The 72,089-nt window shown below is 15.7% G+C and overlaps 1 protein-coding gene, 1 non-coding gene and 3 pseudogenes across 2 annotated transcripts; all 5 read right to left on the bottom strand.

The window, feature by feature from the left end:
* Positions 1 to 38,507: 38,507 nt before the first annotated feature.
* On the bottom strand, positions 38,508 to 39,428 carry LOC125290177 (annotated as a pseudogene).
* Positions 39,429 to 40,365: 937 nt separating this feature from the next.
* Positions 40,366 to 41,968, bottom strand: LOC125290176 (annotated as a pseudogene).
* Positions 41,969 to 45,962: 3,994 nt separating this feature from the next.
* Positions 45,963 to 65,631, bottom strand: LOC125290175 (annotated as a pseudogene).
* On the bottom strand, positions 55,529 to 55,603 carry trnak-uuu. Its single transcript has one exon. It is a non-coding gene; the product is annotated as a tRNA-Lys (tRNA).
* Positions 65,632 to 68,774: 3,143 nt separating the features above from the next.
* Positions 68,775 to 70,292, bottom strand: LOC125290206 (DNA replication licensing factor MCM5-like; the record flags this gene model as incomplete). Its single annotated transcript, XM_048237129.1, is given in 1 exon segment — positions 68,775 to 70,292. A coding segment is annotated over 1 exon segment (1,518 nt), but the record flags the coding sequence as incomplete, so codon positions are not given.
* Between the last annotated feature and the right edge of the window lie 1,797 nt (positions 70,293 to 72,089).

Raw genomic sequence — 72,089 nt, 5'->3', positions numbered from 1 at the left:
ATAGAAATTAAAATATAATTAATAAAATAAAAAAGATTTTGAAAATAAAATAAAGTAAAATTATAGAAAATAATTATTTTAAACTAATTAAAAATAAAATATTTAAAAAATAGAAAAAAATACAAATATTTAGATATTTATTTAGGTATTTAAAATAAAGAGTATAAAATTATAATAATAGGATTATTTAAAATAATAATTATATTTTTTAAAAATTATAACAATAAATTTAATTTTACTTTACTCAGGGGATTGTAAATATTATTAAAATATAATTAATATATATAGAAAAAATTATATTTTATAAAAATTAATACTAATTATCTATTTCTATTAAAAATAAATATTTTTATATCATTATTTACTATATAATTTTTCATAATAAAAATTATACTTTAAATCAAGCCAATATAGATGAGTATATTAATAATATACATTAGTTTAATAAGATAATAAATATATTTCTATATATAAGAAGTAACAAGCTCTACATAGATAATACTTATATAACATCGATTTATATAAGTGTCAAAAAACATAAATTTAAATAAAAATAATTTAATTTTACTTATGTATTCTAAATTTAATATATATAGATGATTTTATAATATATATTAATAAAATAATAATAAAATATTTTTTATATGTTTTTTTTATTTATATATAATATGAAAAAAAGAAAAGAAAATTAAAATTTAGTATATAAAATTTGATTAAACTATAAAATGACTTTATTAAAAATGAATAATTAATAGATAAAAAAAATAAAAAAATAATGAATTATATTATTAAAATTAATCTTTTTTATTTTAAGATAAATATCTATATAAAATAAAAAAATATATTTTAATAATAAATTAGATAAAATAACTTTATAAATTTTAAAATTTTTCTTCTATTTAAATTTTTTAAAAACATAAATAAATTAAAAATATTATAAAAATAAAAAAGAGATAAATTTAACTTAATAAAATAAAATAAAATTTATTTATTTATAAAAAACTCTAAATAGCTTCTATATCTCCAAATTGATAATTAATATCATTATTTTGTATATTTTTATTACATAAATAAATACTAGATAATCAACTACGTGTGTTTTCATTATTCTCTAATATTTTAATAAGTATTTCGTAATAATAACAAATCTATATTTTCATATTTATACCAAATATAATAATATTTGTACATTTTTCAATTATTATATTAAATTTATCTTTTGGAATATCATTTATTTTTTCATTATTTATTTTTAATATTGGAATCAATGTTTTACATTCCTATGAATAATACTCAATTATTATTAAATATTTATATAATCTACCTTCTTCAAAACTTCCATTAACTTCTGTTATATAAATATTTTTTATAAAAATACTATTACTATAAGGACTATTTCAATAATTAGCTATAAAAAATCCTGTATAATTAAAACATAATTTCTATAAAAATAAATCACTTATATTAGCATTTTTTGCATTATTATGAACAATAAAAAAAATGATGTGTATATTTACTAATTTTTTTAATATATTTCTAATTTTTATTATGCTTATTGAATATTGTTAATTTATAAATATTACCAAGTCTATTATTATAAATAGTATCAAAATCATTAATTTTTTTATAATTTATTTTTAATTCATTTCCAATATTTTCATATAAAGAAGCAGATCCAGTACCTTTATTGAAAAAAAGACATATTATATATTCATTTCTTTCTCCTTTATGATAAAATACAACTATATATGCACCATTAATATGCTAAAATATAGGAATATTATTTAGATAAGTTCTATTTAAACTTATTAATTTTTTTTCAGATGGATCAGTAAATGTAATAGGATTATTTATTTCATGAAAATAATTTTTATATATTCCTAAAATACTAGATATGTCTATAATATTAGTTTTATAAAAAGAACGACTCTACAATCTTTCATCGTTTAATATAATTTGAAGTCTTATTCTAAATATTTCTATTTTTTTATAATTTTCTTTTAATATTATTTTAAATATTATTAAAATCTTTTTTTTACTTTTTTTTATATAAGTATGATAATTAAATATTTCTACAATATTTTCATCAACAACTATTATTATATTATTATAGGATTTCTATAAATTATTTAAATTATTAAATATAGGATTATACTATACTACTAATAATTCACCTAAATAATTAGACCAATTAATTTTAAAAAATTAATATATAACTATTCAAATAGTCTAAAAAATAAAAATACATTATTATTTTTATCTTTTAGATTTTTAATATTATAAATAAATATTTTATACTATATTTTTATCAATTCCTGTTTCTATCGATTCTTCTTTATTTTTAATAACTCATATATTCTATGATATAATTGGATATGTACATTCTTCTTTTTCTTTTTTGATTCTTCTTTTTTTTTTTTTCTTTATATAATTCTGTATCAAACACTATGTGTAATAATTATATTGTATTTTTATTCTAAATAAAATATTTTACTAATAAATAATTAATTTCTTTAAGATTTAACATAAAAAATCCCATTCTAATCCTTAAAATAATTATTATCAGATACGGATGTAAGAATTTTTATTTTAGATTCATAATTTTTAATTATACATTTAATTTTATATTTTTCATTATCATTATTTCTATTAGTAAATACTATATATTTTTCACTATTTATAATTTCAGTAGTGCATATAAATTTTAAATAATTTATAGTAATTTTCATAATACTGTTTTTTTAGATTCTCAATAATATCATATTATTATTTTATTTCCTTTTTTTTGTTTTTGAATTATTATTAAATAATGCACATATTCTTTCTAACTCAAGATCTTTTCTAATATGCTAATTGATTTCTTCATCATAATGTAGAATATTACATACTTCATTATATATATAATAAAATATAATAAATATAAATATAAATTTCATATGTTAAAATTATAATTTTAATTAAATTTAATATCAAATTACTAATAATAGAAATAACACAAAATTCTGTATAAAACATAATAAATAAATATTATTAATATAAATTTATTTAATTTATTAGATTAGAGTAAAATATATATTTGTACTTCTTTATATAATTTAATAAAAAATTACTATATAAAATATATTTATATTAATTTATATAAAAATTCTTAATTAAATTATATTTTATCTAATTTATCGAATATAAATAAAATATTATTTTTATAATAAATTCTAATATATTTATTAAATAATTATCAATATTATAAATAATATTTAGATTAATAAAAAAATAAATATTTTTAAAGATTCTAATATTCTTTAACAAATTTATCATATTCAATATTAAATTCTTTAAGATTTAATTTTTATTAAATATTTTATTTTATATTATTAAATATATTACTATTATTTATAGAAATTTTTAAACTTACTTCTTGTTTTAGTATTTTATTTTTATTATCTAATATATTAATTAATAATATTAAAATTTATTTTGGTATTATTAATTAATATATTAGATAATAAAAATAATATGCATTAAATCGTAACATAACTAAAAATATTAATTTTATATTATTTAATTTTAATATACTATTATTAAATTTTAATTTTGCGTTATTTAAAATATCATTTATTTTTTCTTTTAATATTTCATGATTTATATCATTATATTTATTATATCATTTTTCAATATATTCAGATATATTTTTAAATTTAATTTCATTTTCTTCATTTAATCAATATTATAAAATTATAAATAATCATTATTATTTTTAAATTTAAGTTAAATAATGTACAGCTTTGAATCAACAATAGAAAGTTAGCCATACAAAACAATATATCTTAAAATTATTATATTTTTAATAATAACATGTATTAGTATAGTATTATTTGTTTTATTATGGATATATCGCAAATAGAATATATTACCAGTTAAAAGAGATAAAATTAATATAAATGAAGAAAAATGAATGAATATAATAAAAATAGATAAATATAAAGAAAATATAGTTAAAGATATTCAAAAAAATAAAATAAAAATTGAAGTTATAGATCCTAATAATGTATTAGAATTATAGATAATTTAGTTATGTAATAAAACATAGATATCTAATAAACAATGTATATTAGATATATTATTATTTGGAATAAAATTATATTATAATGACATAATATTATTTAATAAATTTTTAAATATTTTAAATTTAAGTATAGAAGAAGATATAGAAAATATATTAATTTTTTTATTAGAAAAATATACAAAAGATATTAATTTAAATAATATAACCATTTCAGGAAAAGAAATATATAAAAATAAAATTAAAAAAATTAGCGAGAAATATATTATTGATGAAGATTGTGATTATGAATTAAAAATTAATCAAATATTAATTGATAATGATAAATTGAAAATAGATTTTAAAGAAAATATTTGAAATAATCAATATTTATATAATATTAATAATTAGTATGTAGATGGAGCAAATATATGAGATTTATTATTAATAAATACTAATAATATAAAATTATATTTATTGATAGAATAGTCTATAAATAAAAATAATAAAAATATTAATTATTATAATACTATTAATATTTTAAAAGAAAATAATAAAAATATTATATTAAATGAGAATTTTATAGGGTATTATCTTTATGATTTAAGTCTAAATAAAAATACTATATTTGAATATAAAATATTATATAAAGTTAAAATGATTGATGATAATGTTTTTATATTAAAAGAAAGTTATTTATTTTTAAATAAAAAAGAAGAAAATAGTATAAATTCATTATTAGAAAATATATTTATTTATGAAACTAAAAAAATTAATATATTCGATATAAATAAAGAATTTATATGTGCATGTAATTCTATAGCATATTTAAATAATAAAGATGTTGAACTTAAAAAATATATAAAAATTAAAATTAAAAAATATATAGATCTAGAATTATAGTTAAATCAATATAATACAATAAATTTTAATTGAATTTATAATGATTTTTTATAGTATTTATTATTAATTGTAAAATCTATATTAGATAATAAATCAAATAAAAATTTTTTAAATAAATTAAATATTCTTATGAATATAGGAAATATAACAGTAAGATTATATGAAGATATTTTATGATCTTTATTAGATAATAATATAAAAATAGAAAAATATAGATATAAAACTATAGCTAATAATATATATGAATTCAATAGTATAGAAAAATATAAAAATTTATTTGGTAATTTTATTATTTAGAATATTAATGGAATATCTATAGAAAGAATATTAGAAAATTCTAGCGAAATAAATTTACTAAAAATTAATAACAATAATATAGAAATATTAAAAATTGATACATATAAAAAATATAAAAATAATTACAATACAATATAGATAGGATCTAATAATTATTTAATATTTAATAATAATGAAGATATTGATTTTGATATAAAAAATATAGATATATTTGAAGATATTAATAATAATTCATTATATATACCAAATTAGATATTATTTGTAAATAAACAAATATTATTAAATGATAATCTTTATTATAACATATTTTATCATTTAATAATAAAAGATACAAATAAATATATTATAATAAGAGAAAGTTATATTGGAAGTGATGATTGAAAAATAAACGAATTAATTAATAATAAAAGTGAAGTCTCATTTTTATTATATTTTAAAAATATTTTTATAGGAAATGGATTTATATTAAATATAGAATATGATAAAATATTAAATATATATGAAAATAAAATTAGAGAAGATATATTAGCAATTCCTAGTGAAATATCTATAAATAATATTTATAAAAAAATTATATTAATTTCTATAAGAGTATTATTTTCATTAACATTACATCTTAATTTAAATGAAAATATTAATTTATATGATAAAGAAATAATAGAATATAATGTTTTAAATACATTTTTATTCAAATCAAAATATTTTATTCAAGTCGCAGATAAATTATTAACAGATGATATTTTAAATTTATATGACAGTATTAAATTATATGGAATTTCAAAATTAAAAAATATTAAAGAATTTATAGAAAATAAAAAAAATAAAGAAATAAATTATTATATAATAGATAATGTAGAATATATATAGAAATATTAGTTTATATTATTTAATAATATATTAAAATCTGATACTTTTCAATTATATAGTATGTACAATAGTATTTCATTTGATTATAATAATGAAGCATTTCATTCTATAGTTATAAAAGAATCAGAATATATAAATTATTTATTAGTATTAGATAATATTTTAGATAAAAAATTTAATAATTATGAAAAAATACCAATAAAAGTAATAAAAGATAAAATGAATAAAGAAGAAGAATTACAAAAAACAAAATTTTATTCTCAATTTTCTTGTTATGATAAAATAATATATAAAAAAATAAAAATTGATATTTTATATATAGTTTTTAAATATGATATAGGATGATTAGAAGAAAATAAATTAAATATAAAATTAAAAACATATTTTTTATATAGTAAAGATAATAGAGAATTAACATATGAAAAAGATATAAAATAGATAAAAAATAATGAACATATTTAGTTTAATTTATTTAAAATAAATTCTTATATTGATGAACTAGAAGATATCGAATTTATTTGTCAAGGTTATGTTCCTTCAATATATGAAGAAGAAATAAAGAAAATAAAAATAGATGAAGAAGAAGTAATAGAGGAATTAATAAGTGGATTTAAAATACATAAAATAAAGGAAAAAATATTAAATGTTAATTTAGATTAGATAATAATAAAAATTAATAAATTTATAGATAGTTTATTTAATAATTATGGAGATTCAAAAGATGTTTATATAGAAACTATAGAAATAATAACAATATTATGAACAAGTAAAATTATAGATTAGAATGTAAAAGAAATGTTAGATAAATTTTTAATTTATTTTATAGGAGTTGATTATAATAAATTAAGAAATAAATAGAAAAATGAAATTATAAATAAGATATTATATAATGAATATTTAAAAAATAGAATAAAAAGTGGTATTATTAGAAAGTCTATAGATATGTCTAGTGAAAAATATAATATAAATAGATAGTAGTTAATTTGAATAAAAACATTTAATTTAAATTTAAGTAAACAATATATAATAGAATTTAATTATATATCTAAATCTATACAAATAACAGATGATCCTAAATATCAATATATTCCAATAAAAACAATCGATATTAATAATTAGAATTTTTATATAATTAATATTCAATTAGATGATAAAGAATTAAATGAATTATATATAATATTAGATATTAAAATAAATAATGAAGAAGATTTATTATCAAAAATAATAAAAACTGATGATATAAAAGAAAAATATAAAAATATAAATGAATTTGATAGTATTATTATATCTACTAATCTAAAATGTTATTATGAAAAAGAAATTAATAATTCAGATATTTCATTAAATATAAAATATTATGTTGAATATAATATTAAAATCGATTATATAAATAAAAGATATGATTTTATAAGAAATAGTATGTTTATAAATAATAATATTAATATACATTCTGATGAAATAAACAATAAAAGAAAATTTAAAATATATAATAACAATTTTAAAATGTTATGTGAAGGTAGTTATAATACATTATATAATGAAACAGATATAGAAAAAATTAAAATAGAAATTGATAAAAAATTAAAAGAAAATAATAGTTTTAATGAATCAATTTATAATGATTATATTTTTTCAGATATTATTATATATTTTTACTGATCTATTTATATTCAAAATACTAATGATTTAAAAATATAGAAAATAAAAAAAGATTATGATGATATTATGTTTAAAGATTTAGATTTTATTGAAATAATAAAAAAAATAATTTTATTAAAATTATTTAAAATATTAATAAAAGATAGCGCTTATTTAATTTATATAAACTTATTAAATTATGAAAAAATATTTAATAATGAATATTAGATAAATTTATTTGGAAAATGAAATAATAAAATAAAAGATGAAAATTCTTATATAGAAACATCTCAAACAATTTTTAAATCATCAGAAAAGATTCTACCTCCTATAGAAAAAATATCATTTAATAAAATAAAATTAACTCATAAATATCTTTATAGTCATTTAGATGAAAAATTATCAATAATATTTCAAAAAGAAAATAAAAAATTTTTATTGATTTTTTCAAATACTAAAACTTATAGGGATACAAATGATATAGATAATATATATTTATCAAAAATATCAAATATAAACAGTGAAGAAGAAAACTATTTATATATTCCTAATAAATTAGAATGTTATATTTCAGATAAAATTGTATATAAAGTAGTTTATAATTTAATAATAATAGAAAATCATTTAGAAATAATTAGATCAAGTTACTTATAGAAATCGAAAAAATATGAAAAAAATATAGAAATGATAGATAATTTTGAATAGGAATTTGATATAACAAAAGAAAATTATATAAAATTAAATATAGGATGAAATTTTATAGATTTTATTTTATTTGATATATCTATTGATAATAAAAAAATAAAAAATTATATATGTAAAAATAAATTTGATGATTATATTACTTTAAAGAAAAATATAGAAAATGAAATATATAAAAAAATTAAAAAATATTTTAATCTTTTATTTACTGATATAAAATATAATAATTTAAAGATTTATATATTAAAATTTATTCTTTTATTATTTAAATTTAAAAATACTCTTAATAATATATTAGATAATACTCAATATTCTGATATTATAAATGAACTAAAAAAAGAATATAATATGAGTTATGATAGAATTTTATATTTGTTTGAAAAAGATTATTATAATAATATAACAAATACACATATTATTTCTGGTCCAGTTGAACTAAGTCAATATATAGATAGAGATATTTTTTCTAAATATAATATTTTACCAGATAATGAAAATAATCAATTTTTAATAGAATTTTATGAAGAAGAAAAAGATAATATAGAAGAAAAAGAAATATTTATTAATATAATGTGATTATATAAATTTGAACATGATAATAATTTATATTATCTAGAATTAACACCCGAAGATTCTAATGAAAAATATTTTATACTAATACAATTAACATATAATGATTTTGTTTTTAATAAAATAATTAAAGATGAAATTAATGTATCTAACATATATAATAACAAAGTTTCCATCATAACAAATAGAATTATTTCAATAAATACAGTTTTTTCAATAGAAGAAATAATATTTAATAAAGATTTACAAAAGAAAAGATCATATAAAATAAAATATAATATATTTTATAATAATAATGAATGAAAAATAAATAAGAAATATTAGTTTTTAAAAAATACTATTGATATTAAATATGATAAAGATAGTTATGATTCAGTTATATATTTATTTAAATATAATAAAACAGAAAATCAAGGTAATTTTTTAGGAATATCATTGTTTAAAACACCAACTTTAATATGAGATAAAATTGATCAATCTTTTTCTATATTAAAAGAAACGTTAAATAGAGAAAAAATAATGTTTTTAATATTAGGATTTTTTCTTTATACATATGATGAAAATTTGAAATTTGAAATATTACCTGAAAAAAATCAAGATTTTTTAAATAATTTATTTAAAATAAATAATATTCACAAAATACTTTCTACCCAATATATTAGAGAAAAAACAATATAGTTATGTAAAAAAATAGATAGTAATCATATAGAAAAAATTTATTATAATAATGATGAAATAAATTTTACAAATAAAGAAATTGAATCTATTTCATTTGAAAATATGGAAGAAATTATATATGAAAATCACATACATCAATAGAAAAAATTTAATATTATACTATCATTAATCCGTAAAGAATTAATATATGATTTTGTAGGTAATATACATGATAAAAATAGATATTTATATTTAACTATTTCATCAAATCATTTTAAAAGAACTTTAATAGAATTTACATATAAAAATTCACTATTTTTCTATTTAAATTTTAATAAAATTATAACTTATTTTGATCTTAGTAAAATAGATAATCAAAAAATCTGATGTTATAAAAAATCATCAATTGAATATAAAATAAATAATAAAATATATATAATTGTTGATGAATATATAATAATATTAAAATTAATTAGTAATAAATTAATTATAAAAATTAATAAACATTTTATTGAAAAATCAACTGAAGTAAATTTCATGAAAAATAATAAAAGAAATACCTTCAGTATTATATAGAAATCAGATAAAAATAATATTTGTTCTGGTTCATATTAATAATAAAATTTAAAATTTTAATAAAAACAAAAATTATTTATTTACAAAAAATAATAAATTTTATTAATATAGACCAAATATTTTTATTAATATAATTATTTTAAAAAAATAAAAATAACAATTATTATTATTAAAAATATTACCCCAAATATTATTAAATATATTATTACATATTTATTTATTTTTAATTTCTTTTCTATACTATATTAATATTTTTTTCTATTTTTTCTATATTTTTTTCATAAATACTATCATAATTATTTTTCATAATAATCATTATTTTATTTTTACAAATAATATAATATTCTTCTAATCCTATATTATTTATTATATTAATAAAAGTTTTATTTATAATAATAATCTAAGATTTATATATTTTAATTTCATCTATAAACTACTATAAGTTTTCTATATTCTAAAAATTAACATATATACTATCTGCTTGATAAAATATATTTATTCAATTATTTATTAAATTATAATTATCAATATTATCATTGTTATATTCTGATTTATCTATTTCAAATTTCATTATATTATTTAATAAAACTATTGATCTTAATAAACAACACATGTCAGAATATTGATTCGCAAAATACTTGTTTAATAAATTACTTATTTTTTTAAAATTTTCTTCTTTTATTTTATTTTTATTTAATAAATATAAAACCCTATAATATCATTCTATATATATCCATATATAATTTTTTATTATATAAATTAAATCAATATTATTATATATTCCTCCATAATTTTTTATCAATTCTTCTGTTTTTTTGTTTTTATCATTTAATATTTCATTTATCTATAAGTTTCCACTTCCAATTATTTTCTAAATATTCTAATGTATTTCATTAATCATACTTATAATTTTTTTAATAAATTTTAAAATATTTCATTTCTATTTTGTATTTAATTTTTTATCATAATCTAAATTATAAATAATACAATAATCACTATATATATTATCATATAATTCAGAATTTTTATAAATAATAATATTCACATATGATTTATCCCATTCATCCTTTTTTCATAATAATAAATGATTTATAATACAAGTTATATTAAAAAAATATCATGATAATAAACAATCATTAGTATAAAATATTTCATGAATATTTTCTTTAATAAATTTTATTTTTATTGATTTAATAGATTTTATAAGAATAAAATACGTATCTGAATAAAAATTAATATATTCGTTTATTTTTTTATTATTTTTTTCAACTATTATATTCTAATCAATTCCATTACATAACGTTATAATAAATAAATAATAAAACATTTTTCAATTATATTTTTATTTATAAATATCTTTAATTAGGTTATATAATAATTATTAATCTATCATTAAAATTATATTTTTTATTTTTGATTATATTTTCATATTTAAAATATAAAATACATATAACATTGCTCAACTATACTAATTAATAAATTTTATAACACTAAAATATTTTAAATATTCTTTTATAATTAAAAATATTACTATTAAATATAATCTCTGTTTTAATAATATATTAATAAATTATTTATTTAAATTATATTATGTTTTTATATATTTAATTTATCTTAATCTATTCTCTATATTCATTAATTCGTTAAAAAATAGAAATTTAAATTTTAATAAAAAAAGAAATTATAAAATAATTTTGATTTAAAAATTGTTAAATAATGATTTTAAAGTAAATTTTTATTTATTTATTAAGATTATAAAGATATCCTATCAAACATCCCATAGTTGCCCTATAGCACATGATAAATTCATATATGATACACAGAATTTTTTATACTTCTCCGGTGCATTCTTTTTTATACCTATTGCTGAAAATGCTAATACAGCTCCATGTCCTAATCCTATAGGAAATGAAAATAATAAAGCTAAATAAGCATTTTCTTTCCAATATACCTAAACTAATATTAATCCTATAACACCTATTATATGTAATAAAGGTATTAACTATACCATATTTATTTCAATTATAGTAGGCGTACTTCTAGCTAAAAATACACAAAATCTTAATACAATAAATCCATATGTAAATACTCCATTGTTCTTATCTCCTGCTATATTTTTTATCTTTACTAATATTCCCGTAAATGCAATAAAATATAATAAATATCCTATAATAACAGGTCAACTATACTTATATAATGTTATAAATAAACAATAAAACCCATCCATAGTATTAATTTTTTCCTTCTTTTTTTCCTTCTTTTCATTATTATCATTTTTCTACTCTTCCTCCACTAATAATCCATCTGTTTTATTTTCTTCCTCCTATTCCTCAATTATTAAAAATAAATAACTAAAAATATAAAAAACAAAAATACTAATACCACAAATAATTGTTGTTCACATAATTCCACCATTCTCAATATACATCCCTAATAACTTCACTAATCCACTAATAAATCCCCCAAATCCTGATCCACTACTTCATGCATTTATATTGTTTGAATTAAACCTTGTTATTCTTTCTAATACAGTAAATTCTCCCATAGTCATTCCTAATGCTGATAAAACATACGTTATCATATTAAATTTTAACATATATTTTTTGTCATTAAACCCATGATAAATTAATAATGCACATAATAAAAACGCTGTTAAAAATAATATACAACTTATCAATACTCTTATTTTATGATTAATACCTTTAATTAACATAATTCCTATTAATCCCATTATTAATTTTGGTATATGTAAAAAACAAACTAAAATACCCGTATATTCTCCCACTATATCATTTGATATTGCAGAAAAATAACTTTCTGGAAAATAGATACAAAATGATATGATAAAGAACCCTATTATATTCTGTGTAAATGTTTGTTTATTCTTCATAAATATTTTATATATGTTCAACACGAAATATCACCTATAATTATTATCTATAAATTATAATAATTAATGAAATATTTTTTGCCGCAATAAAGATAAAATTATTCATTTAATTATTTAAATATCTTATTATAACCATATCCTAATAAACATCCTATTGTTGCTCCCAATGCACATGCTATATTTATATACGACATACAAAAATAACGATATCTCTCTTCTGCATTTTTCTTTATTCCCATATTAGCATATGCTAAAATAGCTCCATGTCCTAATCCTATAGGAAATGAAAATATTAATGTTCATTTAAAACTATAATTTAAATAACACACTGTTATTATTAGTCCTATTACACCTAATATATGTAAAATAGGAATTAAATAAACTTGTTTTATTTCATAAACTGATGGGCCTGATCTAGCTAAAAATACACAAAATCTCAATATAATAAATCCATATGTAAAAGAATTTTTATTTTCACCCGGTCCTTTATTTTTTATTAAAACTAACATTCCTGTAAATCCTAAAAAATAAAAGAAATATCCTAAAGCTAATGGAATACTAAATTTTCCTAATTTTATAAAAAGATATTTAAATCCCTCTACTAATGATAATTTATTATTAGTTATTGTAGACGATTCTTTAATAGGCTCTTTCTTTATTATTTTTGGTTGACCTAAATATAAGAAAAATGTTAATATAAGTATAGACCCTATTATAATCCCTAAAAAAATAGTTGAAAAAATAAGCTCTTTCTCTACTTTAGATAATAATAATTTTGCTATTCCCGCTAAAAATCCTCCAAATCCTGATCCACTACTTCATGATGTTACACAAGACTAAGGATAATATCCAGCTCTTCCTAATATAGTAATTTCTCCTACTGCCATTCCTGTCGCAGAAATAATAAAAATAGGCATCGATCAATATAATCTAAATAAATCGTCTCTATCCACTGGATTATCAGTTTTTGGTTTTATATATAATAAAATTCCAGCAAGAATAAATGATATAATAAATAATATAGATGTTATTGAAACTCTCACTTTATATGGTATTTTATTAATAAAAAAGACTCCTATAAATTTAACAAGTAATTTTGGAAAATGTAAAAATAATACTAATATTCCCGTATAACTTCCAGTAAGATCTTCAGATATTGCAGAATAGTAATTCTCTGGGAAATAAACACAGAAAGCTAATAAAAAGAATGAAACAATATTTTTTTGTTATACTATTACTCTTTTTTGTCTTCTCTTTTATCTTCTCTTTACTTTTATCTTCCATATTTAGTAATTATATATTAAAAAAATAAAAATAAAACACAAATTTATATGATCATATTTATTATTGTACTTTTTATTTTAAATGTTAATAATAGAAGATGAAGAGGTAATTCTTAGAATAATCTAGATAAAAAATCAATTTTTAATAAATTGTCTATATTTGAATACTGTTTATTATTCATTATATTTATTATATTCATTTATGTCGGTATAACTAGAAGTTAATGATTTTATTGTAATTAAATAATATTTTAAAATTATTATAATTATCAAAAGAAAAATCTTTCTTAGTTTTTTATATCTTTAAATTTTAATTCTATTTCATCTAATATAGGATATGGAATAATAGTTTTATTTTCTTTCTTTATATTTAAATATTCTCTAATAAGATCCTCTTTTAATTCCATAAAAAATTTCTTTTTTTCTAATAAATAAATAGTATTTATATTAAATTTATTTGAAAAATCAATAAATTTTGTTATCTATTCAATAATTTTATATAATTTTTTTAATTTTCTTTTTTTATATTCATCTTTATTTATCTCTATCTAATTAATATATTCTTTTGTTAATTTTATATATTCATTATATAATCATTCCTTATTATCATCTCCATGTTTTATTATAAATTTTAAACTTTTTTCTTTATATAAAATATATTTTTCAACTAATAATATTTTATCCATTATTTTTGTCTTTTTATTTATTTTATTACTCATTCATTTTCTATTCTATTCTTTATTATTAAAATTTAATTTAATTTCATTTATTTCTATTTTTTCCTATTTTGGATTATATTTATGCTTCACATACTATATTACAGGTGTAATTAAATTAATATAATATGTAATAAGTTTATCATCTTTACATTCTTTATTTTTTAATGATTTACTTAAAATATTTTCATAATATTCTAAATGCAATAATAAATAACTATTTTCATTCTATGATATAAAATACTAACATAATATAATATGTTTATATATAAGTAAATCATCATATATATTTATATCTTCAAATAATTTAAATAATTTTTTTAATTTTAAATTAATTTTTTTACTATTTATAATCTATAACTATTGTATATTCGTATATTCTCTTTCTATTAAAAATATTTTTAATAAAGAATGTTTTTTCTTTGATTTTTTAATATTTTTAATATTTTTGTTACAATATTTTCTATATCTTTCTAAATCATTATCAACCATACCATTTTCTTTTCTTATATTATAAATAAATCTAAGTAACATTGATATTTTTGTGTTATAAAACTAAAAATGTTTAATTTATTAAATAAATCAGAAGGTTATATAAAATTAAAGAAAAATGAAGAAATATCTCAAGAATTAATACAAAAAAATGTAAATTTAAATGAAAAATAGAAAATATTTTAGTTAAATTTATCCAAATCATATTATAATTTAGAATATTCTCAAGATGGTAGTTAGTTACTACTTTACTCTAATACTGGTGATATCTTAAATTTAAAATGAAAAACATTTGATTTATTATACGAAAATAATTGAAATAGAAAAATTAATGATTCTTGTTTTATAAATAATGATTTTCATGCTATTGCAACAAAAGGATTAATTAAAATTATAACAAAAAAAGGTCAACAAGTTCATTGTATTAAAGAATGAAATACTAAAAAAATACAAATGATGAATAAACATTATCTATTAAGTTTATTAACAAAAAATAATAAATTAAAATATTTAGATGTATCTATTGGTAAATATTTTAATACTATTAATGTTTAGAATTATTCTCCTAAAACTTTTTGTATAAATCCTTATAATGCTACAACATGTTTAGCTTCTAAAACAGGTAATATGTATATTTTCTCTCCTCAATCAAATAATCCATTATCTCAATTTAATACAGAATTATCAAATATAAATCATATAGAAATTAGTAGAAATGGTTATGATTTATATATTTCAAGTTCAGATAATATTATTAAAGTATTAGATTTAAGAAATTATAAATTTTATAAATAGTTTAATTTTAATAGTAAAATTTATTTTACTTTATCTTAGAATAATACTTTAGCTATTTATAATGATAATAAAATATTATTTAATAATAAAAATAATAAATTTCATATAAAATATAATTTTCATAATAAATTAAATATGAAATTTTGTCCATATGAAGATATATTAGGAATAACAAATTATTCAAAATTTAATACTTTTATTGTTCCAGGTTCCGGTTTATCTTCTTTTGATACATATGATTTGCCTTTAATTTCTTCTAAAACTTAGAAAAGAGAAAATAAAATTAATTCTTTATTATTAAAACCAGATCCTAATTATATAAATTTAAATAATAATTTTATAGAAATAGAAGAATTTGATAAAAAATCCTTAATAAAAGATGAATTAGAAAAAATTAATCTTACTAATATTAAAGTAAAAAATAGAGTTAGAACAAGGTTAAATTCATCTCAAAGAAAAATGATACATAAACAAACCTTAATAAAAAAACATAATAAACTCTTATCTCTACTTAATAATTAATTTTTTATTTTTTACATAAAATTAAAATTATATTTTTGATAATTAAAACACGATGATGCGTACATAAATATTCTTATAATTTTTTATTTATGTATTTTTAACACAATGTTATTCATTAAACACATAACCCATTTAATTTCAAAACCGCTAATATACACAATGTTATTGTTATATATTATATATATATTAATTGCAATAAGTCTTTTCAAATCTAACTAGTTAACAATAATGAGAGGATTTGTAGTTTGTAAGATAGAACAACATTACTCATATATCCCAATAGAACAAACAAAAATATTGCCAATAATTACTTATTTAATTGACTTATTAAAAATCGCTATATCTTGTGCTACTTTATTTTTTATTATATATACTTATATTGCTAAAAGAATATTTTATAAAATATCATTACTTGTAGTATATCTTTCTTTTCTTATTGTAATTGTTCAAAAAAATAAAAAACTTCAAATATTTTAAAAAATTATAATACTGTACTTATAGATGAAATAAAAAAAGTTTATAATACAACATGCACTAAAGTATTAACTTCAAAAGCAACATTTGGTTCTCATATAATACAACATGTAATAAAAATTTCACTTGGTTATATTTTATTTTTGATTTTTTATATTTTATTAGATTTTTTTAGTAAATTATTTTATCGCTTAACTAAAAAAGAAATAAAAGCAAGAAAACAAGAAATAGAAAATAATAAAATAACATTAAATAAACAAAATAAAAAACTTAAATCATGAATTAATTATTACTATTTAGAAACAAATGAAGATAAACCATTTAATGTTTGTAAATTCAAAGAAGATATAGAAACTCTTAATAACACAGTTAAAGTAATTTAATTTATTTTGGCTTTATTATAAAAATTCTTAATTATTTATTCATTCATAATAATAAATTATCTCCATATTCTTTCTAATATGTTTCATAATACTAAAAAATATAACTAACTGCTAATAATATACTTGTACCACTACTTAATGTTCCTGAAATATCTGCTATTATTGTTATTAATCCTATTACTATACCTCCTAATACTGCTGCTGTTGGTATATATTTTCATAAAACTTTACCCATATTTTTATCTTGATATCCTCTTATTGTCATTTTTTGATCTTTTAACTATTTCATAACATCATTAGGCGCTGTACCACTTATCTCTAATCATATTTTACTAAAAAATCCACAGGTTAAAATAACATAAAATACATAAGTTAAAAATTTAATAGGATCTATAAAAATATTACTAAAATTTTTAGGAGCTGATATATAATATACAATTCCACTTATAGGACTATCATCTTTTCATATTCCTAATATTTTACTCAAATATGATTCTGGATATTTACTATATATTATCTAACTAACATGAAATAAATTATTTGTTAATGTTGCTTGTATTATAATAGGAGCATTAGATGTATAAAATAATTTTATAGGATAATTTGTATTATATCCTCTTACTTTTGTATATGTTAATGGTATATCTATTTTAAATCCTTGTAAATATACTAATAAAAAAAATAATCCTATTGTACTAATTAAATTTAAAATATTAGGCAAGTGACTTCTATAAAATATTTCTCTCAATGCTAAAAATTTATTTTTTCTAGATATTAATAAATGAAAAAATGCTATTAAAATTCCTTCAAATTCTTTTCCTCTTCCTAAATTTATTGTAGTAGGTGAAAAAATTTTTCAAAAAATATTTTCACATATATTACTTGTAGTAAATAAATTTGATCCACTTCCAATTCCATAACCTTTAGATAAAATATCATCAAATAACATTGTAATTATTCCTGATGCTATTAATTGCATAATTATTAAAAGTGATTTAAAAATACCCATCTAAATAACAGATCCATACATTCCCCATAATACATAGAAAAATGCCTAACCAATAATTATAATTAATCCACAAAATTTTGATACGCCTTCATATATAGATTTATCTAATGAATTAGACATATCAATATCTATCAATTTCATACCTACTATAATTTGCATAATAAAGCCTGATGTCATTAATGGAAATATACCAAATTCCATTAATGTTCCTTTATTAGAAGCTAAAATCATTCTCATTCAATAAGTTGTATTTGCTATTTTACTATACTAAATACCATATAATGGCATTTGACAATATAATAAATAAAACATAAGTACCAATCCTGTTCAAAATAATTTTTCTTTAAAAGAAATTTTTTTAATTGGTGATTTTATTTGTGGTACAAAAGATATTATAGGTTTTAATAAATATATGAACTTCATTATTATGATATTTTAATTTAATAAAAACACAAAATGAAATATAAATATCTTTCTAACAAAAAATGAGTAGACTCCTGTAAATTTAATATAGAAAATAGATTCAGTTTGTTTTTTTATTGGACAGACGTTAGAAAAATTCAATATTATTATTGAAGAATTATAGGTAAATATTCTTGATATAGAGAATGAACTTGATAGTGAATTATTAAAATTAAAGACAAAATTAAATAATACTGAAAAATACGAATTAAAAGATATTTTAACTTAGAAAAAAAATATTTATTGACAAAATGAAATTAATATAGATAATATTGAGGTATTTTTTTATAATAAAAAATTAGAAACTAAAGTATTTTATCCAGTACATAATTTTCAATTATTAGATAAATTTAGAACTGATGGAAAAAAATCAGAATCTTTATATTCAGATCCTCATTTTTATTTAAATGAATGGATAAGAACACAGTAGGAAAAGAATATAAATTTAAAAACTAAAAAAACTAAAAAAACTAAAAAAATTGTTCATACTGTAGATATTTCTCCAAAAATAGATAAAAAATTAGAAAAAATTCCTGAGATACCAAAATTAGAAGATGAAGAGGTTGAAATGCCTCCATTTATTGAAGATAAATCGCCAGATTTACCTATTCCTATTTCAGATGTTGAAGATGAAGATATAAAAACAAAACAAAAAATAGAATTACCTAGAATGCCTTCTTTTATTAATTTAGATAAAGAGACAATTAATGATACAGAAATATCATCACCAAATATGTCAAAATTATCTGAATCATTACCTCCAAATCTAGGAATAGGAGAAGATAAAGAGGAAATATTACCACCAAAAATTTCTTCACTACCGGACATAGACATTCCAGATTTAAAAGAAGATGAAGAAGAATTAAAAATTCCTGATATTATGGAAGAAGAAATGAAAAACGATGAAAAGAAAGATGAAATATCAGTTGATAAAAATCAGCATAAAAATGTATTTAATAAATTATTAAATGATATAAAAAATGTTAAAAAAGAAAATTTATTAACAAAAACTAGTGTTAATGAACATAAAAAAGAAGATAAATTTTTAGAAGCTATTAAAAATATAAAGCATAAGGGATTAAAGAAGACTACGACAGTAGAAAAAACATTAGAAGCATCAAGTAAGACAGAGGATACATCTGGAATTTTTAATTTATTAGCTATTAGAGCTGCTATGCATGGTATAAGTGAAGATGAAGATAATGAAACTTGAGAATCTTAATTAAATATAATTTTTAATTCACAAAATTAAATTTTTATATTTTTTAACTACAAACATAAATTTAATTATGATAAATTTTTTTTTATTTTTACAAATATTAAGTTATATAAGATTGGAAGAAAAATGTCCATCTTTATTATATTAGAAAAGATTAATATGATATAGTAGTTTAGATTTTAATAAAGAAAATGAGCCAAAAGATTGTACAGAATGATTAATATAGAATGTAAATTAGAAGGATAATATAAATTATGAATTAGTATATGTAGGATAGAATAATAAAGAAAATATGCAAGATTATTCATTTCAAAGAATGTCAAATGTTAATAAATTACAAATAAGTGGTAGTTAGATTAAATCATTAGATAAAAATATGTTTATTTAGATGAACAATTTAATAGAAGTTGATTTATCTAATAATAATATTAATATTTTAGAGCAAGGAATATTTAATTTATCTTCTAGAATAAAAACTTTAAATTTAAGTAATAATAAAATAAAAATAATCGGGCATGGTTTATTAAGTAATATGGAAACTTTATAGAATATAGATTTAAGTTATAATAATTTAGAAGAATTAAATAATAGATTATTTGATAATATAGAATTATATAGATTAAAAATAAACAATAATAGAATAAAAGAAATAAATAAGGAGTTATTTAAAGATATGTATAATACGCTTGTTACATTAGATTTAAGTTATAATAATATAAAGGAATTAGATAATAATATATTTTGTAATATGAAAAATCTTTAGCAACTTTATTTAATAGGAAATAATATTAAAGAATTTGGATTTTTAAATTGTTAAAAAAAAAGATTTTTAAATTCTTTATCTTTAACGATAAATTATATTGATCAATTTGATTTTAATTTTATATTAGTTGATTTAGAATTAGAGTTAGGATGTTATTTTATGATTAATTATAGAGATAATTTTATTAAGGAGAATGATACTATTCAAGAATTAGAAATTAAAATGAAGAATTGTATTATTTATGAATCGAATATGTTATGAAATAAATTTAAAAAAATAAATTTATTAAATTTAAATGGAATAGGTATATCAGATAATTTTAAATTTAATATAAATGGATTAAAGAAACTTATTTTATCTTTTAATAAAATAGAATTTATTGATAAAAATTTATTTCCAAATAATTTAGAATATTTAGATTTAAGTAATAATAAGATAAGAAGATTTGAGAAAAAATCATTTGATTATTTAAAAAATTTAAAATATTTAAATTTAAGTAATAATTATGTTAAAATGCTTGAAAATGAATTTATAGAATTATTAGGATCTATAGGATTAGAAACAATAATATTAGCGCCTAATAATTTTAAATGTATTAATAAAAAGATAGATTTATTAAAAAATATTAAGTAGCATATATTACCGGAAGTTAGTAAAAGAGTATTTTATAATCAAGGAATAAATTATAAAATATAGGGATATTGTTAGGAATGTCCAATAGGATTTTATTGTAAAAAATTTGAAGGAGATGGAAATGATTGTGAAATATGTCCAGAAGGAGCATATTGTAATCAAGTTGGTTTATTTTCATGAGATATTAAATGATGTCCTATTAAAAAATGATCAAATAAAGGAAGTAAAAATTTAAATGAATGTTATGATTGTCCGGGTGGATATAATTGTAAAGGATATGGTATTATTTTAAAGTGTCCTTAGGGATAGGTATCTAAAAGAGGAGATTCTTTATGTGTTTAGTGTCCAGCGGGAACATATAGTGATGATAATGGTATTAATTGTATTTTATGTTCAGAAGGATAGTATTCAGAATTTGGAATAGAATGTGTTAATTGTCCAGCGGGAACATATGGAGATATTAAGGGATTAAAAAATAGCTAGTGTAGTGGATTATGTGATGCTGGTCATTATTGTCTATCAGGATCAACATCAGCTAGATAGAATCCATGTCCAGCGGGAACATATGGAGATATTAAGGGGTTAAAAAATAAATTATGTAATGGATATTGTTAGCCTGGATATTTTTGTCCATCAGGATCTAATAATGATAAATAGATAAAATGTAAGGAGGGATATTTTGGTATTAAAAAAGGAAATAAAAGAGAAGAATGTGATGGATAGTGTTCACCAAATCATTTTTGTGATATGGGTAGTATAAATCCATTATAGAATATATGTGAAGATGCGTATAGTATGTCAGGATCAGATAAATGTATAAAATGTTTAGAGTATGATATGGAAGAAAATAAATGTATAAAATGTGGAGGAAGTGAAAAACATATTACTATAAATAGAAGATTTTAGAATTTTATATCATTTGATTGGATTAATAAATAGAATTATTTATGTCCAGGATGTCCTAAAGGTAGTTGAAATTATTTTTATTTTAAAGATAAAAAAATAAAAACAGAATGTATAAAGTGTCCACCGGGTACATTTAATTATTAGTATAATTCTCATAGTGCATTATCTTGTAAAAAATGTTCATATAATACGTATAATGAAAATTATGGTGCAGTATCTAAAGAAGAATGTTTATTATGTCCTAAGAATAGTTGATCATCTATAATAGGTAGTGGAAGAAAAGAAAATTGTTTATTTTGTTTAGATGGATATTAGTTTACTAATTAGAATGTTAGATTTGGTGCTAAGATAGATGAAGTATGTGAGATTTGTCCTAAAGGTACATGATCAAATAAAGATACGAATGGATGTATAGGATGTAAGAATGGAACATGATCAGATGAAATAGGAAGAACTAAAGAATGTGTTAATAAGTGTGAAGATAATTGATTTTGTCCTACAATGTCATCGAGTGGAAAATAGAAAATATTTCCTTAGTTAAATTATATAGGTGAATCTACATGATGAATATTTATTATTTTATTATAGAGTTTATTACTTGTTCTAATTATTTAATTATAATATATATAATGGATATATAGATAACAAACAATAAGATAATATTATGAATCAGTAATCTAATGTACGAATTTTTAATAATTTCTTATGTTCTTCTTCATCTATTATATTTAAAGATAAATCTATGTCTGATTTTTTACTATTAAAATCTGATTTTTTATAACTAAATTTTATATTTTTATATTCTTCTTTTGTTATAGAAGAATAATATTTTTTATCATTAATAGTTATAGTAGCAGGTTTAAAAAAATAATTTCCTAATTTTTTTGAATATAAGGTATATTTTATATCTTTTGTTTCGTTAGGAGATAATGAGATAGAGCGATTTATTGACAATAATGCTTTTTTTTCTATTTGTGTCGAATTTTCTAATCTAAATCATGTTAAGTCTACTAAGTCTACTATTTTTAAATCCAAGATTGATTCTGTATTATTTACTATATTAATTTTTATATTTATTGGATACAAAGATAAAATATATTTATTGTTAGGGTTATAACTATAATTAACATTTAAATTTTGTTCTATTATTTTATTTATAATAATATTATTATTTATTTTTGTATTTTCTTTTAATTTAATTAAGGTTTGACTTGTTACATATAAAAGTAATAAAAATAACATGATGATATTTTTATTTTTTTTAATATTTTTTTGAATCTTTCTACAAATTTCATCTTCATTTTTTTATTCATCTTTTTTTTAATTTATTCTAAAATATTTACACTATTGAATAAATTTTTATTGTTAAGATATCAAATATATATAACAATGCTTATCTATATTAATTGATATATTCTATAATACTAATATATCTTAAATATAACTTTATAATTGAAAATACAAATATTATTGTTAATTAATAGAATAATAAATATAGATATAAATTTATTGTTACTACATATCTATAATTATTTTATATTAGATTTTATACTATTATACTATATAATCTAAAAATAGTTGAAAAGTAGAAATTTAAATTTAAGAAAAAATATATTTTATGATTATTATTTTCAAAATTAATTATTTAATAAATATAAAGATATATTATTAGAACACTTATATTCATTATTTATAGTATTTTTTTTATATTTTATATTTTGAGATAATAGAAAACTAATTTAAGAAGTTCATCTTAATTTAATTTAACTATAAATTTAAAGTTATTAATTTTATAGATTTTACATATAATAAGATCATTAAATTTAATAAAATATGATATATACTAATATTTAGGATTATTAAAATCAATAGAATAAATATTTATAATTTTTTTACTAATATTTGATTTTAATATTATATAAGTAAGATTATTATTTAAAATTATTATTGAAGAAAAGGATTTAAATAACTACTAAATTTTTATTAAACAAATATTTTTTAAAATATATTTATTTGGATTATTATTAAAAAAGATGATAATTTATCAAAAATATTATTTTTTCAAATAAATTTTCTACTTTTATATGTAATTTATGATCTAAAATAATTATTTTTATATCATATTTTTCTAATATATTATTATTTATATAAAAAAAGAAATCAATATATAAAATATTTTTAATATTGATATTAAAAGATGAAATAGTTATATTTATTTTATTTTTTAAATAATACTATTAGTAATGTATATAAAAATAAGAATATTTATTATAAATTATTTTTCATTAAATAAATATATAAGATTTTCATTTATTTTATCATATATTCATTTTCTAAAAATCTATATTTCTTATCAGAAGAAATAAATTCATTATCTTTATATGTTTTTTTAATTTAAATTTTTTTTAAGATATTTATTTTATTATAAAAAATAAGTTTAATTTAAAATTTATATTTTATTTAAATTATAATTTTTATAATAAAATTAAATAAAATCTCTAAAAAAATTTAATTAAAAAATAATTTGTTGAATCTAATATTCAGGTATATCAAAAAATATTTCTATATTTTCTTCTTTACAATAATCTAATAATTTTCTTTCATTTTCTACATTACCTGATTTAATTTCCTATAATATATGTTCTATATCCTCTCTTTGACAATCTTTTATTGCAAAAAATTGATTTTTATTTGATTTTTTAATATAATCTGTAAAGTCCTTCATAGAAACTATTAATTTCTATACATGTGATTTATATAATTCTATTAATCTATTATATTCTATAATTAAGGATTCTTTTGTATTTAAATTGTTATTTTTTATAATATTATCATTTTGCTATTTTATAAAATTATAATATTCTTTTAAATATTTCTTTTCATAATTATCATCATTTTTATATCTAACTTTATCTAAATTTTTTTGACAAATATCAATTTCATATTTCATCATATTTTCTAGTAATTCTATATTTGACTAAATATTTTCAATTATCTTTTTATTATTTGGTTGATCATTATATTGATTTTTAATAAAAATTAATTCTAAATTATAAAAAATATAAGGAATAAAATATTTTATTATATGTATAGATAAACTTAAATTATATAATATTTTTTCAATATTTTCTAAAATTTCATTACTTTCTTTTTTGTTATAATTTTTATTTTCTTCTTTATACTAAAAAATTATAAAAGAGAATCAATAATATGATCTATAATCATTTCATTTATTTTTTATGTATTCTATATTTTTTAATAATAAGTTTATTATTGGATAAATCTATGAACAGTACTAAATATTTTTATTTATTTTTGTTTCGATTGAATCTATATTTAATTTTTCATCTATTTCATCTAAATTTAACTATGAAACAGATTCTTCTAATTTATTAATATTAGTTATTATGAAATCAGTACAAATAATATATTCTAATGTAATAAAATTATCCGGACAATTTTCTATTCTTACATTTGTATATTTATGTAAAGTCCAATTATTTTTATTTATATAAACACCTTTAGAAATATTTAATCTATTATAAATTCTTTCATCAATAGTTAATGTTTCTTCTGTATCTATTTTAAAAAATTTTAATAAATTATTTATATATAAATCTGATTTTATTAACTAATTCTAAATAATTGTTTCTAAAAGTTCTATTTTTGGTTTTATAATTTTATTAAAATTATCATTACTCTACTCCATATTAAATGGAAAAATGAGAAATAAATAATCATATATTTTAGTAGATATGTTAAAATGTGTTATATCTAAACTCTAACTCCGAGCATATATTTTATTAGTTTTTGTAATTTCATCAATATATTTTTCTAATTCTTTAAGAAATTCATTAAATATATTTATTAACGTAAAATTATAAACTTTCAAATTATCCAATTCCTTAAAAAAAACATAAATAAAATATGTTAATTCTAAAAAATTATCATATAAATTATTCTAAAAATCATTGTAATTTTTTCTTCTTTTATTTAAAAAACGAGTAATTTCAATAATTCTTATTAATTCTTTAAAATAATAATTATATAAAATAATATTATGTAAAATAAAACGATAATCATCTACTACTCTATCCTAAGGAATTTCAAAATCCGTTATAGTAGTATTTAAAGGTTTAATTCTTTGATTTTCTTCAAGATCATTAATCTAAAATATATCATAAAAAACTTTATATTCTGAAATTTTTTTATTAAAATTAAGACCATTATATTTTAAACTTCCTCTATTTAATAAATAATCCTGTCCAATCATTATTAAAAACTATTCTTCTATATTGTTTATGATTTCTAATGTTTTTTTATATTCTTCTTCATTGGCTTGATACGTAATATATAAAAAATAAAGAACTATATAAATTTTTAGGTTTATCATATGGATATTTAAATTTTGAACGTTAGTAACTTAAAATTAATTAAATTTTATTTTTGAAATTTATAAATTATTTAATAGATAATATATTTAATGTTTTATCTGGTAGTAATAATCCCAATCATATTTTACTTTTTTTATTCTAATTTTCTTTTGTTATATTTTTAGTACTTAATTTTATATTTTCTTTTATATATTCTAATTTTATATGATTTAACTAACTATTATTATTTATGTAAGATATTTTTAATTCTGTCTCTATAATAAAAAATATATTTTTAATTTTTAAAGTTGATTTTATATAATAATTATTTTCTATATTTGATATTTTGTCGGATGAATTTGAAAAACTATCTTTAGGTAATGTATTTATTTTTTTAAATATATCATATATTTCTTTACCTTCTTCTTCTTTGTCAAATATAAATATATATAAAGTTTGAATTTTTTCATCGACTGTTTTTTTATATTCATATATAGTACAATCATCTATTTTTTCAGTTATTTTTTGAATTGTTTCATCATAAATTATATTATTCTTATTTAATATTACTTTGGTTAAATCTATATCTATTTCTTTATCTTTATTATTTAATTCTAATAATTTTTTATTATTTAATAAATCTACTACATTCTATAATTTATTATTATCTAATAATAATAAATTTTTTTTATATAAAAAATTAAAAAAATTATCCTACAATCAAAGAAAATTCTGTATATTCTAATAAGATATTTGTATATTATTACCGCTTTTATCAATTAAATTATCAAAAGAATTTGCTCTAAGATATTTTATAAAAAATAAATATACAGTACTAATATAATATTTACTATGATAATGTTCTTTTTTTATCTACTATTTAAATATATTAATAAATTCTTCTTCATTATTTATTATTACTGATATTAAAAATTTCTTTACTGATTTATGCGATTTTGATAAACTAAATATACTTATAATTATTATTACTATTAATATTACAATATAAACTATTCCAAACATAAGTCCTATATTTTTTTTAAAAAATCCCATGTTATTATTATTTTTAAATTTATGTATTTGGCTATTTATTATTAATAATTTTTATTTTTTTTTAAAAAAAATTATACTTATATTAAAAAATTAAAATCATTTCGATTATAAAATATAACTTAAAATTTAATATAATATTTTTATTTAATATAATTTATTAATTATAAACACAAAACATAAATTTTAATGATTCCAATAACTTATGAAGATATTTCTGAACAATTAAAATATATTGATAGTAAATGATTATATGAAATAAATAACATGATAAAAAGAGGAAAATATATAGAAGTGTTAAAATATTTAATAAAAAATAATATATCTTTATAGATATTAGAAACATATATAAAAAAATAGCAAGATATTCTTTCTATATAGATAAATAAAAAATTAAGTGTAGAATAGTATAATTTAAGAAAATTATTAACTATTTTAACAAATATATCTAAAATAGATTTTGAAAATACTTTAACAGATTATATAATTTTAACTAAACAAATAAATATATAGAAATCTTTATATAAAGAAAATTATAATAAATTACAACTTATAGAAGATGAAAATTAGAAAAATAAAAATGAATTAATTATTTTAGATAATATAAAATAGTTATTTGAAATATTTCAAGATATATTATCTAATATACAACAAGAAAATTATTATTTAGCTTATTAGACTATAATAGAAGTTAAATCTTTATTTAAAGAAATAAAAAATGAAAAAATATTTGATTATTGTATAAGATTATAGCATTCATTTATAGATAAAATATTTGATAGATTATTAGATAAAATAATATTTAATGATAATGAAGTTATAAATTTAGGTATAGAATTTTTAGATATATTAAAAAATGAAAAAAATTTAAAAAATATTAAAAAATTAAATATTATAATTTGAAATAAAAAAATATTTCAAAATGAAAAAAAATAAAATAATAAAAAGATATTGTAAAAATTATTAGAAATTAAATATCAAAATATTAAGAATGAAAAAAAAATTATCTTTATTTTTTTGGTCAAATATATATAGAATTAATATGTTGAAAAAATAAAATAAATATTATATGTAAAAAACATATGACTAAATATATATATAAATATTTTAATTTAATATATAATAATATAATAGAATCTGATATAGATTTTATTAATCTATTCTCAGATTTATTTACATTTATATATTACTTTAAAAAAATAATAAAATTTTTTCCTTATTTTGATACAAAAATAATTATATCAAATTATATTGAAAAAATAAATACTTTTTATGAAAAAACATTTAAAGTTTATTTTCTTTCAGAATTATATTCTGATAAATTAAGAAAAATAGATAATTTAAATCAATATAAAATATATATAAAAGATGGCTTAGGTATAAATGAAAGTAATAATAATCATTATACAAATCTTTTATATAATTTAATAGGATTAATAATAGAAATTATAGAATTTTTATTAAATATATATAGTATTAATTAGTTTAATATAAATTTATTAGAAAATACTATTATAGAAATATATTCTAATAATAAAGCAGTAGAAAATTCTGATGAATTAATTTTTCTTTTAAATCAATATAAAGATCTTTCTATATTACAAAATATTAATCAAATAATTTATAAACATTTTGGATTAGATACTATAAATTTATCATCTGATTTCATTTCAAAAATAAATAAATTACAACAAAAAATAGCATATGAATTTTTAAATAAATTATCTTTATATATAAATAAACAAATAAATGAAATATTAATAGAACGTTGTTTATTAAAAGAAATATATGAAATAGATACTAATGATAAAATATATTCATTATTTAGTTTTATATATAAATACTGTTATCTAATAGAAGATTTTGATTTAAATATGTATAATAGAATAACTACAATAATAATTAAAACAATTTCACATATAATAGAAATATTTTTAAAAAATGATAAATAAAAAAAAAAACTTAATTTTTATTATAAATTTTATTCAAACAATTAATAGTTTAAAAGCCTATATTAATAAAATTTATACTATAGATGAAATAGAAAATAAATTTTTTATTTATAAAGAAATTGAAGATTTTTTCTTATTAAATGATAATCTTATAAAAAAAATTGAAAAAGTTAAAAAAAATGAAAAATTACAAAATATTTTATATTGTATATTTTCAGTATATAAACCAATAAAAGATGTTGATTATCATGTTATACAAGATTTTGAAGATATTTATTTAAATTTTAAATTAGAAGAAATTTATTTAATAATAGATTTATTATATTCTTCAAATATATATAATAATGATAGTGACATTTATTTTGATTAAATAGAAATTATTTTTATTATTAATTAATTAAATAAAATATAAAATTTATTTTTTTATTATTTATATTAACATAAATAATTTTTAATTTTACTTAATAATATAAATTTTTTTATTTTTATTTTTAAATAAAATATAATTATAACGATAAAATATAAATGTGAGAAACGAATGAAGAAACTGATTTTTTAAGAAAAAAGATAAAAACAATAAATAATTAGGGTAATTTTAAAAAAATAATAATTTTTATATTTTTAATAATATTAATTCTTTTTATATCTATAATTATAACAATAATAATTAATATAAAATATAACAGTTATAATAAAATAGATTATGATAAAATTATAGAAAAATATATCGAAATAAAAATTATAGAAAAAAATCATGTAATGAATTTATTTAAATGTATGGAATGAAAAAATATATTTAATTTATATTCAGAAATTTTAAAAAATAAAAATGGATCTTTTTTAAAATAGATAAATGAAATAAAAGATAAAATAATAAAAATAATGAATGAAGATGTAGAAGAAAAATGAAAAGAATATAGTTTATGTTTAGAATTTTATTATAAATGAACTAAAAATAATGGAAAAGAAATAAAAATATTATATTCGCATTTAAATATTTATAATAGAATAAATACATTAAAATATATATATCAAAAACAAATGAAAAATTACGATAATATTTTAATTTCTTTAAAAAAAGATATTGAAAATAATTTAATTAATTCTGAAAAACAAATAAAAATAATAATAAAGAATTTTACTAGTAATATAAGAATAATTATTTTAATCATTAAAGGTATAGAAAATTATTATAAAGATGATAATGAATATATAAATAAGATAATTAAAATAAAATCTAATTACAATAATAATTTATTATATTTATTAAATTATTATTATCAAAATATAAATATTAATAATTAGTTTTTAAATAATGATATAGCTTGAAATTATAATTATTTTACTACTTTTTATTATAGTTCAGAAATTTTTTATAGATATTTTAAATATTTTAAATGATTATTTATATTTAAAATATACATAAAATAGAATGAATATAAAGAAGAATTGAATTTAATATATGAAAAATTTTATGGAATATGAATAGATATATGTAAAATAGAAAAAGATATATTTAAAAATAAATATCATTTATAGTTATTAAATAAAGATTATAAAGATAAATTAATTATTAAATACAAAATAATAGATGAAATAATAGATGAAATAAATTATATAATAGAAAAATTATATTTAGATATAAAAAATAAAATTTAATAATTAATTTTAATTTAATTCAATTTAATTTAAATTTGTGTAAATATTTCTTATTTATTAAAATGCCAAAATTATTAAAATTATCTATACAAGGTATAAGATCATATAAAGATGGTTAGAAATAGAATTTAAAATTTTTATCTCCATTAACTATAATAGCAGGTAAAAATGGTAGTGGTAAAACAAGTATTATTGAATCTTTAAAATATATTATGACAGGATCAACACCACCAGGTAGTGATTTAGGAAAAAATTTTATTTATGATCCTAGAATTGATAAAAGTACTCATGTACAAGGAATTATAGAATTATTGTTTTTATCTGAATCAGGAAATTAGATATATATTGTTAAAAATTTATCTTTATCTTATAGAGGTAATAAATTGGCTTTTAGAGCAATGGAAACCACTATTTAGATAAAAAATAAAGATACTAATAGATCATTAACATATAAAAAAACAGATTCTGATAAAATAATTCCTTCAATATTAGGTATTTCAAATGCATTATTAGAATATGTAATATTATGTCATTAGGAAGAATCTTTGTGACCATTAAGTGATAGTAAAATATTGAAATCAAAATTAGATGAAATTTTTAATTCCAGAAAACATGTTAAAGCAATTGAATAGCTTAATAAAAAGAAATTAGATATTAAAAATTATTTAAAAGAATTAGAATAGAAATATAAATGAACCATAAAATATAAAAAAGATTATTTAAACTTATTAGAAGATATAGATAAACTTTCTTTATAGGAAAATACATATGAAAAATTAATAGAAAATTTTAATATAGAATTAGAAGAAAATAAAAAATTTTTTACTATAATTAATTTAGAATTATTAGAATTAAAAAATAAAATATCAGAATATGAAAAATTAATAAAACAAAATCAATTTGATAATTGCTAGAAACAAGAATTAATAGATATAATAAAAGAAAATTTATAGTCAATGACACTATCACAATTATAGGAATTATTATAGAAATATATAGACGAAGAAAAATCTTTTAATAAAAATACTTATTTAGAATTAGAAAATAAAATATTAAATGAAAAAATTAAAAGAGATGAAATATAGAAAATATTATAGTAGAAATATATGAAAAAAGGTGAATTGAATACATAGTTAAATAATATAGAAGAAAATAAAAATAAAATAATAGAAATTATTAATAATATGAATCAAATATATAAATTTATTTCTAATAATATAAATGATATAGATTTAGATTATATAAATGAAATAATAAAAGAAATAGAAGAAATAATAAAAATTGAAAATAATAATATTAAAAATATATTAGATGAAAAAAATAAAATTATTATTACTTTAGAAAAAAGATTAAATAATATAATAATAAAAAGAAGAAATAAATAAAAATAAAATAAATAATATTAATGAAAGAAAAATTAAATTAAATCAATAGAAAAATATAAAAATAAATGAAATAAAACATATAAATGAATAGATTTTAAAATATAAAGAATATGAAGATATATTAGAAAATAACGAATTATTATATTATGAATTAAAAGAAGAAATAAATAATTTAGAAAAAAATATAGAAAAATAGAAAATAAATTATCAGGAAATGAAAAATAATGGTTTTATATATTATGAATATTTAAAAAATAAATTAAATAATATGAATATAAATAATGAATCAATAGAATTATATAAAAATAATATTATACTAAATTATATTAATAATTAGAATTTAATTAATAAATAGTTTAATAATATTAATTTTGAAGATATTTGTTATTTATGCGAAAATAAATTATTAAATAATAATAATAAAAAATATATAGAAAATATTAATAAATTAATAAAATATTTATGTAAAATAAATATAAATAAAGAAAATATTGACATTAATAATAATAATACAAATATAGAAAAAATTATAATATTTGAAAAAATAAAAGAAATAGAAGAATGTTATAAAAATAATAAAATAGAAATAATTAAAAAATGAAATTATAAATTAATAAATACTTATAATATAATAAATAATGAATTAATAAATAATAATAAAGAAATTGAAAATAAAATATCAGAATTAAAATTGTTATAGTAGAATATTATTTATCTTAATCAAGAAAAAAGAAAATAATAATAAAGATTTTAATATTAAAAAAAACTATAAAAAATGATATCATACAAAATATTAGATATAAAAATATTGAAGAAAAATAATAAATAATCAAAAATATTAAATAATTGAGATAAAAAATAATTATCAAAAATAAATATTTTAGAAAATAATTTAAAAATATAGAAAATATTAAAAAAAAAATATAGAATGATAAAGCAGAATATATAGGTATAATAAAACAAGTTAATAAACAAAATATTGACATTAATAATAAAAATAATACAAATATATAAAAAAATTATAAAATTTGAAAAAATAAAAGAAATAGAAGAATGTTATAAAAAATAATAAAATAGAAATAATTAAAAATGAAATTATAAATAAAGAAAAAGAAAAATTAGAAAAAATAAAAAAAGTAAATAATTTATCTGATGAAATAAATAATATTAAAATTAATATAAATAATAAAAGTAATTAGTTAAATATAATTGAAAATAATGAAAAAAATAATATAGGAAATTAATTAGGAATTATTAGAACTAGATAAATAGTTAAATAATATATTAAATGATAAGAATAATATAAATATAAATAAATTTAAAGAAGAAGTTAATAATAAAAAATTAGAATGAGAAGAAAAATTATAGACTAAAAATACAATATTTAATAAATATAAAAAATTATATGATGAATTTATATAGATTTTATAGATAATAAATACTTATAATATAATAAATAATGAATTAATAAATAATAATAAAGAAATTGAAAATAAAATATCAGAATTAAAATTGTTATAGTAGAATATTATTTATCTTAATCAAGAAAAAGAAAATAATAATAAAGATTTTAATATTAAAAAAACTATAAAAAATGATATCATACAAAATATTAGATATAAAAATATTGAAGAAAAAATAATAAATAATCAAAAAATATTAAATAATTGAGATAAAAATAATTATCAAAAAATAAATATTTTAGAAAATAATTTAAAAAATATAGAAAATATTATTCAAAAAATATAGAATGATAAAGCAGAATATATAGGTATAATAAAACAAGTTAATAAACAAAAAGAAGAAATTGAATATAATAAAAATAATAATCCAAACTATAAAAATATTATAAAATAGGAAAGCGATTTAAAAGAATGAATAAAATATTTAAAAGATATAATAGTTGATATAGAATTAGCTAAAAAAACTTTAGATAATTCTTTAATAGAATATCATAATAGTAAAATGAATGAAGTAAATTATATATTAAGAGAATTATGACAAAATATATATAAAGGAAAAGATATTGATTATATAGAATTATAGGCATATAATGATTTAGATTCTAATTATAAAAGAAATTATGAATATAAAGTAATTATGAATCAAAATAAAGTAGATATAAATATGAGAGGAAGATGTAGTGCAGGTTAGAAAGTATTAGCATCTCTCTTAATCAGATTTAGTCTATCAGAAGTATTTTGTTATAATTTTAATATGCTTACATTAGATGAACCCACTACAAATTTAGATAAAGAAAATATAAAATCATTAGCAGAATCTATATATGAAATAGTAAAAAGAAAATCTGAAATATTAAATGATTTCGTATTTATATTAATTACACACGATGATGAATTTATAACATATTTAAAATAGTATATAGGATTTAATCAATATTATAGACTAGAAAGAGATATGGATAATGGTAGTATTATAAAATTACATACAATGAATACTTAATTTCTCTAATAAAAATATCAATAAAATATGGAATTAAAAAATAAAGAATCAGAATATATAGAAGAAGGCTTAGCAAAAATTAAAAAAGGAAAAATATTTTTTTATAATAAAGCATAGGAAATAAATAGATCATTATCTTTATTTTCTATTGATACATATATAAATTTATATAGAAAAAAAGATGAAAAATTGATTTTTTTAGAAGCAATGTGCTCTTCTGGTATAAGAACAATAAGATATATGCTAGAATTAGAAAATAAAAATAATTTATTTTATAATTTAAATGATATGAATACTGATATATTTGATTTGATAAAAGAAAATATGATATTAAATAACTTATCAGAAAATAATTATAAAATATATAATGAAGATTTTAATTTATTATCTATAGGTAAATATGATATAGTAGATTTAGATCCATATGGTACATGTTCTATGTATATAGATACTATAATAAAAAATATAAATCATAATGGATTATTATGCATAACAACAACAGATTTAATTTCATTATGTAAATAGTAGAAGAATTTAATAAAATAGAGATATAATTCAATACCATGCTATTCTTATTTATCACATGAATTTGCTATAAGAATAGTATTATACTATATTTCTTCAATCGCTGTTAAATATAAAAAAGCTATATAGCCATTGCTATGCTTTAAAGTAAATTTTTATATAAGATTTATAATAAAAATTATAGATTCTCCAAAAAAAGCAAATGAAATAGTAAAAAATCATGAATTTATCCTATATTGTAAAGAATGTAAAATATTTACTAGAAAAAATGGAATTTGTATTTATTGTAATAATCCATATGAAATAAAAGGTCCTATATATACAGATTCTATAAATGATAAATTATATATTGATAAATTATATGAAATAATAAATAATAAATAGTTTAATAATATAAAAGAAAAAAATCAATTATTAGGTTTTATATATTTATTAAAAAAAGAAATAGATTCTATATTATATTATTCTTTACGTGAACTTAATAAATAGTTTAAAAATTTATAGGGCTTATCATATAATAAAATAAAATGATGCTTAAGAAGATTAAATTATGAAGTTAGTAAGACACATATAAATGGTGATTTTTTTAAAACAAATGCAGAAATTAATATAATATATGAAATATGTACAGCATGATTAATTAAAAATAATACTAAATTAGATACTAAATTATTTAAAATGATATCCGAAAATATTAAAGATTTAGAAAAATATAATTTTGAATATTATAAAAATAATAATAATAACAATGATAATAAAGAAAAACAACGTAAATATATAACAATAGATAAATATTTAGGTGGTCCATAGAAATCAGTAAAATTTTCAAAAAAAAATAATTTAAATTAATTTTTAATAATATCACAAATATAATTAATGTCATTTGATAATTTATATTTTCTTTAGATAAATGCTATATTTGCTGAAACTAATATAAAATCTGATATTAATATTAATGAATATAAAGAATATTTAAAATCATTTGGTAAAATAAAATAGATATTTATTAAAAGACAAGAAAATAAATTTTTATTCTTTGTTATATATAATGAAAAAGAAGATGTAGATAAAATTTTTAAATCAGATAATATAAATCCTGATTTTGTAATAAAAAGATGTTTTAGAAAATTATGTAATAGTTTTTTATAGTTTAAAGATTGTTTAGATGATGAATGTATTAATATACATAGTTTTTATTAGTAGAATTTAATTCTAATAAATCAAGAAGAATATATGAAAAATAAAGAAAATAATAAAGATTTTTTTGACGATGATTTTGATTTTTAGAAAAATTTTAATAATAAAGATATTAATATAATAGTTAGAATGGATTTAATTTAAATATTTCTTAAATTTATTATAATATATATTATTTTTAAATAATTATTTTTGAGTTGTACCGATAAAAAATATATTATATATTTTTATAAAATAAAAAAATGATTAATATAGCTATAGAAAATAAACAAATATATGAAGAATTTTTAAATATTATTCAACCTAATATAGATAAAATAAATAAATGTTTAGAAATATATGATTCAATACCTAAAACATATGAAGATATAACTACTAATACAAATGAAATAATAAAAAAATATTTTGGAGTTTTTTATTTAGATAAAAAATCTAAAAAATGAAAATGAAATAAATCTAATATATTAATAGATATAGAATTGTCATATTATAAAATTAAAAAAGCATATAAAGATTTTATTACATTTATTTTATTAGATAAAAGTCGTAAATTTTTATTAAATGCATTTTTTAAAAAATTTATTAATGTATTAAATGAATTTAAAAATTATATAAAAAATAATTTTAATAAAAATAATGATATTAGTGAAATATATAATAAAAATATATTAGTTTTTTTAATTCATTTAAAAAAATTTAAAACTCAAATAACAGAATTAAATGAGTTTAATAATATTTAGTTTATTAGCGATCAACCAGATATTTTTAATTCAATTAAATTCCGTTTTTTTATAATTTCAATTTTTATTATTGTTTTTTTTTTGTTATATTTTGATCTTCATATAAATAATTTTTTTTATAATAAAATTCTTTAAAATTTTAATTTAAATATATAAAAATTATAAATTAAAAGTCAACCGATGAAAAACTTTCATCATTTTCAGATTGACTAGAATAAAGATCAATTTTATATCTTAATATACCTCCTATACCTCCAAATCCTTTTTCTAACTATGAACCTTCACATGTTTTATTAGAAACTAAAATTAATTCCGTATTATATTTTGTATAAATTTCTGTTATATAATCTATAACATTAATATTATTTCATTTTACATTTAAATCTTCATAAATAATTAATAAATCTAATGCTCCTTCTTCTAATGCTTTAATAGAATTCTTTACTCCAATAACATATTTGTCACTATTATTAATTATTTCATTAAGTAATCTCTATATCTATTTCTATTCACTTATATATTTTAAATCCTATAAATGTTCCTATGACTATTCTATAGCCTAATCAAGTCCATTTTCTCCACCATAACTAGTATCTATAATTTTACCTATTTTTGCCTTTAATCTTGTATCTAATACTTGAGATTGAGATAATTCTACCTTTAATGATGCCGGTCCAGCTAATATTAAACCTTCAACTGTTGTTTTCTATGTAGTATTATTTAAAAATATATTATTTGCTAGTTCAGCTACTTTTCTAATATAATTCTATATTTTTTCTGTTCTTAATCTAGCAAATCTTAAAGCAGACTATCCTCCTTTATTATGTTTTTTTGGTAATTCTACATTAAATCTACTATTTATTATTTTATTAGTACCATTTAATGTAGCATATAATGCCTACTATCCTGATACTATTATAAATCCATATGATAAATTATCCTCTAATAAAAATAATAAAGGATCAGTCTAAAACTTATTATCACATATAAAAAGTGATGTATTTAATTGTTTAAATGGTTCAAAATCTATTGTAGTTTTTCTTTCTTTATTCTCTTCATTTATATATGTACCACCATATATAACAAGTCCATTATCAGGTATTTTTCTGTAATTTTTTAATTTCTATGTAATTGAATTTATAGCATCTAATACTAACTATCTATTGCTTCTTGATTTTATATTTGAAGCTGCACTAGTTTCATCACTTAACATTTTCTATACTCTTGATACCTACTATGTTCCTGCTGGTATTAATAATGAAATCATACTTGTCCCATTTCCTCTCATATTTCTTAATTTTTCTATCGTATTTTTTATTTTTCATCTACTAACTGAATCATCCATTGTTTGTGCTGATTGTTAAACTATGGAAGACTTTAATACAACTTATGACTTTTTACAAAGCGAAAAAGATACTACAAATGAAGTAAATATTAAAAGTAATGAAAAAATTATAATTCCTATGACTATAAAACAATGTTTAAAAAATAAATATGAAAAATCATTAGATAGTCTTGTTTTTAATCATGATAATACTATAAAAATAGATTTCATAATTTTAATAGGTAAAATATTTACAAATAGTAATGGTAAATTTTATTTAAATGATGGTACTGATTAGTGTGAAATTTACGGTCAAGATTTTATTAATCTATGTTATTTTAGAGTATGTGGTAAATTAATATTGTTAGAAAATAAATTATGTTTTTCAGTTTTTAAATCTTTTAAAATATAGGATTTTAATGAAATAACTTATCATTTTCTATAGTGTATTAATGTTTTTTTAAAATTAAATAAAAAAAATTCAAATTAGATTGAAAATAATATAGAAAATATTAAAAATAATATATTAAATATAATATAGAAATATGATGATAAAGAAGAAGGTGTAGAATTATCTTTAATTCAAGATTAGACAAAATTAGATAAATAGAAAATAAAAGATATATTAAGTTAGATGTGCGATGATGGTTTATTATATACTACTTATGATGATACACATTTCAAAGCAATATTTTAATTAAATTAATTCTTTTATTATATTTTCTTGTTCCATATAAAATCCAGAATTATTAAATTCTTTACTATTAAAGAAATTATTAATATTAATATTTTTTTCTTTTAAAAAATTTAAAAATTCTTCTTTTTTTATTTTTATCTAATTATTACTATTATCTAGTATAAAATTTAAATTTAAATTCAAATTAAATAAATTTTTTAAATATCATAGTATCATGTTATTATCATCTTTTATCTAAGATAAATATTTATCAAATTTATTTTTTAAATATTTTCTATTGGAATATTTCTGAGTCTATATAAAAGATTCTAATACTATTTCTATTCCTTTAGATAAATCATCTTTATCAACATATTCTTTTTAATTTAATTTTAGCAACTGCTTCTGTTACTCTTATTATACTTTCTATATGTCTTACACCTATCTAATTAGTTTCTTTTCTTAATTCTGTATATAATTTAGTTAATTTAGCATTATTCAATGTTGTTATTTTAGGTTTTAATTTATTTGCATAATTTATATATTTTTTTAATAATTCCTAATTAATTTCTGATTTTATATCATTCATATTTAAAATTATTTTTGCAGTATTTTCATCTTCTATAGGATTTATTTCATCAGACATTATTATTATAATATCAAATCTAGATAAAATAGGATCTCCTAATCTTATATTTTGATTTAATTGTTTATTATGATTATATCTACTATTTATTGGATTAGCAGCTGCTATTACTGAACATCTAGCATGTAATGTTGCCACTATTCCTGCTTTACTTATAGAAATAGTTTGCTATTCCATAGCTTCATGTATAGATGTTCTATCTATATCATTCATTTTATCAAATTCATCTATAAGACAATGTCCTTTATCTGCTATAACTAATGCGCCTCCTTCTAAAGTTCATTCTCTAGTAACAGGATCTATATGAACACCTGCTGTTAATCCAACTGCACTTGCACCTTTACCAGTAGTATATATACATTTTGAACCTATATTCTAAATATATTTTAATAACTATGATTTAGCTAAACCAGGATCTCCTATTAATAATACATTAATATCTCCTCTAATTTTATGTTTTGTATTATGATCAAATTTAGATACACCTGAAAAGAGACTTATTAATAAAGCCATTTTTGCTTTATATACTATATCACTATTATATAAAGATGGTGCTATAGAATTTATTAAAATATCAAAAATATTTTTATTTTTAGATAATAATTTAATTTCATGTAAATCTTCTTTTGTTATAGTATTATCATATTGAATATTTTCATGTTGAATAGAATTTGTATGTATTATAGAAGAATAAAGACCGTCAATACCCTAATTAATTTTATATATTCCTGTAATTGAAATTTTATCACCTGGTTTTACAGTATCTACTAAATCAGCTGTTAAAATAGCTTCTTTACTTCTTGGTATTTTTCCATTTAAAAGAGAATTTGGAAGTTCTTGTATAGTAATTTTTTGATAATTTTCATAATTTGTATTTTCATAATCTATTATTAAAGATTCTTTTTGACATTCAATACAATATTTAGCCTAAGTCTAAATATTTCCACAAGTCTAACATATATATTTAATATTTTCTAAAGATGAATATACAGCAGTTCTTTTAGTAACTATACCTGTAATTCTTATTAATCCATTTATATGCATTTTTCTTAAATCTCTTAAATTATCACATATTGGTAAATTTACTATTCTTACATATACATTAGGACATATATGTTCTATATATAAAGGATAAAGTTGTCTTATTATACTTTTTAATTCTGAGCAAAATATTTCAAACATCTATGTTGGACAATCTGCTAATCATATACAAAGTAAAGGATCTGAATTTGAAAAATCTATATATGAAATTTCTAAAGATTTTTCATTATTAGAACACATTTTAACTATTTTCTATAAGTACAAAGAATTTACTAAAAAATTTTTAAATCTTCTTTTTACTTCTTGCTATACGCTAATTAAATTTAATCAATTTTTAGTATTAGATTTTAATGATTCTAATGACATTACTGGAATATTATTATCATCTCTTAATGATTGAGATAGATTTGTATATAATGAAATATCGCCTTCATCTAATTTTAATTTTTTCTATATTTCTATAGCTTGTTGTCTTGGAGAAAGTAATGATAATGGTATTTTTTGATCAGATTTTTTATATGACTATAATTTCTATTTTTTTATTTTTTCTTCTATAAGTTTATGTTGTGAAGGTGTTAAAGGAGTTGGCTAATTTGATGTAATATCTTCTGAACCATATGTATCTAACTATTGTATATATTTATAGTCTTTTTTCATTAAAGTTTCTGTAATAAGATCTTCTCCATCAGTTGTTGTTGTTGATTCTTCATTTTCCATTTTATATTTATGATAAAAATAAAGTCAAATATGTGTAATTGAATTTTTCAAAATACAGATATAAAATAGATTTAGAAATATTTTTAAAAAAATTAAAATATTTAGTATTTGTTTATGATTATGCTAATTTTAAAAATGAGTTTATAAATATTATTAATAATAAAGAAAAAATAAAATATAAGTTTATAAATAAAAATTTAAATAAAATAAACAATAAAGACTATTCTAAAAATATTTATTGTGATATAAAATGAATTTATAAATACAAAAAATATAAAAGTAGAATTGTTATTTTATTATTTGATAATATTTATGATAATAAAGTTATTTTAGAAAAAATTAAAATGATAAATTATGAATTTTATTATATTATTATTGTAGTATTATCTAAAGACAATGTTTTAAATAGTATGAAAATTATTAAAAATTTAAAAAAAGGAAATTATAATATTAATAAAAAATCTAGTGTAGAATTATTTATATTAGAATTATATAATATAAAAAATTCAATTAAATATTTAGGTTAGTTTATAGAAAATTGTTGTATTTAGTATATATAGAAAAGAATAGATAAATTTAATGGAAAATTAATAATGAAAAATTATTATAAATTAATATTTTTTTTAAAATTATAGAAAAAATATTATTTATAGTATATAGAAGAATAGATAAAATATATGGAAGATAATGAAAAGGATTGATTAAATTGTTTAATATATTTAATAGCATTAATTAATTCAAAACATAAGATAAATATATATAGAATTTATAATAAAATAATAGAACATGAATATTATAAAGAAGATATAATGATATAGAATTTAGTTTTATAGTTATTTAATAAAAAATCAATTATTTTTTTAGCATTATTTATAAAATATATATAGAGAGTAGAATTATTAGATAATAAAATAAATTTATGTAAAGTAGAAGAATTAAAAGAGTATTTAAAAATTTTATTTAAGAAATAGATTTCTTTATGTAAAAGAAAATATAATTTTGAATCATATAATAAATTAATAAATATATTATAGGATTAGAAAGAGAGAACATATTTTTGTAATAAATTATGATATAATTTAAATAAAAAGAAATGACATGAGTTAGCAGATACTATACCGCATGATAATATAAAAATTAAACATATAAAAATTAAAAGAAGAATTGAAATATTTTATAAAAGAAAAATTTATATTAATACTGAGAGTATTATTTCTTTTTAATTTTCAAATATAAATATTAAAAATATTAAAGTTTTATAGAAAGATATACATATAGAATATAATAATAAAAATAAAATTTGTTTTATATATAAAGGAGAAAAAGATTTTATTTTTTTAAATTTAAAAATAAAATATAAAACAAAAAAAGAAAATAAAATTTTATATAAAAAATTAAAAATTAAAATAATATATCCTATAAAAGTATCATTAAAATTTGATCCTATACATGGTATAGAATTACCTATGAATGAATTATTATATACAAAAAAAATTTTTTATGTTTTAAGATTATTTAATAGTATAGGAAAAGAAATTAAAATTAATAGTATAAAATGTTTAGATTCAAGTTATGGAGATATTTTTAATATAAATGAAGAATATACTATAGTTAAATATTCAGAATATCAACATAAACCAATTATATTTAGTATGATTTCTTTAAATTTTGGTATTATTTTTATTAAATATAGTATAAAGGGAAAAGAATATGAATATATTTATGAAATGGATATGAGTATTTATAATATAACAGTATTAAATTTTGATATTTATTTTGATTATAAATAGAAAATAATAGGAAGCGATTTAAAAGTAGAAATAATTATTAATTCTATAATAGAAGATGTTATTAAATATAGAATAGAATTTGAAAATAAAAAAGAATTTAAATTAAGAAATGATAAAAATTTAAATTTTTATTTATAGGGATATAATAGTAAATAGATTTTTATAGGAATAAGTAGTGATTATAAAGGTATTATTGAATTACCAAAAATGATATTATATGAAAAATAGAAAAAGTATATTATAAGAATAGGGAAAATATTTTTAGAATAATAACACAAAATTAAATAAATTTATGATAGAATTTAGTCTTTCTATATATACAAGAGAATATTAGTTTATTAATAAAACATTAGAAAATACTGATAAGATATTAATACCTGAATTTGTATTAGATTTTATTTATAATACTATGGAAATACCACCATGTCCATTAGTATTTAAATTGATAAATAAAACTCTAAATATATTTGTATATTCAGGAGTATTAGAATTTATAGATTCAGAATATTATTGTATTGTTCCTGATTGAATATTTGAAAAATTAGAAATAGAACAAGGAGATAAAGTAGTATTATAGTTATTATAGTATATAGATAAAATAGATATTGTTAAATTAAATATACAACAAGAATTTTTATTAAATGAAAATCCTTTATTAATTTTAGAAAATATTTTAAGTAATTTCACTACATTAACATTAAATACAATTTTTTATTTTAAATTTTTAAATATAGAATATAAAGCTAATGTTGTATCATTAATAAGTGATGAAGATATAGAAGTAGATGGAGGATTAATATTAAATAGAAATATTATAGTAGAATTTGAATAGGATGAAAATAATAAAAATGAAAAATCTTTATAGATTGTTTCATTATGTAATCAATATAGTTTAATTAATGATGAAATAGAATCTATAGAATTAATATATTATAAAATAAATAATACAGAATAGATAATAAATATAGAAAATAGAAAAAATTATTTTTTTTATATAGATTTTAAATATTTAAATGAAGAATAGGAATTAAGAATTAAAGTAGAAAATGCTATTATAGACATATTTATAGATGATAAAGATAAACCAACTATTTATAATAATTTCAAATATTTTATAAATAATGATAATATAAAATATTTAAGATTTAAATGGAATGAAGATATAGGTAATAAATTTCACAATACATTTAATTATATAATAAAAAATGGAGAAAAAGTTTATTTAGGTATGTTTATAGTAAATAATAATGAAAAAAATAATATTAAAATAACAATGAATGTAATAAATATTTAGAAAATTTTAATATGTAATTATTGTAATTTAATAATATAGAATAAGAATAACTATTCTATACATCAAAAACAATGTATAAGAAAATGAATGAAATGTAGTGATTGTAATTATATGATAATTAAAGATAATCAAATGAATCATATATGATGTGATATATGTGATATATGTATAGAAAAGAATTTTGAAGAAAGACATTTTGATTTATTTCATTATGAAATAATTTGTAAATGTACAAAAAAATATTGTTTTTTTGATTATTTATCACATAAAAAATATTTTTGTTCTACAGTTTAGATAGCAAATTGCTAGTGATGTTCATTAGAAATATTAAAATTTAATCTAGAAGATCATGAGAAATATTGTGAATCTATAAGTTATATATGTACATATTGTTAGGAAAAAATTATAAGAAAAAATATAGATGAACATTTAGAAAATAAACATCATATTAAGAAAGAATATTATGATAAAGAAGAATATAATCAATTGTTTAGAATTTACAATGAAAATAATAAACGTTAAAAATATAATGAAATATAAAATAAATTAATTATACTATGAGTCTATATTTATTTTAATTTTTCTTTTAATAATTTTCTTTTTCTTTTAATTCTTCTTCTTCTTTTTTTTAATCACTTTTCTCTCATTTTTATAATTTGATATAAATATAATTTGATATAAATATAATTTTAGTAAATGAAAGATGTATAGTTAAAAATATAGAATACATTAGGTGAATTTGAAAAAGATAAATATTTAAATATACCTAAATTTGTTAATGATACACCATTAAGATTAGATATTGTATCATTTGTAGAAAATTAGATACGTAGAAATAGATTACAACCAAATGGTATATTAAATGATAGAATACCAGGAGGTAGAAGAGCTGGATTACAAGGTAGTGCAGCATCTTGAGGACCAGGACGTGCAGCAGCAAGAGTACCAAGAATAAGAGGATCAGGATCAGGAAGACATTCACAAGCAGCACAAGCTAATTTCTGCGTAGGAGGAACACCTGCTAGATATCCAAGAGTATATACTAGAATACATAGAAGAGTTAATAAAAAGATTAAACATTTAGCACAAGCAATAGCATTTAAAGCATCATTAAATTCTAATATAGTAGAATCAAGAGGACATATTATTAAAGGAATTAAATAGTATCCATGTATTATTGAAGATCAAGTATAGACAATATCTAAGACTAAAAAATTATTGAAGTATTAAATAATATAGGATTAAAGAAGGAATTAGATAGAGTTAAAAAGAGTAGAAAATTAAGAAGTGGAAAGAGTAGAATGAGAAATAGAAAATATAGAATGAGAAAAGGACCTATAATTATTTATAATAAAGATGAAGGTATTAAAAAAGCTATAAGAAATATACCAGGTATTAGTTCAATGAATATTAATTCAGTTAATTTATTAAAATTATGTCCAGGTGGTATATTAGGAAGATTTATAATATTTACAGAGAGTGCATTTAAGATATTAAATGATAAATATGAAGGAAAGAATACAGGATTAAAGAATATAAATGAGATAGATATTTATAGTGTATTAAAAGATAAAAATGTTACATATGCAATTAGTCGTAATAAAGAGAAATTTATAACAGGATTTATGAAAATTTAATTTTTTAATTTTATTTTAATTTATATTTTATATGTATTTATATAACACAAAATATGATTGACTATAATTTATTAAATAAATAGATATCGAATGATATAGATGTATTAGATAGTGATATAAATTAGTTAGAATTATTAATATAGGATAAAGAAGAATTTATTAAAAAGGAATAGAGTATAAGAGAATTTTTATACAATATTAATGAAACAATAAAGAAATTAGAATCAATATGAAAAAATTTAGATATAGAAGAAAGATTAGAATAGAGATCTAGTTTAAAAAAGATATAGGATAAATTAAAAAGTGTAGAAAATTATTTTAATAGTATTATTACTTAGAAAGAATAGATAGAACGAGATAAATCTATATTAAAATCAAATAATATAGATTTAATGACATATGGTAAATAGGTATAGGAAGAGAGTGATAAAGTATTAGATAGAACATTAGATATAGTATCAGGTACTAAGACAACAGGATAGAATGTATCAAATAAATTATTATAGTAGAGAGATTAGTTATAGGAAATGGAATAGGATGTATATTAGATAGACAATGAATTAAAAAGATCAAAAGTTATTATGAATTAGATTGTAAGAAAATTAATGAAGGATAAATTAATTTGATTATTAGTATTTTTATTATTTGTAGCGGTTATTTTTATTATAGTTATGAAATGTATATATAGAAAGGGAACTGGTTTTAATATTGGAAATAGTAATAATAATGGAAGAATACCGGATTAATTAAAATAAATTTTATTTTTAATTATAATTTTGATTTATGAATAAAAAATATATTTATATTATAATCTTTTTTTTAATTATTTTTATGTATCTATTTATCTTGATTAATATATGTTTTTATACTCTTATATTAATTTAATATTTTTCTTTTCTACATTATTTAATAACATTTTCATTTAATAATTTTTCATATATTTCTTTATCTAAGATTTTTTTTAATTTCTTCTATGAGTCACTATTTAACTATTATATATATTAATTCTTTTTTTAAAGTAAGAAAATACAATTTATCATATTCATCTGAAAATAAATATTATAATATTAAATTTAGGATAATCTTTAAACTATTCTAATTTTATATTTGATTTAATAGTATAGTTTATGAAATTAATTCATAATACTATGTTTATTATTTGATCTGTATGATTTTTTATTTTCATAATTATAAACGATAACAATAGGATTATTTTCATTTTTTCTAATAAAATTTTTGATTTAATATTTATAAAATAATTATAAAAAATTAATAAAAACAAAAATATGTTCTGATTTATAAAATAATATACGAATAATATTTACAGTTAATTAATATTATTTTTTATAATAGTCTATTTTATTTTAATATATAGAAAATAATAAGAAAATTATTAAAATTAAATAAATATAATTTTATAATATTTCATAAATTTAAATGATAATAATTTTAATAATTAATTTAATAAATAGTTTAAGTATTAATGAAATAAAAGGAATAGAAGATTGAATAGAATTAATTAAAAATATGAAAAATACAATAATAAATTTAAATAAATATACAAATAATAAAAATATTATATATTTTAATAATATATTTTATAATGAAGAAGGAGATGATTTTTTTCTAAATACTTTACAAGTTTTAGATAAAGAATATTATAAAATTTTAATTGATATATTAAATATAGAAAATAATAATATAATAGATTTTTTTAAAATGAATAATCTGACATTTTTTATAAGTAATATAAAAAGTATATTGAAAGGAGATAATAAATATTGATTTTATCAAAATAAAGAAAAAATAAATTATTATTGAAATCATTTTAATGTATATTTTAATAATATTATTGTACCAATAATAAATATGAAAAAAGAAAATTTAATAAAAATATTTACATTAGAAAATGATTAGAATTTTATACAATTAGTTTTAGATATGGAAAAAATTATTTTAAATTTTAATATAGAATTTATGACAATTATTTTTAAAAATAATATATAGATAATAAAAATAAAAGCAAATAAAATTTTTATTTTAATATATAATGCAGTGAGAAATATAATAAAATTAAATATACATTTTATAGATGAAATACAAAATGATATGTATATTATATGTGAAGAAATTATAAAATATAATCAAAATAAATATTTAAAAAATACAGAAAATAATCAAAAAATTGTTTTTCTTTAGTTAAATTTTTTAATAAATTATATAAAGAAAAATAATGAAGAATCAAATAAAAAATCAATAATAAAACCCCCAATAAATGATAAAATAAAGAAAATATTATTAATATCAAAAAAATTAAGTTTTATTTTAATTACAATTATTTTATCGTCTTTTATTTTTAAATATTTAATTAATTATTTTAAATATTAATAAAATTATTGAAAGAATATTTCTATAGAATTATATAAGGATATGAAATAAATAAATATTATATTTAAAAAATTATTTTTTATTCCATTTTATTGTAAATATTTTAGATTACTTAATTCAGATAAAATATTATTTAGAATTTTAACAAGAATATTATTATAGAAAACATTACTAATATTTTTAATATATTAATTGATAGAATAGGAATATGTAGTATGTTAGTTGTTATGTAAATGTATATTAATATTTTAACATCTGAATTAGGATAGTTAAGTACAAATGATAAGAATGTAGATGGATTTAAAGAATTTTATTATTATGATGTAATTAATTATGTATATGTTTATTCATATAAATATAATGATTTTTTTATAGCGTATAAGTATATGAAAAGTTTAGTAAAAAAAATAGAATATATATTTATATATCTATATATAGATTATCTATAAAAGTAGGATTATTATTTATAAAATTATAATATCAACAATATTAAATTTATGTTTTTTATTTATTAAGAATGTAGGTAAAGGAAGAAGAAAATATTTTTATTTTACATATGTATTTATATATGTGGGATATATATCTCTTATTAATTTTTGAATAATATATAATATTATTATAGGATTATATGCTTTATTATATGTTTTAGATATTTAGATGATTCTGATTCATTTAAAGAAAAATATTAGAATGAATATAAAGAATATCAAATAGAAAAGAAGAAGATAATAAATATATGAGACTAATATAATAAAATAATAAGTTTTTAAAGTTATATAAATTGATTAATTATTTAGTTTTTAATTCTTTCAATATTAAGGCTCTATCCATTATTTTTTTAATTTCTTTATATTGAAGTCTAAATTTTTGTTGTATATATGATTTTGTTACATCTACTCTATATTTAATATATGTTGGAAATATTAATACATTATTTAATATCTATTGGATTTTATCTGGATAGTGTCTAGGAGATAATACACATAACAATACACCATTTTTATGATTTAAAAAATTATCATCATTTATTTGTTTAGCTAATAAATTATTAGATTTTTTAAAATATGTAAAATATGGAGCTAGTAATACATTAATTTTTTCTCTTTGTTCTTGAACATTATGAAGAATATTTTTTAGTATTATATTAGATACATCATCAGATAATTCTATATTAAAATAGATTTTTATATCATTATCTTCTGTTAGAACATATAAATTTGATATATTTGATAATTCAATATGAAATTTATTAATATTTTTATTTTTATTTTCTAATATATATTTTGAAATTAAATTTATATAAAGATTTGAAAATTTTAAAGATATATCAACTACATTTTTTATTATTTTTTCATCATCAAGATTAAATAAAAAATTTATTTCATTTTCTTGTATATTTTTATAATTTTCATTAAATAATTCTGATAAATATGGAATAATATTTTCACTTATTTTTTGTATAATATTTGATTTTAATTTTATTTCTAATTGATTTTTATTTTCTACATGAATTTTAAATATATATATTGCATTTGTGAATACATATATTTTCTCTTCTCTTGGTCCAGATCTTTTTTTAGTTAATAGATCAAGAATTAGATCATATAAAGTTTTATTTTTTACATCTATTATAAACATATATATTTTGTGTATTTTTAATAAAATATTATTATTTTTAAATATAGCCTATAAAATAATAATAAAAAATATAAAAATATAAAATTATTAAAATAAAAATGAATAAAATTACTATTAAATTACTATTAGTTTTTAATATTTTTAATATGTTTTATTGTAATAATAAAGAAAATAATTTATATAGTGAAATAGATGAATATGAAACAATAGATAATCAAGAAGAATCTAATAAAAAAACAAAAGAACCTATTTATGCAAAAATAAATAAATCTAATAAAAAACAAAAGAAAATGCAAAAATAAATAAATCTAATAAAAAACAAAAGAAATTTATGCAAAAATAAATAAATCTAATAAAAACAAAAGAACCTATTTATGCTAAAAAATAAACAAATCTAATAAAAAGAATCTGTTTATAGAATTGAAAATATAGATAAGTCTACTATTAAAGAAGAAGATTATGAATATATTAATGATATTCTTCTAGAAATAAAATTAGAAGAAGATATTAAAAATAGAGATTATGATGAAATATTTAATGATGAATCAATTAATCATAAGAATATAGATAAAGATAAAGAAATAAATAAATCTAATAAAAAAACAAAAGAACCTATTTATGCAAAAATAAACAAATCTAATAAAAAAGAATCTGTTTATAGAATTGAAAATATAGATAAGTCTACTATTAAAGAAGAAGATTATGAATATATTAATGATATTCTTCTAGAAATAAAATTAGAAGAAGATATTAAAATAGAGATTATGATGAAATATTTAATGATGAATCAATTAATCATAAGAATATAGATAAAGATAAAGAAATAAATAAATCTAATAAAAAAACAACCCCAATGATACTAGAATATAAAAATCCTATTTATCTACAAGATAATAATAATAATAAAAAATCAGATAATATTTATGATAATATTTATGAAAGTATAGATAAAAAAAAGAAAAAAAAGAATTTATTAAAAATACCAAATAATATATGAAAATTTAAAGTAAATCCAATAACCAAATTTTTTAAAAAAAAGAAAAAAAATCATCTTAGTCTTAAGAAAGAAACAACTAACAACTTAAAAAGCATAGTTAACAGATAGATTTTTAATTAATTATTTTTAAGATTTTAAAATATTTTATATAATATTTTAAAAAAAAAAATTATTCTAACAAAATTTATATCAATTTCTACAAATTTCATCTTCATTTTTTTTATTCATCTTTTTTTAATTTATTCTAAAATATTTACACTATTGAATAAATTTTTTATTGTTAAGATATCAAATATATATAACAATGCTTATCTATATTAATTGATATATTCTATAATACTAATATATCTTAAATATAACTTTATAATTGAAAATAACAAATATTATTTTAATTATTAGAATAATAAATATAGATATAAATTTATTGTTAATACATATCTATAATTTTTTATAAATTAGATTTTATACTATTATACTATATAATCTAAAAATAGTTGAAAAGTAAAAATTTAAATTTAAGAAAAAAAAAATATTTTTAATATATTAATTAATTCTAATAAACTTACTAAATAAAAATACTATAGATTTTTGATATTCATTTATTTTATCATTAAATTATTTAAATAAAATATTTAAAACTTTATTAAATCCTTCATATATTAAAATATCATAAGAATATATAAGATCATTAAGCTCTATATAAATTTTATTATTATTTTGATTATTATTATTATTACAATTTTTTTTACATTTCTCTAATATATCTTTAATATCTGTTAATAAATTTTCATTATATTTTTTATTATTGAAATTAAATAATCTAAAAATTTATATTATCATCTGAATTATCTATAAGAAAATATAAATTCTAATCTAATAAATTTTTAATATTATTTAATAAAAAAATACCCAATACTTTAAATTTAATTAATTATCTTTAAAACACGACATCATCATATAATAAGAGTAATAAGAGTAATGGAGATTATAGGACATATAATTAGAATCAATATTTCTCATATTTCTCAAGTTTTTCAATAGTAATATTCATGGGAGGTTGTATATTGATTAAGGGTATATTCTCATATTCTTTTATCTATATATTTGAAATTTTTTTATATATTTTGTCAATTTCTTTTTCTACATCTTCTATACCTTTAATATAGTTTTCAATAATTGTTATATTTATATTATTTTTTATATTATTTTTTCAATCATCAGTAAATAAAGTAAAATTTTCATTAATCTTTATATTTATTGAAAATTTCTTTGTCGTAGTTGTTATAATTTTATAAGATTTATTATTAGAATTTATAATATTTTTTATAATATTTTTTATATTTAATATTTTATTTTTTAAATTTTGATAATTCTACTCATTAATATATTCCTTATTTATTATATTTTCTAAAAATTTATAATATATTTTTAATTTATCATAAAAATTATTAATATATATATTTTTATTTTTTATTCCGTTATACTTTCATGATATTTCATTTTCATCAAATATAAATTTTTTTAGATCTGATAAATTATTATCATGCTCCTCCTATTCATTCAATTTTGTGGTATAATATTGATCATTAATAAATAAATCCTTATTTTTTTCAAAAAGAGTTCTATATATTTTTATTAATTCTGATTTTTGTTTATTAACTGTTAGGGTTATTTTTATATCTTTTTATTTTAAAATTAGTATCAATTTTATTTCATATATGTGTAAATATCTCTATATTATTACTTATTGATGTATGTAAATTTTTTTTAATTTCATTTTTTTGTATTATTGAATTTTTATAAATTTTTAATATATCTTTTTTTAAAAATACTATTTCATTATAGTTTTCATCATCTCGTTTTATATTAAAATAATAATTATTTGTATTATCAATTTTATTATTAATTTTTATACCATTATTAATATCAATTTTAATTATTTTACATATATCCAATAATAACTCATTATCATTATATTTTATATAATATTCATTATTATCTTGTTCATTTATAGGTTTATTGTCTATTGTATTAATATTTAAATATGGCATAATACTATCCTCTTTATTTAAAACCAATAAATTTATTTTTTCTTCTATCTAATTTATTATTTCATCTATCATTTTATTTCCTATTTTTTTACAATCAAATAATTGTTTTTTTTTATTTATTTCATCTAATAATCTATTTAATTCCGTTTTATCATTATTTTTTATTTTTTTTAAATTGGATATTTTTTCAGTATCACCTAAAATTTTATTCAATATATTAAGTATAATATTATCAGAATCTGAATTTAAATAATTTAATAATTTATCAATATCTTTATCTTCTTCATTAATTTTATCTTTTAATCCATTTATTTCAGTTTCAAGATTCTAGAGATCATTTTTGATATTATTCTTATACTATACTAATTTTTCTTTATCTCCTTTTTCCTATAATGTAACTTTTATAATTAAAAGAAAAATAAATTCAATTTTTATCAATTTCATTTTTTGTTATTAATTGATATTTTTATAAATTAAGTATAATAATTCAAAAATTAAAATAATTTATTATAATTTAATTTCTATAGTGTAATTTTGAACCTGATTTTTTTATTATATTATTTTTAAAAAATCTTTTAATATTTTTATTGTATTTAAGCTTTTTAATCTTTATTAATATTATCTTTAATTTTAAATACACGGTGGTAGGCCCTAAAGGATCTACCAATATCCTCCTAGTATAAATATCTAGACATGTAGGAAAGCCCTACTATATAGGATAAGGCCATTAAAATTCAACTAACCGATGAATATTTTAAAAGAGTGAGGAAGCTTACATTAACTAAACTTAATGGTAGTAATATGGTTAAAGCCATAAATACCTTAGCTGGAAGCCTTTTCTAGTATTCATTCGGTATAGTTAATTGGAATGAGTCGGATCTTAAGAAGATAGATGTTTAGACTAGGAAGAATATTAATTTAAGATATCTATAAACTACTTATGTTAAAAAAGAGATATATTTCATTGACAACTGAGATGAATCTACATTGAGTGACGTGAATACTAATGTTATTTATGTAGCTATATATACTGTTATAAAAAACTTTAATCATTTGATTGTAGAGGTAATACCTACTTAAAATAAACAAGTAGATGATCCATAGAATAATCAATAAAATCATTAGATATCTTTTTTGAAGAAATAAACATGAATAAAACTAATGTAATAAATTAAATAAATAAAAATTTCCTCTTGTACGGGATTCTAACCCGTGACCCACAGGTTAAAAGCCTGTTGCTCTAAACGAACTGAGCTAACAAGAGTTAATAATTTTATTAATAATTTTTAAAATATATTTTTATTTTTAATTTATTTTGTGTTTATTATTTATATTATTATCATTTTTTTATAAAATATATTTATAATGAAATTTTGTTTTAAATATACAAAATAGTCTTCTTCAAGAAGAAAAAATAGAAAAAGATTTTTTAATGCTCCTAATCATAAAGTATATAAAATAATGTCTTCAAGGTTATCTCCAGATTTAAGAAAAGAATATAAGTTAAAGTCATTACCTATACATAAAGAAGATAAAGTAGAAGTAAAATCAGGTAAATATAAAGGTACAATAGGTAAAGTTATAAGAGTCAAAAGATCTAATAAAAAAATATATATTGATAATGTATCTATTAAAAGAGCTAATGGCGAATCAGCAAATCCATCCATTGATCCCTCTAATGTAATGATAACAGAATTATTTTTAGATACTAAAAGAGAAACTTCAATTAAAAATAAAAAGAAATAATTAATATTAATTTTTTTATTCTTAAATTTAAATGTTCTTTTTATTCATTTCATTTATATCTACTTTAGAAGTTAGAAAATATTTATTAAATAAAAATAATAAATATTTAAATATAATAGGTAAATTAATAGATAATTCTTTTTTTTATTTAGTATAAATCATAATAATAAAATTATATTATTTTTTAAAAATCTTTTAATATTTTTATTGTATTTAAGCTTTTAATCTTTATTAATATTATCTTTAATTTTAAATACACGGTGGTAGGCCCTAAAGGATCTACCAATATCCTCCTAGTATAAATATCTAGACATGTAGGGAAAGCCCTACTATATAGGATAAGGCCATTAAAATTCAACTAACCGATGAATATTTTAAAAGAGTGAGGAAGCTTACATTAACTAAACTTAATGGTAGTAATATGGTTAAAGCCATAAATACCTTAGCTGGAAGCCTTTTCTAGTATTCATTCGGTATAGTTAATTGGAATGAGTCGGATCTTAAGAAGATAGATGTTTAGACTAGGAAGAATATTAATTTAAGATATCTATAAACTACTTATGTTAAAAAAAGAGATATATTCCATTGACAACTGAGATGAATCTACATTGAGTGATGTGAATACTAATGTTATTTATGTAGCTATATATACTGTTATAAAAAAACTTTAATCATTTGATTGTAGAGGTAATACCTACTTAAAATAAACAAGTAGATGATCCATAGAATAATCAATAAAATCATTAGATATCTTTTGAAGAAATAAACATGAATAAAACTAATGTAATAAATTAAATAAATAAAAATTTCCTCTTGTACGGGATTCTAACCCGTGACCCACAGGTTAAAAAAGCCTGTTGCTCTAAACGAACTGAGCTAACAAGAGTTAATAATTTTATTAATAATTTTTAAAATATATTTTTTTATTTTTAATTTATTTTGTGTTTATTATTTATATTATTATCATTTTTTTATAAAATATATTTATAATGAAATTTTGTTTTAAATATACAAAATAGTCTTCTTCAAGAAGAAAAAAAATAGAAAAAAGATTTTTTTAATGCTCCTAATCATAAAGTATATAAAATAATGTCTTCAAGGTTATCTCCAGATTTAAGAAAAAGAATATAAGTTAAAGTCATTACCTATACATAAAGAAGATAAAAGTAGAAGTAAAATCAGGTAAATATAAAGGTACAATAGGTAAAGTTATAAGAGTCAAAAGATCTAATAAAAAAATATATATTGATAATGTATCTATTAAAAGAGCTAATGGCGAATCAGCAAATCCATCCATTGATCCCTCTAATGTAATGATAACAGAATTATTTTTAGATACTAAAAGAGAAACTTCAATTAAAAAAAAAAAAAGAAATAATTAATATTAATTTTTTTATTCTTAAATTTAAATGTTCTTTTATTCATTTCATTTATATCTACTTTAGAAGTTAGAAAATATTTATTAAATAAAAATAATAAATATTTAAATATAATAGGTAAATTAATAGATAATTCTTTTTTATTTAGTATAAATCATAATAATAAAAATTATATTATTTTTATATTAAGGCCTAATAATACATTACAAAAACAAATTTTATGATTAATAATTGATTCTAATGATGATTTATATAATAAATATTTTTCTATTAAATTAATTTATAAATATAATGAAATAAATATAAAAATTTATTTAAATAAAATAAATATTATACATAATATGCTATATTCAAATAATATTTAGGGATTATTAAAAATAGAATATATTGAATTAATTCCAGAATCTCATATTTTATTTAGTTTAAATATTTCCGATATAGAAGAAAAATATTATATATCAAATGATCAATTTAATATAAATAAAATATTTAATAGTTTAAATTATAATATAGAAAATACTCATATAGATTTATATATAAGTGAAATTGAAAAAAATATTAATAAAGAAAAAAATGATAAAGAAGATATTATTAAAGAAATACCTATAAAAAATAATAAAGAAATACCTAAAATAGAAGAAGAAAATATAATAAATAATAATAATATACAATAGGATAAAAATGATTCTATTAAAATTATAACAATTTATATAAAAAAGAAAAAATTATTTTGAACTGGTTGAATAATTGTTATAATATTAGTTATTCTTATTCTTATCTATATTATATATAAATTATTACAATAAAATTAATAAAAAATTTGATGATATAATAATTTATTTAAAATAATTTTGTATATATTCAGAAAATTTCATATTATCTATTAATAATATATATTTATATCAATTAACATTTTTAAATTCTTTCTCTTTATTTTCTGTTTCTTTTAATTTGATTATTTTTAATAATATTTTCTTCTCATATATCTCAACTTCAAAAATTCATTCATTTTTATTCTTACTTAAATTCTTTAATTTTATTGTATTATTATTTAATGTTATTTTTTTAATATTTTTTGATATTATATCTTCTAATTCAAATACACACTTTACATCATAATCTTTATATTTTACATAAAATGTTCATGTTGTAATATAATAATTTAATAATCCATCATTTATATTTGTATTAATCTTAAAAGAATTTTTATTTATTTTCTAAATTGTTTCCTATATAGATTTTAAATTATAACAAATTTCACAAAGATTTAATTCAATGTTATTTCTATTATTACAATGATTACATATTCATATATCATCATTATCATTCATATCTCTAATAATATCATCATCTGAAAATTCTTCAAATGTATACTTTTTATTTTCTATAAAAAAATCATTTAATAAATTTTCCATTTGTGATTATTTGTGTTTATTATGTTTGATTCATTTAATACTGAAGATGATAAAATAAATTTATATATTATAAAAATAAGAAAAATTTATATTTATATAATTTTATCATATTTAACAAAAATGCTAAATATATTTATTTTTGCTACATGTGGGTTAATTCTTTATAATAATCTTATAGCATCATTTTTGTTTTTTATATATTTTATGATAGAATTCATAATAGAAATATTAAGTTTTTATATAACAAAAATCTATGTTCCATATATTATAAGAAAATCTTTTATTTTTATAATATCGATAATTTTATTATTTTATGTATTTTTTCTATATAATAAAGATGAAACTTTTTATATTATTATATTTTTTATATGAATTTTAACAATAGAAATATTTATATCTAATTTATTAAAAATAGATATAAATAATAATCAAAATGATATTAAACATATATTTTCAATTATTCAAGATGTTTCAAAAGTAATTTCTATTATAATAGTTTTTATTGTATTTAAATATTTAAATAATATAAAAATAAATAAAAAATATCTCATGATTTATTTAGTAATAAATTTAAATTTAAACTGTCTTTTATGTCTAATATTAGGTATTACTAATATTGAAAATCTTTTAGATAATATATTTTTTAAATGTATTGATACTCAAGTAGAATGTGATGAAATTATACATTCATATAAAGTTTTTAATTTATGACTTAGTTTTTCATTACATTTTATGAGAAGTTTATTAATAACAGGTCTTATACCATATGCAATGATAAAAAAACAAGTATATGAAAATTATTTATTATTTAGAGTGGTAAATACAAATATATTAAAAATTACAGAAATTATAGTTTATTATATTTCTGTTTATTACGATATATATTTTAAAATAAATTATTGCGTTTATTATACATTTTTCTTTACATTATTATATGTATACATGATCTGATTCAAATTTTATAATATTTTATATTTTATGTCTTTTTTATATGGTGCAATAATAGGTGTTAGTCAAAATTCTTTTAAAAAAATTATAAAAATAAATAAATTATTAAGTTCATATAATAGAGGCGGAGATTTATTTGCAGCTTTTTTATCAAATATATTTTTATATATTTTCAATTGTATATAAAATCATATTTATGTATTAAAAATTACATTCCATTTTTATATATTTTCAATTGTATATAAAATTTTATTAGTGTTTATTATGAATAATCAATTTATAGAATATAATACACAATTAAATATAATAAATGAATTTTTAATAAATAAAATCAATAAACTAAAAAATAATTATAATAATTTTGATTTAGATCAAAAGAATCTTAATAAAAAACAAGACATTATTTTGTCATATATTAAACATGAAAATGACGATTTTAAAATAATTAGTAATGCGTTAAATTAGTTATTATTTACTCATAACAGTGAAATATATAAAGATCTTAACTCTATTAATAATAATTTGACATTAAAATTAGAAAAAATTAATAATCAAATACTAGAATTAAAATAGAAATTAATTAATGAAAATAGTGAATATGTTAATAAAATAATGGAATATAAAAATACTTTAACCGAATATAATAAATGAAAAAATAAAAAAGATTTGCCAAATAAAAAAACTTGCTATAAAATATTAGAAAAATGTATAAAAAATTTTAATAGTTTAATATCGTCATCAAATACTTGTGAAAATCTTGAAACTATTAATGATGAATTATCAGAATGTAATTTAAGATATAAAAAATCTCTTAAAGAATATGATGAAGATATTGGAGAATTAAATAAAAAAATTACAAAAATGTTAGAATTCGATATAAATATAGATGATAATGGCCAATATATTGATTTGAAAGATGAAAATTTATTTAATAGTATTTGTAAAAAAATATATAATGAATGATAGTTACATAAAGGAAAAATAAAAATAAGAAGTTTTCTAAGTAGAAAATGAATTAAATATTATTATACTTTAACAGTTAGTGGATATATTCATTTGTTTTATACTAAAAAACAAATTAATCCTGATTTTTCATATTTTGTTATTAATCCTACTATTAGAATGGAAGATGATGTTATGAAAATAATAATAAACCATAATGAAAAATTAAATTTAAAAAAAGACAATAATACAATAGACTTATATAATGTTATGGTAGACAATTATTTCTGTAAATAATTTTTATTTTCAATAAAAAATTTTTTTATAAAATAAATTTAATATTATATATAAACATTAATGTTAGATGATATCAATAAGAAGTTAAATAAATTAAAAATAGAAATATAGAAAAAAGAAAAATATAAAAAATTATTAAATGAATTATTATTAAAAGTTAAAAAATATGAAGAAATTGTTAAAAAACAAGAAAATGAAATTAAAAAATTGAAAAAAAGATAACTATAAAGATATAGATATATGATAGAATGAATTGTTGTTATTATCAGAAAAATTATAGAAAAAAAAAAGAAAAAGATTTAATAAAAGAGAATCTATCTTAAATAATTATATAAATTCATTTAAAAAATAAATTATTTTATTTTTTTTTATTTCATAATAAAATAAAAACAATATTATAATAATTAATATCAAACAAATGATTATCGAAGAAATAAATAAATAATATAAAAAATTTAATATTCTTTCAACTTCATCAGTACGTCTTCGTCCTCTCATATTTTCTTAAATTTAAAAATAATAAATATAAATTAATTATTAAAATTAATAATTAAATGCAATAATTTCCAATATAGAAATTAAAAAAACACATACAATAATAAATATAAAAAATATTAATAAAATACTTTTATATACTATATTTATTTTATTTTCTATTTCTATTCAATTTTTCATTTTCATAAAATTGAAAAATATTCTTAATATAAAAATTAATTAACAACTTTTATTATATAATCAATGATAATACTACTATAATACAATTTCATCTATAAATTTTTTATTTTTTAAATTATCTAAAAATATTGGATCTTCTTTTATTTTATATAAAAAATAAATAGAATAATAATTTGAATTATAAGTTTTATTTTCTATATAATTTTTTATTAAATATTCAATATAATTCTTAAAATTTTCCTTATATAATATATTTTTATTTGCCAAATAATGTAAATATAATGGATTACTTAACATTTCTATAAATTCTAATTCTATCCTATTTCTTATTGAACTACATTTTTCTTCTGTATAATATTTTAATAATCAATATAACATTTATAACACTAAACTTAAATTATTTATTTATTTAATTAATTAATTAAAAAAATTTATTTCCTAATTTTTAATTTTTTCATATAATAATATATTTTTATTTGTCTCACTTACTAATATTAGTTTTTCTCCTAAATAAATACATGATAAAAACATATAATAATCATATTTTTCAGTATCTTCTATGAAACAATAATCAAAATTATTAAATATTTTTATTCTATCAATATTTCATATAGTACTGAATATTAAATTATTATCATTTAACTCCTTATTACTATTAATTTTAAAATATTTTACTTTAATAGAATTAATTATTTCATTAATTCTATTATTACTAATAGTAAAATAAATAATTTTTTTATTATTAAATATTAATATTTCTAATAATTTAGGAATTATTTTTTTATTATTAAATATTAATATTTTGTTCATATATAAAATGCAATTTATATCATTAATCTATATTTTTGTTAAATTATTTCTTTCATATGTTTTTATTGATTTTATATAAATTTTATTTCAATTTATTTTTTTATTTATTATATAATTCATAATACTATTTCTAGATATATAAATTTTTTTAAAATCAATATTTTTATTTTCAACTATTATTAACTTCATTTTATCATTAAAATAATTATTAAATGATTTTTCATTACTATTAAATGTAAAATATTTATTATCTATTGTAAAATAAATATTTTTATAAATTAATATTCAAAACTAATCATCCATTATCTTATATAAATTATATAATTTATTAATCTAAATATTTCCAGAAAAATAATATTTATTTTCATTTAATTTTTCAAATTTTATTAAAATATACTATCCTAAATATTTTAATAATTTTAATTCTTTTATATCAAATTCTTTATATACTTTTATATTTTCATAATTAATACATTCATTTTTATATATACATTTATTACAAATACTTCCTATTTCTTCTATATTATTAAAAGAATTTATTTGTTTAGGTAATGTAAATGTTATTAAATATTTAACAATTTCATTTCTTCTTATTATAAGAGATATAATTTCTCTTTCATCTCTTTTTATTTTTTCTATTACTGGATTCTCTTTATCACTTAATATAATATAAAATAATATTCCTTCTTCTTTATAAATATTATATTTATCTTCTAATGCTAATAAATATAATAAAATCTATGCTCTATGCTATTTATTTATATTTTTAATTTTTGAATTTGTTATTTTTAATTCTATAGGTAAATTATCTGTTGTAATATCTATACTACATGCTATTCCAAATATATTACTCTTATAATATTCTTCATCTTGTATATATTTATTTTTTACATACTAATTTAATATATCTTTATATTTATTAAAATATGGAAAAATATCATCTAAAATTAATAACATTTCATCTATTAATAATGGTTCATTATCTAATGATTGAATATCTTCAATATGTTCTCATATAATTTTCTAAATATAATCCTCTGTTATATTTTCAAATATAAATTTTTGAAATAGTTTATGTATAATAATACCATATAAAATTTCTTTATTAATATATTTTTTCTAAAATTTCATATTTAATATAGTTCTTCTTATACAAAAATAACTTGATGTAATAGTAGTTGTATTTATTAATATATCAGGTTCAATTATTATATAATAATTTTGATAATTTTCTCATGATAATAATAATGGAAATAAAATTTCTTTTCTTGATATTATATTAATTAATCAATATTGTCCATATTCTTCATTTAATCATATTCCTCCTAAAATAATTAAAATATTTTTGTTATTCTATTTTTCTATACAATAAAGATAATTATTTTCTATTTTTTTAATTTCTAATTTATAAATAAAAAACATAATAATTTTAAATATTTGTATATTTTTTTTAACTTTTTGTGTTAATATTTGATTTTCCTATCTTAATCTTGTATTTTCTTCTTTAATCTATATATGTAACTATATTTTCTATTTTATATTTTTGTGACCAATATCATTATTTAATTTATTATTTTCTTCTATTAATTTTTTTTCAGTTATTTTTAAATATAATAATTCTCTTGTTAGAATCTCTTCTCTCTATCTTATTTTGCTTATTTCTTTTATATATACATTTTTAATATTATCTATATTTATACTGTCATTAATATTAAATAAAATATTTTGTTCCTTTTTTAATATATTTTTAATATAAATTATAAGTTCATTTATTATTTTAATACTATTATTTTTTATATTATTTAATTTTATATTATTTCTATATAATAATATATTTTTATTTTTAATTCTATCATATTTTTATCTATATTTATTAATTTATTTTCTAATTCTAATATTTTATTTTCTATAACTTCATACTATATTATATTATTATATAATACATTTTTATATTTTTCAAATATTTTTTTATTATTAAGTAATTTTTCATTATATTTTAATGTTTCTAATTCATCTAAAATTATAGCATCCATTGAATTATATCTTATAGCTTGTTCTAATAACATTATTTTTTTATTATTATCATTTTTTATTTTAGATTTCATATTTAATATCATTGTCTATTTCTATTTATCTAAATATAATTTTTTAATTTTTTCTATTTCTTCTTTATAAAAAATATTTTCTTTAATAGTATATATTAATACATCAATAATATTTTTATTATTATCTTTTTTTATTATATTCTTAAGTATTGATATTTCTTCTTTTAATAATTCATTTTTTTCTTTTAATTCTTTTATTTGTAATGTATTTATTTGACTTATTATTTCATTTTTTCTTATTTTATTTTTAATATTCTTAGCTCTTTTAGCAAATCTTAATGTAGAAATTGTTTCTTGTAAATGAATAGGATTTGAACTTATAGTAGCTATTATAGAAGTAACAGAATTACCTCCTAATGAATCACGTAATATATATGTTAATTTTGAATCTCTATAATGTATAAACTATTTCTTTTTTGCTAATGAATTTATAACTTTTCCTAATGAAAATAATGAATAATTAATATTACCAGCTTCTTTCAATGTTGTATCAGTACTCTATGTTTTATTCTATCTTTCTGAACCTGCTAAATCTACTAAATTTAATTTACTTTTATATTTTTTTGTTGATATTTCTAATGTAAATATAGTATGTGATCTACTTGATTCAATATTCATCTAAGTCTATGACATATGTTTATATTTATTTCCTAATTCTAATACATCCATAATCTACTATAAAGACTATACATTTACTCATTTTATATTTGATATATAAATACCATCATTTTCATCTTCTCTTACTTGTAAATTAGTTGTTTTAGGATTAAGTAAATCAAAAAATTTTTCATTATAAATTTCATAATATGAACATTTAATATTTATTTTTTTAATATCAGATAAAAAAATATAATTTAATATATTCTAAATTATTCCGTTATTATTTTTACCTAACATAGTATATGTTTTCCCTGAACCTGTTTGACCATATGCAAATATTGTTGCATTATATCCTTTTAAATAAGAATCTGCCATTGATTTTCCAATTTTATCAAATATTTCTTTCTATGTAGATTCTATATCAGATACTTCATCATAAAAATATTCTATTTCATTTATTATTACTGATTTATTTTTCTAATTAATATAAAAATTTTTATTTTCTACTTCTTCTGGTTTAACTCTTATTAAAACTTTAATATTATTCATTTGTGTTATATATATTCAGCTATGTTTTTATTAATTAAAAATTCGCAATCTTTAATATTTAAGTAAATTATCATATTCTATTTCAAATTTATTTTTTTATTTTTTAAATTTATATTACCACAATTTTTGATAATTTTTACTTCTCTATATAAATATTTAAAAGGATACTATAATTCATTAATATTAATTTTTATATTAATCTAATAATTTTTCTATATAGTTTTATATTCTCTCATAAATTCTCTTTCCTATATACACATATTATCTATACTTATATTCTAAATATTTTTTATTCTATAAATTAAATAATTAACTAAACATTTTTTATTAAAATAAATATACTATATAATTATATAGTTTTTTATAGGATTATCATATGACTCAGATAATAAATTATTTATTGTATTTATTATATTTAATATACAATCTTTATCATATAATAATATCTATTTATTCTCTATATAAGATAATAATTTTTTATAATGATCCATATATGATAAAAATAAATATATGTTGAATAATGAAAAATTTAAAGAATTTTTATCTTCTATAATTAAAAATGATATAGAAATAGATGAAGATGTTTATAATATAATTAATGATATTATAAAAGATTATACTACTCGTATAATCAAAACATCTGTAGAAATATCTTCAAATAAAAATAAAGATTCTATTGATTTACAAGATATAAAATATTCTCATTTTTTATTGGATAATTTTTTAAAAAATAATAATAATTATAATTAAAATATTTAAAAAAAATTAAAAATTATGAAAAACACAATGTCAATAAAATAATAATAATATTAACTACTATCATTAAATTTTGGTACTATTTCAATTTCAATATTATATTTTTTATCTTATTTAACTTACTATCCTAATCATTACTAGTAAAAATAAAAGATAGTAAATATTTTTCATTTAATATTACAGCAGCATTTACTATTAGAACAATAACTCTAATTAATTTTAAAAACATTATTTATTTTGTTTAGTGTTTTATTGTATTATATTTATTTAAAAAAATCATCTAAATTAATATTTTTAATATTCCTAATTTTTTTTTTTTTCATTTTCATTTTTCTTTTCATTATCATTTTTCTTATTATTATCTAATTTTTTTATAAAATTATTTATAATACTAATTAAACTTTGGAATATTATTTTTTTATTATTTATATCTAATCTAGTCTAATAAGATAAATATAATATTAATGAAACTGTTAAAGTACTAATTTCTGAATTTTTTAAATATTTAATAGAAATATTTTTATATAATTTAAGATAATTCATTATTAAATTAGGATCTTCTTCTAATGTAGATAAATTTATATTTCTTAATAAAATCTATACATTATATTCAGTATATTCATGATATTTTATACCAATATTAAATATTTTAATAATTAATATTTTAGTTTTATTTTCATATCTTCTTAATAAAAATAATATTCTTTTTAAATATTTATTGATTAAATCATTAAAAATAATTTTTTTATCTTTTAAACAAATAATTATTACTTCTAACACTTTATCAATAACATTATTAGAATCATTATATAAAAATTGTAATAAAAAATCAATTAGATCTAATTTAAGATCTAATAATTTTATAATATTATTTAATATAAATATATTAATATTATCATGTATATAAACTTCTTTTAATATTAATAAAAATATTTCTTCTTTAAAAATACTATTAAATAATTCTTTTTTATCTATATATTCTGAAATAGATTTTAAAGATAAATATAAAATTGATACATATAAATCTTTTATATTATAATAAATATAAATTTTAGGTATTATTCTATATAATATATCTTCTTTAGAAATATTATCAAAATCTTTATATACATGATTTAAAAATTTATTTTTTTCTGATAAACTATATCCATCAAATTCATATAATTTTATATAATATTGTATCTATTCAGTATTAAATATTTCATTATTTAAAATATTTTTTATTTTTCCTTTACATAATTTTTCTATTAAATTATTAAGATTTTTATTATTCATTTTTTTCATATGAGATAATCATTTAATTGTATATCCTAACTAAATAAAATCATTTTTAAATTCTGAACTATTAAATATAGGAATATGTAAATCACCTAATAAAAATTCTTTATTTTTATTAATAATATTTAAATTTTTTACAGATTCATTCTTTTTACTACTACATATAAAACCAGATAATTTTCAATTATAATCATATCCTATTAAAATACTATTAGGTATTATTAAATTATGACATATATTAAGCTAATTATGTAAAAATATTATTGTATTAATAATCTAATATATTCCGAATATTAAAAAATTTAAAGTTATATCATTATTCTATATAAATTTTGATAAACTACATCTAAATTCTTCTGTAATATATAAATATTTTCCTAATATATTTTTATTCAAAGTATTAATTATCTATAAAATATTTGGATGAATTATTTTCTATATAATATTAATATCATTTTCAATTAATAAAAGCATATCATTTATATTTATTTTATCATTAATATATAAAATAGAAACATTTTTATATATATTTTTATCATAACCATTATATATAGTAAAATTATTAAATATGTAATCTATTTTACCTTCTTCTTCATAATTATAATTATTTAAAATATTATCTCCTTTTATTATATTTGTAATTTTTGTTAAAAAATTTTGCATATTTTGTGTTATTAAATTTAAATTAAATTTTTAATAATTAATTATTTTATTCTATATATTACTCTTTTATTTAATTTATATTCTATTTCTTCTCTTTGTTCCATTATATTTAAAGTCAATTTTATTAATTCTTGATCATTTCCTTCTTCAATTAATTCCTATAATAATTTATTAGTTAATATATTTTTATTTATAGTTAATCTATTTTTTATTTTTTCTTCTATTTCTCTTATTAATTTTTTATCTTTTACTACAATTTCACTATTATTAAACTATGTAGCTTTTATAGTAGCTCTTTTAAATAATCTAACAGCTTCTCTAGCATGTTTTATATTAACAATTTCTTGTAATTCCATTTTAGCTAATGCTTCACTTAATCTTATCATAGCCTATAATTGTCTTATTGTAATAGGTATAATAGTACTTTTATTTTTATTTGTTTTTTCTCTTAATTGAATATATTCATTTTGTATGTATTCAGCAGATTCTTTACTTAATGTAGGAAAACATGTATTTTTACAAAATTCTATATATTTACTCAATAATTCTGTACTAATAAATTCATTTTTCTAATTAGATTTATTATGTGCTGTATGTATATCTACAATATGTTTTGCTAATTTTTGATCTTTTTTTTGATTATATTTATCTATTATTATAAATATTAGATCAAATCTACTTAATATAGTACTTTGAAATTCTATATTTTCATCAGCATTTTTAGTATTATCAAATCTACCAAATACGGGATTAGCAGCTGCTAATACACTAGTTCTACTATTTAATACAGTAGTAATACCAGCTTTAGCTATTGAAATAGTTTGTTGTTCCATTGCTTCATGTATAGCAACTCTATCTTGATCTCTCATTTTATCAAATTCATCAATACATACTATACCTTTATCTGCTAATACCATAGCACCACCTTCTAAATAATAGTCTCCACTATTTCTATCACGTATAACAGAAGCTGTTAAACCAGCAGCACTTGATCCTTTACCTGAAGTATATATACAAATAGGAGAAATTTTTTCAATAAATTTTAAAAACTATGATTTAGCAACAGAAGGATCTCCTAATAGTAATATATTTATATCTCCTCTTAATCTTATATTATCAGGTAATATTCTTACAGTACCACCAAATAGCATACAAGCTAATGATTTTTTAATATCTTCATGACCATATATAGAAGGAGCAATACTTTTGTATATTAATTCATAAATATTTTTATTATTACTTAATTCTTTAAAATTATCTATTGTATATATAGAATTATTAAGATTGGGAATATCTACATATTTATCTATACCTAATGTTTTTATATAAGGAATTTTATATGATTCTTTTAAATCTTGATGTGATATATTATAAATACCAATAATATTAACTCTAGTTCCTGCTTTAAATTTATTAATAAATGTTTTATCTATTTGTATAGATATATTTCTTGGTATTTCTCCTGAAGGTGTTGATTCTGGTAATTCTTGTAATTTAAGATATTGTACATCTAAGTATGTACATTCATCTGGTATAATAATAAATGGATCTAATGGACATTTTTTATCCATTGTTTCTGAATTATAATATGGACAAGTTCTTGGTATATTTGTTTTATCACTTGTATTTAATATTAATTTATTTTTACAATTATTACATATGAATGTTGTTAAAATACTTTTACTTAATATTTTAGAAGATCCAGTTATTATACCTGTAACAGATATTAATTGATTTATATTTTGAGAATTTAAATTTCTAATAGATAAAATAGTAGAATAATCTATTATCTATATATGTATTGAATGATTATCTGGTATAGGATGTATTGAATTTAATATTTGAATAGAAGAGATTTCTAATAATGGAATATATTTATTTGGATCTGATTTAATAAGTGAAGCTAAATATTCCGAATAATTTAATAAATGATTATAACTTATTTTAAGTTTATGTTCATTCTATTGATAATTTATTAATAATTGATTTTTATATAAAAATATTGTATTGATTTGATATGTTTTAATAAATTCTTTAAATTGTAGTATAATATTTTGTTCAGAATCATTTTGTTCAGTAGTATCATTAGATATTATAAATTGATTTGTAGTCTAATTCATGATAAAAATATAATTTAGAAATATTTTTTTAATATGTTTTTATATGGTACGGTGGCTGAGTAGTTAAGGCGATAGTTTAGAAAGCTATTGGAGAAATCCGCGCAGGTGCGAATCCTGTCCGTATCATCAGATTTTTTTGTTTAAAATTTAATTATTTAAATTTTTAAAATATTCTTAATTAATTATTTTTTATTTATTAATAAATTCATTCCATTATTTAGAGTTATTTGTTCATTATTATATGGTTTTGTTTTTATGTTATTATATAGTTTAACATTATCATATTCATTTAATAATTCTTTAAATTGTTTTTCAAATTCTGAATTATTTTTTTTCTTTTTTTCTTTATCGTTATTATTTATTTTTAAATCTTTAAATTTATTATCTATATTTTTATTAAAGAAAAATACGTCTTTTATTTTCTTTTTATGATATATTTTATAAATAATAGAATTATATAATGTTTTCATTTCTATATCTTTTTCATATATATTAAATTTAATACATATATTCTATATATCTAATAGTATATCAAAAATATTTTTATTATTATTTAATTCTAACTATTTATTTTGTGAAGTAAATATGACTAAAATACATTTTATATTTAATAAAATATCATTATAATTTTTCAAATTATTAATATTTAAAAAATTTTTAATAACAACAATAAACTAATTTATATCAATTAATTTAAACTAAAGAAAATGTGAAAAATATTTTGATAATGTAATTTTCTATTGTGAATTTATATTTTCATGATTTAATATAGTATTTATAATATTATTAACTATTAAATTTACATTTTTTGTAATAATAACATTATTATTTAATTTTAATAAATATAAAGTATTAGCTATATGTATAGTAGATAAATAATTTATATCTTTATAGCAATTAGTAAGAATATCTACAGATTTTTCTAAATTATTATCTTTCTATAATATTTTTTTTAAATAACTATTTAAACTTTTCTTACTTAATGAAAATCAAAATTTATTTAAATTTTCATCTTTTTCATAAATATAATTTTCATATTCTTTTAATTCAATAAATTCATAATGAAAAAATGTTATTAAAATATTTTTATAATGAATATCTATTGTATAATCATGTTTTATTGTTTTATTAATAAAATTTAAAAAATTTAAATAATATTCTTTATCAATATTTTTTAAATCTTTATTACATTTTATTAAAAATTTATATAATAATTCTAAATTATTACTCATGGGTTCTTTTAATAAAATATTTAATATATTATATATATCTTTCTAATTTACATTTAAATTATAAATAAATAAGTAATATAATATATCCAATGTAAATATTCTTATCTATATATTAGATTTATTTGAATTTTGTTTAATAAATTTTTGCATATATATATCTTTATATTTATATGTAAAATCTTGAGAATTTATCAATAATTCTAAAGTTTTTATTATTCTTATTACAAATTCAATA

Source organism: Alosa alosa, unplaced genomic scaffold (genome assembly GCF_017589495.1).
Source record: "Alosa alosa isolate M-15738 ecotype Scorff River unplaced genomic scaffold, AALO_Geno_1.1 AALO_1.0_unplaced_2, whole genome shotgun sequence".
Taxonomy (NCBI): domain Eukaryota; kingdom Metazoa; phylum Chordata; class Actinopteri; order Clupeiformes; family Clupeidae; genus Alosa; species Alosa alosa.
The sequence above is the reverse complement of the archived record's forward strand: the minus strand, read 5'-3'. Positions and strand labels throughout refer to the sequence as shown.